Source organism: Liolophura sinensis, chromosome 7, assembly GCF_032854445.1.
Source record: "Liolophura sinensis isolate JHLJ2023 chromosome 7, CUHK_Ljap_v2, whole genome shotgun sequence".
Taxonomy (NCBI): Eukaryota; Metazoa; Mollusca; class Polyplacophora; order Chitonida; family Chitonidae; genus Liolophura; species Liolophura sinensis.
In genome coordinates this window covers 38,536,017-38,603,576 of record NC_088301.1, presented here as the reverse complement: position 1 = coordinate 38,603,576, position 67,560 = coordinate 38,536,017, and the positions used below count along the sequence as shown (strand labels likewise).

The 67,560-nt window shown below is 38.3% G+C and overlaps 1 protein-coding gene across 1 annotated transcript; it reads right to left on the bottom strand.

The window, feature by feature from the left end:
* Positions 1 to 19,303: 19,303 nt before the first annotated feature.
* LOC135471471 (allatostatin-A receptor-like) lies at positions 19,304 to 53,933 on the bottom strand. The gene is made up of 6 exons (XM_064750717.1): positions 53,152 to 53,933; positions 45,269 to 45,392; positions 24,348 to 24,568; positions 23,697 to 23,817; positions 21,766 to 21,891; positions 19,304 to 19,959 (listed from the first exon to the last, which is right to left on the bottom strand). The coding sequence occupies exons 1-6, from the start codon at positions 53,568 to 53,570 to the stop codon at positions 19,681 to 19,683; spliced, it is 1,290 nt and encodes a 429-aa protein (XP_064606787.1). The 5' UTR covers positions 53,571 to 53,933; the 3' UTR covers positions 19,304 to 19,680.
* Between the last annotated feature and the right edge of the window lie 13,627 nt (positions 53,934 to 67,560).

The window sequence follows — 67,560 nt, the reverse complement described above, 5'->3', positions numbered from 1 at the left end:
GTCGACATTTACAGGTACATATTAGAGTGAGTAAGAAAGCGCACATATAAATACCTTCATGGGCAGCAAGTGGCCATCACATGTACGGCATTACACAAGGAGGTCAGAGGATTGTTTAGATCGAATCGAGAGAGTGCGATGTTTTACTCCCCTAGAGAGACGCAAACATATGGGGTTCGTGTGATTCCCCCGAGGGTTAGGTTTGACCCATAGCGGATCCCCTGCCGATTAGAGACGCATAACGTATATAGACATTTCCCCTCCAATTCGCCCGCCTTCAAACACTGAGGAATTCCACATCGGCCCGCCAGTGGTCAGCGCTATATACCCGATCAAACAGTCGCGGAAATGTGACGAACGCGAGTCTGCTAAAACACACGTGTTTTACGACACGGTTTTCCTGGAAAGCGGGAAATCTGTATAGCCACTAACCCATCGCCCTTCGGCACATTCCTTGTGTAACGACTGGATCAAAAATTTTGACCGAATCCAGAAAAAAAAAACAAAAGATATAACAGGCAAGCACGCCAAAGCATACAGACTTTAAGGCTAGATATAGGGTATGACCACCAAGAAGGTATCTAAGTAAGACGCTGATTCATTCGGACTGTAGACGGAATATATGCATAGCTCTACACGGAATCATTTTATAATTTTGACCTTCAAATACATCACATTGATGAACGTCATCGAAAGTGATTTTTTTTACCTTTCAGCCCATTATAAATGTAATTATGAGTGTAAAATGTGTTTGATGTTTGGCTTTGTGCCCTAAATCCATGCCCTAAGCAACATTATTCAGCACTTTATTACATATGTATGCTTCTGAAGCAGGTAAACTGTGTATTAATACTAAAATGTATTAAAATGTGTCCGCCACTCTCGGTCTGAAATATCGCCACGACATGGATGAAACACATGGATTCAAAATATAACATTCGTGTAGATCTGTAAAGGTAATTATATGGTTAGTCAGTATAGCATTACCAATCCGTCAAGTATGACATTAATGTTTCCACAAATATCAATGGAAAGTTTCGTAAATAACTCTATGAAATATTAGTATTAATATCAGCATATTGTGACAGGGTGGAGCCTGATGTCTGATGACTTCACCACAGTATTCCATGGAAGCAACACTATGTATGAATAATTTACCGCCCTACAGCAAGTAGTGATATTACAAAACTAACTTAAAGAACGAAATTTAAAAGAAAAAACCTGTATCAGTATAAAACAGAGCATCGTCGACAGTGTGACAAATAGTCGAACGTACCGGTGCAATTCGACAAGTTAGAAACGACTGTGCTGTTGATTTGCTTTTGTAACATTAATTACACCATATTTCTCTTTGCATCAGGACGAACCCAACAATTCATCTTTGTAATTCAAAGAGGCCGGTCAAAATAGCTGACATTCTTGACATGAACAGTCATATGTCAAAGAACATTGTTTACGAAGATATAATAACATTTTTGTGATTTCTGTACCATTTAGCCTCGTTTGGGGCTTTACCATTTAATTTTTGTGCAATAAAGTTATCCGGCTCTCTAAGTAATAATCTATTACTGATGAAGTAAGACAGGTCACACCTAGTGACAAATTGATAGGCATATATGAGAAATCTGACAGATCTGAAGTCACGTTTCAGTTACTGCGGGTGAGACTGTTCCTAACGATAGGTATGAAGTAGGTAAATCCACAACCAGTGAAATGTCGAAACTAAGGAAAGAGTTAACCTCGCGTAGCTCTGTTGACATCAGGATGTGCCTGATAGGTAGTATTCAAGAACATTTCATTTATAGGACAAGGGTCAGTTTTATCAGAAGAGGAAACCGGGGTGCCGAAATAAGCGACCATCTTTTGGCAAGTAACTGACGAACTCACTTCTCAAAGTGAGATGTATTTTGGCATTCTAATAGATAGATGATTCCCACTGAACACCATATGTGCCTAGTGAGCGCAATTTGAAATCGATCTTAAAAATTACCTGTCCAACCAATGACAACTAACTTACAGGACATAGTTCAGCTCCTCTGACCAATCGAAACGTATAGTCTCTATTGTCCCTATCCCATTAATTAAAGTTGATCATTATCCGGTCTGTTGTCTTAAGGATGAATATTCTTATTATTTAAATCTGAAATAAATTGCGTAATCTTGAGAACCACCATTAGAATTTTTTCTGAATACTTCGATCAGTGATATCTTATTTAAAACCTGGTGGATTATATCCAGAGAAGATGAGAATGACAATTATTCTGATTCTGCTTAAGCCATGGTGTTAGGGGGTGTGTAAATTGCTACTTTTTATGAATGTACATGAACAGTTAGTATAAAACCCTGACTGAGGTAAAGTGACAAGAGGCGGTATTTCACCGGTTACGTTTGATCATTTTGCCAGCTATCACACTCTGGTTTTACTTTCTGTGCTGTACGTCCTTAGTTATATTAACCATTAAATTTAGTGACCAGTAAACAAAAAGTAACACACTTTTGTATTTGGAATTGACCTTGACCTTGAACATCCATTTTTGTTAACGGCTTGTATACGAGTATCCCTTTCTATATAAAGACGAACGGCATTGAGAGTACAAGTGCAGCAATGACAGAGTGATAGATGGAAAATGATCGACTCACATATATTTAAAAAATATAACTTGTCAGAGCAAACTGATAGGCGGATGTCCAATATTGCAGTTTATGTGCTCATGTCTATTTATTTATTTGATTGGTGTTTTACGCCGTAATCAAGACTATTACACGTATACAACGGCGCTCAGTGTTATGTGGGAGGAAACCTTGCAGGTCCCTGGGGAGACCTCACAGCGTACGACGGATGAGGAAGCTGGCTTGAGCTCACAGTGATCTGGTGACAAACGCTGGTTCATTGCGCTGCGCTATTGGTCACGAAGCAAATGTCATTTTGATAAATGTTTACTTGCTTTTCCTGAATTGCCTAAACCAATGCGTAAATAAAAAAAATTAGTTATTTTTAAACGCTCAGGTTGATTAAATTCATGTAATAAGGTAAGGTACTCATTTATTCTTGTATGAACGTAGACGCAAAATGTTGTTATTATTGCACATACATACTGTAGATATATTGGTCAGTGTGTACAAAAGTTTAGCACACCTTGGAATGAGCTACTTAGCAAAGGAGAATTTTGACTATCATTACATCGTGTGTGGGGGCCTCCGTGGCTCAGTCGGTTAAGTGGGAAGGTCTTGCAGCAACCTGCGGATGGTCGTGGGTTTCCCCCGGGGGTTTCCACCCACCATAATGCTGGCCGCCGTCGTATAAGTGAAATATTCGGCGTAAAACACCAATCAAAAAAAAAAAAAAAAAAAAAAAAAAAAAAACATCTTGTGTGACAAGAGGTACGTGATGCGTGGCATGATTAATATTACTACATATTGACTCGAACTCGATGTATCTGGGAATTCATACAATGTTTCTGTAGTTCCTAGTTGTTAAACAATTCCTTAGTTTATGGAGTGTTTTAACAATAAGGCACGTCCTAACAAACCAAGGCATGGCAAATGCAAAAGTGAGGATAGTAAGATCGAGGATATACCATGCAAGATATTATACAGAACCAGATATATAATAAAGTGGGACATGCTAGAATTTGTTATCTAGGAGATTTGGTAGAACACACTGGTCTAGAGAAAATCAATGAATGTTTCGTACCGGGAATTCAAGTGAACTACTGGTCGCATACACGGCATAAGGCGAGTATCTCACATCCACTAATTTCCAGATCAAATTCGCTGACCACAAAGCCTCGTCACGTAAAAGCGCTTAGTTCCGAGGTTTGCCCGGCACAACAGTCAGAACCGTTTCAGAACCACTTGGCAACTGTGTAATTGGAAACCTCGAAAACGCCAATACTCTACTGACACCATTGTTACATGGCCCAGATGTTCATTAAAATTTTCTCCTGAAAGTCTGCCCTACTGAAAGGACATTTCCTATATTAAACCAGTAATGTGGATTGACGATGCACTGAGAAAACACTGTTTTTTTTTGTTCTAGAAAACAGTTACCTGTAGAAACCCTTCGTCCATTCTCATGCGCAAGCAGAGGGTAGCCTGTGAAAGAAACTGGATGGTACGGTAATTTTTAACTGAAAACGCCAGCGTAAAACATAAGGTGTAGAAATACGGGGGCTCAATTACAGATGGCATAATCACGGGGGTAGTGGTTTAATATGGTTCACACAACATTGACGTATTAATCTGAGTCATGAAAACCTACATCTGTAATTTTCAGAGAAAGCACATCCATGCTATCAAACTCCCTTAATAACAATTATTATGACGCATTTAACCACAGAAATGTTTGCAGGCACGGACCAACGACTGCTCCAAGTGACAGGTATCAAACATTGTCTATGTGGATTAATGAGCGGTGATATAACATATATCTTTGGTTACTCAATCATACGCTTGTGCTTCCTACTAAATATAGGGATATAGGCATGATGTAAACGTCCACCATTTGACACCAGTAAACTGATTAACACCCTTAAGACACTAATTTGCAATTTAGAGCATAACGCAAGATTGATGTAAGTCTTAACTATAGTGTCGTGATTTTGAGTATGGTTGGGATGCCCATACAAATGGATGAATAATAAGATTATGCCACTGAACCAACCGTTACAACAGATTTTGTTGAACGGAATTTATCACCGCGTTCAGAAGGTTAAAGCGCCGGCTTGCCGTGATTATCAGGTCCTTGACTGATGAGGTTGAATGTTCGGATCCAGCTATCGCTGTCAAATCCAGAGATTGTTTAAATCTGCAAATATTGGACTGTGTGGTGTTACTACCGGGAGTCGAATTAACTTGATATAACTTGTCTTTATGTAACCGTGGATCTGATATCAAAATTGTGTATGGCAGGTATATTCAACCACAAATAAAGCATTGTTAAATGATTAAACACATAATGACATTTAGTAAGTATGTATACTAAGAGTGGGTGTAAGTGCACAATAGAGCCTTTTGCCTAACGGTAACCATAACCTAATAATTTGTCCTTTCGATGAACGGGTATTAACAGCAGTGTTCTTGTGATCCATCGTTCTACTGTGCGCATCGGTTACACAGAGCAGAGTAGCGACCACCATTATCATTGCTGACAAATGGCCACACGTAACCAGTGAAATACGGTCTCTTGTCAGTTTACCTCATTTAGGATTTAATTCAAGTAAATGCTTAATTGGTACCCAATACATGCATGGTATCGTGTATATGGCTTAAGCAGAATTAGGTAAAAAGATATATTGATGTTAACTGCAGTGATGCAGTGCTGTAAAACTGGACACGGGAATTGTACTGTCCAGTTGCGTTATATATCTCACTACATGTTTATGACTATGTTAATTCCCAAGCCAGCTATGGATTATGCAGTTAAAAGGAAGCAAGTGTGGGCACAAGGTACCAACATGGATGCCACAACGCAAATGTATGGGTTTGATTCACGTTTACCGTTTATTTCACTCTTATAATGTAGTTCCTGTCGACTGACGCTTCTAGTACTGGCCTTTCATCTAGAACAAGGAATTATCGATTCGTGGAGTATTCGGTGAACTGTCTCTAAAGTTCACTGTGTAATGGTACCATCATCGGGGAGTAAAGATGAAAAAACACGAAGACGCTTGAATAAGTACAATACATATATTTGAACAAAATAGACAAATATTACAACTGACAATAATATACAAAACAATACAAATAATTACAAGTATGTATGTATAGTCTCTTACTGATGACAGCGTTTAAATCCGGATGGAATATTCTGGCTTCCAAAGGCGAGTCGGTCCACGTAAATACAGAATCCACAGCCAAGAGATATTTCTCAATCGACGGATGACAGTTCGATAAGTGACAAGCTGTATTGGCTGACGATGGTTTATTCCCCAACTGCCTGTGAAGGTGTAACGTCTTAGGGTGGGCGGGTTGACATTAGCGTCCATGATGCAGAGGTGTCGATGTATGTTTCACTTCTCGGAAATACGCACAAAGTCACTTTCAGAGTAAAATGGGATGAAATGTACAAAGAGACAATCAGAGATACATGCTCCAAAATAACGTCTAAAAAACAGCAAGTGGCGAAACACAAGCTCACAATGTGTTCCGTATAGAAAATGGAGTACAAATGACGAATGTCGAATTGAGTGAAAGGCGATACCTCCAAACCCAGCAATATCCTTCACGGTGAATGACAGCAAATTTGACTGCTCTCAGATGGACTTGATTAAATGACTGCGAGCTTCACAACTCCGCCGCTCATATTTATATACTAACGTCAAGAAAATTCTGAATGGTTTGATGGTAAACATTTTTACAACACCGATAGATATTTCCAGATTGTACACTCTATTTACAGTGACAATAAGCTCGTAAACATCCTTATCCTTATTAGCAATATGTACAATTTCCAGAGCATAAGGCTGTAAAGCCAAACACCATCATAATAATCTCTGATTTTTTTCTTAAACTCCTCTAAGAACACCAAAGGGTTGTGATCAGTACAAGTGACATTACCAGAACAACTAGTCAAATACATTTCAAAATGTTGCACAGCCAGAACAGAGCTTATTGCCTCCTTCTCTATGGTGGAATCGTTTTTTGCATGTTTATTTAACTTTCTAGAGATGTAACTCACAGGCTGTTCTATGCCTTCCTCTCCTTCCTGGAGCGAAACAGCTCCTACTCCGATGTCACTAGCATCCATTGTCATCTTAAACTGATGGCTAAAATCTGGAGCTTTCCAAACAGGGGGGTTAGATAACCTATCAAAGCCGACCGACAACTATCCGACCATACAAACTTGACATTCTGTTTAGGCAACAGTGTCAAAGGCGCAGCAACATCGCTGAAATTGGGTAAAAGCCACACACTCCAAGCACTCTAAGAATGTCTTTCTTACAAGTAGGCCAAGGTACTACCCGTCCATCGCAAACCTTATGACCACGGTATGTCTCTTGTCCCTTTCAAATTCTTAAGATAGTCACTAATCCTAATGAAGACAATCTAGAGAACATTTTCTCCAGATGCTTACAATGGTCTTCCCACGTGTCTCATACAATAAGAATGTCAGCTATACAGGCTGCAGAGAATTTCACTCCTTTTGGCTTTTTTGGCTACAATCTTTTTGGCTAACCTTTGAAACGTCGTCGCACTATTTTTCATCCCAAACGGTGTGACACGAAACTGATAAAACCCCGGAGGAGAAGCAAAGGCAAATATCTCCTTATTCCTGTCTGTTAATGGTACATGCAAGTAACCGTTAAGAACATCAGTCTTGGTAATAAACATGGCGTTTCCTACTCTATCAATACAATCCTCAATAGGGGAATAGGATAAGAATCCGTCTTGGTTACAGCACTGACCTTTCTGTAATTCACACTAAGGCGTATAGAACCATCGGGATTGGGGATAACTACATTTGGTAAACACCAGTCACCCTGGCTAGGCTCTATAACCCCGTTGTCTAACATGTACTGTATTTCCTGGATAACAAGCTTTAACTTTTTAGGAATAATTCTGTAGGGGTGCTTTTTGATAGGTATAGCCCCTCCTACATGTACATCATGTACTGCAGAATAAGTACTGCCTGGTACATCCGAACATATCTTAGGATAAGTCTCGAGTAACTTACAAATATCCTCTCTCTGACTTTTAGAAAGATGACAACACATCATCTAAGTGGCTCAATACACCTGAGTTATCCAACGTATGATCTAACAAATCATCTTGAATGCTACCTGGCTCTTTGTACTCAGTACATGTAGTACACAACTCACCACTCTCCTCTACATGATTTATTACTGTGCTAGCCACAGCTACTTACTGACTAGCGTCACTGGAATTGTACTTCTTGAGCATATTCATGTGACATACTCTTTCAGTTTTCCTATTATCTTGTGTGCCAATAATGTAGTTAACATCGTTAACTTTCTTCATCACTGGATATTGTCCACTAAACTTGGCCTTAAGCGGTTCCTGAGATGGGGCGACAAAACTAAAACCTGATCCCCAGGAGAAAAACTTCTCGGCTTAGCCTACTAGTCATAGTGCAGTCTCATTTTCTCCTGCGAGGTCTTCAAATTAGCACGAGCTGTCTCCTAGGCTTTACATAACCTGTCCCGAAACTGGGAAACATACTCTAGTAAGTTTCCTTCTGTTTCCTGAGCCAAGATACGCTCCTTCATCATAGCTTAACGACCTCATGACCATACACCGACTCAAATGGACTAAACCCAGTGGACTAATTAGGAGTATCCCTGGTGGCAAACAATACAATTGGAATCCCTTTGTCCCAATCGTCACGATATTCCATACAATATGCTCGTAGAGCACTCTTCATTATTGGTGGTATCTTTCTAAAGACCCTTGGGATGGAGGGTGATAAGCTGTGGGTTTAAGCTGCTTAATCCCCACCTGATACATAACTTTCTGAAATAGGTGAGGAGTAGTTATCTGTTTCAGTGGAATAGCTTCTGGAAATCTAGTAGCTTTATCCATAATAGTCAAAAGATACTTGTATTCCGACTTAGTTCTAGGTAATGGACAAACACAATCAATAAGTACTGTATTAAAAGGTTCACCAAAAGCAGGAATGGAAATTAATTGTTCTTACACTATGCTGTGGTTTTCTCCTATTAGCTGACAGGTGTGATATGTCTTACAGAAATTAACCACATCCTTGTGAATCTTAGGCCAGTAAAATGGCGAGTGATTTCACTTTCTGTCTTTCTAATGCCTAAATGTCCACTTATTGGAATCTCATGAACTTCCTGTCTATAACTTGGAGGTAAGACAACTTGGTTAAAAATTGCCCAATCCTGGGTAGCTTATATATGAGGGGATCTATACTTTCTTCTCAATAGCTCTTTCTCCATGTAATAACCAACAGGTACATCACCTATCACAGATAGTTACTTAATTCAGAGTTACTTAATTCCCTTAATTCGAGATCTGATTGTTGTTGTTTAACCACATCAAATCGAGAGAACACAGGCCTGTCTAACTCCTGACCATCCTCTACACCCTCAATATCATGAAGGAAAGTTTCAGCCAAATTAATATTACCCGTTAAATCCCCAAAGGTAATAAAAGAATTGTCTTCCTTCTCTCTAGCTCTTTTCTGTCACCTGGTAACCACACAAGAAGGAAATATACTTGGAAACTCCCTCTGTAGGACAAAGGAGTCATTACTCAGCAAAACGGAAATACTTTCTACAGGCAAAGTATTAAAAACCCCTACAGTTACTAAACTAGTAACCACATCAGAAGTAAGGGTAACCTCCAGTAATGGAACAGACATAAAATTTCCATTAATACCCTGGATCAAAACATGACTGTTGGCCTTATCAGAATGTGCAGAAATCACATATGCCCACATATGTGTAATCTGAAAACTGATCTACCGACAAAGCAGAATAGACCTGTGCAACTTTACCTTCAAATGTACTCTTCAGCAACATTGTCCAATACCTTTCAGGCAACTCCAACTAACAGCCATGTTCTCAAGAACAGAAGGAACCTTTCCACATCCTTATCATCAAATTTGGGCACTAATCGAATGCCAAATCAAATCCTTGGTGACTAGGACTAACAGCTTCATTATTACTATTTTTAACCTGGAACTCCTTCAGTTTGAATTCTGTTCAAATTTCAACTTCTCTAACTCAAATTCTCTTTTTCTCTTTCTTCTCTTTCCTTTTCTTTTTCTTCTCTTCGCCCTTCTCTTTCTCCTTTTCATTTTCTTCCTTCTCTTTCTGCCTTTTTTAACCTAAACCTTTCCATCTCTAACTGAAGCTTAACCAACTTAATATCACCAATTTGACCCGTAATAGGTAAATCACTACCTAAGTCCAAGTGTTTGCTAATAGCATCCACCATTTTACTTTTTCTAAGACTGGTTTCAGTCAGATATTTTCCTTAAATCTGCCTTTTTAACTCAGACAGCTTAACAACTGACAAATCCTCACTATCGGTGAGTGAATCTACATTAAAGTCCTCAGCTATAATGGCGCCAACATGGATGCCACAACGCAAATGTATGGGTTTGATTCACGTTTACCGTTTATTTCACTCTTATAATGTAGTTCCTGTCGACTGACGCTTCTAGTACTGGCCTTTCATCTAGTGCAAGGAATTATCGATTCGTGGAGTATTCGGTGAACTGTCTCTAAAGTTCACTGTGTAATGGTACCATCATCGGGGAGTAAAGATGAAAAAACAACTGGCTTGTTTTACTCTCAGATCAGCGAAAGGCCTTACAAAAGATCAAACAAAGAAACACGAAGACGCTTGAATAAGTACAATACATATATTTGAACAAAATAGACAAATATTACAACCGACAATAATATACAAAACAATACAAATAATTACAAGCATGTATGTATAGTCTCTTACTGATGACAGCGTTTAAATCCGGATGGTATATTCTGGCTTCCAAAGGCGAGTCGGTCCACGTAAATACAGAATCCACAGCCAAGAGATATTTCTCAATCGACGGATGACAGTTCGATAAGTGACAAGCTGTAGTGTCACTTATTTATTCCCCAACTGCCTGTGAAGGGTTGGCGGGTTGACATTACGTCCATGATGCAGAGGTGTCGATGTATGTTTCACTCCTCGGAAATATACACAATTATAAGCGTCATGTCCGACATTCATATACCATTCGTAGTTCGTAAGCGGGGTTCCAAGTCGATAATCGCAAGATCCATTTACCAAATAACGTTTAACACTAGCTCCCAAAGGCAAAGGTATGTAAGAAATTATACAATTAAGAAATAAAGCCGGTAACATACAGGAGAGAAGCGGTCATCAGTTTTCAATTATGTTGGGCAGACACTGGATATTCCAGGCATGAATTCCATATCAAAGTTCAAATTCGTAGTCCATGAATGACTTCCAGGTAAAATAACAATAAAACCAGTATCTCAGTCGCGCTTTGATTGCAAATGTTCATAAAGGCATCATGCAGATGTAATGAGCATGGCTACCTTCACGGCCCCTAGCCCCAGGTTAAGCGGTATTAGATACAGTTCGAAAATGACGAGCGTTACAGACCTTAAACGATCAGATTGATTCAAAAGTAACGGACGATTACGTCTTTCCCGTTAATATGTAAAGATCTCATACTACAAGAGGCGCCATCTATGATGTTACACATGACATGCTGGTCTGTATAAAAGATGTCTACAAGATAGACGGTTACACGGGGCAACCAGCACCATCTTTCACTTTCACTTTCAGAGTAAAATGGAATGAAATGTACAAAGAGACAATCAGAGATACATTCTGCAAAATAACGTCTAAAAACAGCAAGTAATGAAACACAGGCTCACAAAGTGCGACGTACAGAAATGGAGTAAAAAAGACGAATGTCGAATTGAGTGAAAGCCGAAACCTCCAGATGCAGCAATATCCAGCAATCCACAGTGAATGACAGTAAATATGATTGCTCTCAAATGGACTTAAGTAAATAACTGCTTTCAAGTGGACTTGATTAAATGACTGCGAGCTTCACAACTCCGCCGCTCATATTTATAATCTAACGTCAAGAAAATTCTGAATGGTTTGATCGTAAACATGTTTACAACACCGATAGATATTTCCAGATTGTACACTCTATTTACAGTGACACTAAACTCACCGAAGTCACTAGAACGCTGGACTGAAATACAGTGCAGGCTATAACACAGACGGAGAGGAAATGTAGGTCAAACACTGACAATGTTTAAAGACTGAGTTTCGTAACAACTCGTATATCTTGGTTGTTTCACAACATAACGTTGTTATGAGCAAAATATCAGGTGACAGGACAAATAGAATCTGACTTGCAGAAAGATTCAGGAGCATTATGATGGCAAGAGTTTAGGTTGATGTGGACCCTGTTTAACCAAATTATAATGTCTTGACTTTCTAAGCACAGGACATTGGAAAAGCGTTAATGAATAAATTTTGTAATTTCTAAGGCATTTATTTTTTTCTCTACAGAATTTCCTCTTATCAATCACTCCCATTTTCTGTAGCTTCATAAACATGATAATTCGTACAAATAGTTCACGCTACGATTTTATTCATACAATTGTTCGAACTTTAGGAAAACCACTCATTTCTAACTACGTTGGTTTGGACTTTCATTTCTTTGATCATTGTTTTATGAACCTTTCTAAAAGTCACTCCATGGAAATCTAAGTGAAGGGAGACTGACTGTTTTAGAAGGTTGCAAATATTCTGTGGCAAAAACATTACTTCAGTATGCTCTTCAAAGATTAACCTCTGCGGTCACATGTTTGATATGTGGCATATTGTTACTTAAATGCTAGAGGGATGGGGCAATCAGTTGCATAAACCTGTTTTTTCACATACCATTTCAGAAATCACACGATTTTATTTTCTTCATTTTTTCTGCCTTGTTTTTTGTTAAAGTTTTACTCGCATGGAACAATTAGATACTTCCTGCAACAGCTTCTTTGTTTCTTATATTTTTTCTTTCAGTTATTTTGCCTTTTGTTTTCCTGATTATCTGTTACTATGCTCTTTGTGTCTGTGCTCGGACATGTTGAGGGTGTATCAGGAAGGCCAAAAGTACGGTTACTTCTGTTAAGTTGCGCCTATTGTAGCAGAGCTGTTACCAGCTGCATCTGAAAAATTTGGGAATCTGACGGAGCAAATCACTTCTCAACCCAACATTGGCTTATTTGGATCCAATTTTGGCACCGATACGAAGACAATAGGTTTTTTTTATGTTAATGGGTGTTTAAATGTTGGTTGGGAAGGTTACAGATACATGCTCGTATGTGGCGCATATGTAGCCTACATGTGGTATATACAGTGTAGGACGTCATTTGCCGGTGAGGATACGCTGAATTGAATTTTTTAAAATGCCTGCAAAGAGCACTGCCAAGAAAAGCATTCCCAGTCGAATGACACCTTCAGTTCACAACGTGGAGATGAACGTTGATACGATGTCTCAGGTCTTGGAACTTAAGTCTCCCATGAGCCAAAGGAAGGTTTAAGTTGACCAAATACCAATTTGTCCTAGCCAAATTGTGTTCTGCTCTCGAGTGCTTTCCACACCACATGATCCCACACAAGATACTGACTCTCTAACTATGAATTTGTCGCTGCCTTCTGGTCTTAAAGAACTTGCCACACCACATGTACTGCTCTTCACAAACACGACCAGATAGTGAGAAATATCTGCAGCGAATCCGTAGATTCATCAAAATTAAATCCACATATCACTCATATCCCAAACCAGTAAAAGGCTTTCGTCTTTTTGTTTGGAGCGAAAAGACATGTTTAAACAACAGTGGGTCACCCTTCAACGAAAATAGGGTGAGGATATACTGGAATTACCTTGTCTGTCCGCCTGAGTGTACATCTGTCTGCATCTCCTCCCAAACCACTGCGCCGATTTCGGCGAAATTTATCATACATCTTGCCTACATCTGCAATAATGGATTTTCATGTATCCACTTCTGGGTGCTACATTTCTCCATTCAAATCAAATGTAACACTCGTTCAATTAATGCACAGAACGAATAGCCCACGAAACAAAGTGCTTCCAAACTAAGCAACCTGACACCCTGTAATTTCTTTTAAGGTTTTCTTTCCTTTCTTTTTTTTTTGGAAACTTTGACCTAATTTTGCTTAAGCCATGGTTCTAGGGGACGAAATGAAACATTACATAAGCATGACCGCTTCCGTTCTCGCAGAACATAAACAGGACCGTTTCCATCCTAACAAGACATAAAGAGGACCGTTTCCTACTAATTTCGTACTTTATATACATTCTTAGTTCTTCTTTTGTATGATAATCTATTTATCATATACCTTTATTTTCACATACTAAGTGGGAACAACACACACAACTAGTAGACTAGACTAGAAAACATGCCCAGATAAAATGTAGTTCATCTAAAGATGGGCAAGATTTCTTCAGATCGAATACGATTTTGTTCTTTAAATTTATATTTCATTAGTTTCATTTGAAAACTGCTTGACATAAATATATAAAGTTAACGCCTCCGAGATTAAGCTATTACAATAAATGTAGATCTGTACTTTTTTCATTGAAGAAATAAATATCACTTTGAAAAGCAATTTGCCTTAGTTCTTTAACAAGCTCATGTATAATTTAAATCTGTAATGAAATAGGAAGTCCTAAAACGAAAGGTAAATTTGTTTCCTATTCATTCTGTAACGTTCGGATATGCCGTCATCGCATGATTCTAGGTAGAAGATTCACAGTAGAGTGGTCTCCCCTACATATCAACCGCTCATTTATCGATGCTAGTATTAGACATTTACATGTGAGGATAAGTCCTAAGGGCTGTTTTAAGGCATAGAATGCCAATAATAATTTGAAACAACATATTTGAATGGAAAATAGCATTCGAATGTGGAAAATATATATAACGGTTGAATATGGGAATATTCTTTCTCGCTGAGCTGTAATCTGCATCGTTTAAAACCTCTGACAGCTTCTCTCTTACATCTTAAGTGCTTTATTTACTACTTATGTTTTAGGGTCTTTTGGAAATGAATCTTTGTGATCATCGACTTGGAACGCCTCTTTATGGTTTACGAGTGTAACATTATTGCCGGACTCCACGCCTAGATTCAGGGGTACCTAAATGTCGTATTATAGGTATTTAAGTCGAACATTGACTGCAGCTGTCCATAAAACCACCATTTTGATGAAGTAAATATGTATATCCCTAGCGGAAACAGACCAACTATGACATAGATATCCAGACATTCTGAAAGCTCTCCGTCCAGATTAAAGTTAATACCGGGATTAATGGCTGAGGTGATTTTGCATAACTGGTCACAGAAGATTAGTTACAGTAAGAGCGTCACAGAAATGGTTCACAATGACAGACTAAGGAATATCAATTTGAACATTGTAATTTTGGCATGTACAGCATTTTAATCAGGTCACTGATTTGACATAATAGATTACACACTAAATTCATGTTTTTTTCCAACTCGTCTAGAATTTATTTATTTATTTATTTGATTGGTGTTTTACGCCGTACTCAAGAATATTTCACTTACACGACGGCGGCCAGCTTTATGGTGGGTGGAAACCGGGCACACCCCGGAGGAAACCCACGACCATCCGCAGGTTGCTGGCAGACCTTCCCAAGTACGGCCGGAGAGGAAGCGACCATATTGGTGAGAGACTACTGGGTCATTACGCTGTGCTAGCGCGCTAACCACATGAGCCACCGAGGCCCCAAAAACTCGTCTAGAAAGACGGGTAGGATCATCGGTACGTGCTAAATCTAAGCGTCAAAGGAGAAATGGTGTAGGTCTAGCCCTCTGGCAAAAATGACGTCGAGGTCAATAATCGCAATTCACAAAACAACGTTCAGCACAAAATTAAGAAAGTATATGAAGTTCGACACTGAGACAGAAAAAATTAAAGAGGAGTAGTCAACAAAAGACGCAAGGAATGTTCCAGGCAAATTAATGAAATTAGTATCCAAATCGTGTACCATGCTAGTTTATAAGTTGTCGAGAATCAAAATATCAGTTGCGCTTTTGAGAAAAGTCCATATTTACTTACAAGATTTATACTCATTGTAAAACTTGAGAAACTTGGAGTGAAATCGTTTTATGGAATAACCACCTTGACACACAAAGGTTTTTCATTAGTAACATCATAATCGTCATATAACAAATGCTACAAGATGGGATAAGTGCGCGCCAGGATATATTGCTATCCAATGAAGGACATTTTACTATCTCAAAATTGAATGGCAAAGAAAACACACATTCAACGTATTTGTCAAATGAAAGATCATTCAACAATGCACATAAGAATAGTTCGATTTATTATTTTAGAATTTATTCAACATAGAAAAATGTGTGTGAAAGTTTGGATTCTACGGTGGCTTTGTCTGATCATATTGGGACCAGTGTCGTCAATTCAGGTTTCTGCCACTTGGACTACAAGATTTCACCAGTGAAAATGCATAATATACATACAAATCTATGAATGCTTGCGCCGGATGAACCTTAAAACGGACTATTTCAAGCAAAAAAATATAGATCTGACGTCACTGATAGCCTCTGGGTTAAAACAAACCACTGTAGAATCTGACGTCTTAAACAATTTCACTCTGTTGGGAAAATTCTACAAAAATATATATATATATATATATATAATAAGGTATTTTCTAGCTTTCAATGGTCTTTTATCTGATACATACTTCATTTTGGTGTTTTATTTGCCTTGAACTATTCCCCGTTGTAAATTCAGCGCGAAAGGAAACCGTTTTGGTCTTTGTAGAAAAACAAGTCTAGATAAGATGTACAATCGTAAGAGTCTGTAGTTTCCTTTAGATTAATCGAAGGAGCGGTATATATACAGAAAATAGAAATATATTACCACATTATATATATAAGCTAGACTTTTGTGTACCAATCTTTCAGACAAGGGTTCAGTCCCAGTCCATCTCCGTTAATCTCGGTAGCTTTGTGTCAACAAGTGGTAGATTGCCACTTGAAGTTTGTCATTTACTTGTCAAACATGGGTGATATAGTCCTGGTAATGTATTCTTAAGTATAACATTGAAAACAGTCAATCAGTCTACCTTATTAACTTTCTTTCAAGTTAATTGTGTCTGTCTTAAGACTTCGAGATTGGAAATGGATATTATGATTAACTTCGTGAATTTAGAAACGTTGCCTGACGTTTAAACTGTGCATCTGTTTGTACTCGACATGAATATTAACACGGTTTGGGTTATATGCCTCACATCTGATTTTTCGTACCCTCATTGCTGATAAAGGCCACTTTTAAATTGTCAACTTCGAACGCCTTTCATGGTCCGCGAGTGTACGACCATCGAATGTTGGATTTGAGGCTTAGATTCACCCGTTCAAGATTTCAAGGATGCTTTATTGGTCACGTCCCTGTTCAGCATCATTTTACCACAAAATCCCTATCAATACTGCTAAGTAGACCTTAGGCCCCAACCATTTCTCCCTGTAGATGATGAGATGTCGTATCTGTTATATCTCACGTTAGACACTGCCTCAAATTCCCAGATCGGCAAAGTGGTCATTTACAGATTACCGTCACCGAACATATCGCTAGACAATGTGCTGCTTAAGGCGACCCATTTTGTGGTCTGTGTAACAAAGAATGTTTACAGCATGCGTAGTGACTGTTGGCCTCTGTCCTAGAATGGATTTCCTTAACAGGAGCTCTAAATATCCCTTTAAGGGCTGCTATCAGCGCAGAAGTTTTACAAATGGCGACTGGTAAGACCACTTGTTCTTTATTGACATGTAACACTCAAAAAAATTTCATCTTATAAGATGGCGATCATTTTAATGAGTAGAGGAAACCGGAGTGTCCGGGACAAACCACCAACTCTTGGTAAGTTACTAACAAACTTACTTACGTGTGACCTATGGCTACACAACTTCACTGGCCGTAGTTTAAGTTATTGAAGGATGACAAGCGGTATTCAACGAACGTGCAAAGTGCCCCACTTTCGTCGTCCACCCATTAAGATCACCAAGGTGAGAGCAGGGGAATTTTAAAAATTCCACGCTCAACCCACATCGTACTTACTGAGCTACATCCCTCCCCAGTAATGCCTAGTATGGAAATTCTCAGTGCTAGGAGGAAAATGTTACGGGTCTTCTAGACAGAGTAACACAGCTTTCAGAAGTTATAACTAATGCTTTTATCATGAAGTTTTCCTAACATAATTCAACAGCTTTATCTAACAATTCACTTTGTTTCTCCCTTGTGACGTTGCACCTCCCGTGGTTTGTATCAAAACGAAACAGAATTCTCCATATATCAGAATACAAGAGCAAAGATGTACGGTATGTGGTTGTTTTGACATCCTGAGGCTCACTTTGTTGACGAAGAAGCAAATTATAGAAGCATAATTAGATTTCTGATTTTGAAATCTTTCAACAACACTTGTAGAGGAAAAGGAAAGACACATTCCTTGTATAAAAGACTAGAGCATAGAGAGTAAAACCTAAATACTGTGATGTTACTTGCAATTTATTACACCTCAATGGCAGAGAATTACTCAAAGTGCTGTGTTGTCAGCACATTTAATAAACAATAACATTAAAACACTACAAAGTCGCCAAGTATCGGGGATGGCCGGACATTTGTCAAATTAATGTACTGAGTGTTTTTGTGAAGTTATCACATATCGAATCTTGCACAAAAAGAGCACAGCATTGTATGACTGGTCCCTGCTAACCCGCCAAGTAACATTGTTTCTATCCAGCAAAGACGGGAAGCCAAGGTTGTACGTTCGTCTTGTTGAGTAACAAAACAAAGTTTGGCAGATGAAGACATAAACAAAATGACACACCGGTTTTAATATAATTTTTGGATTTTAATACATAAAGGAATTCACTGTGGCAAACACATGTAAAATATAATGGTAAAATTCGACAATGGCTTGACACTTGACATCAAAAAAACAACAATTCATGTCGATAATCATTTGTATACACTATTATAGATAATGGTTGTGTCAGACATTTTGACTGGTGGTTTAACTGAGTATGTTTGACAAAGTGATTTCTTAATTGGATATAAACAATCTCTGTATTCCAAATGGGTGCGATAGTACAGACATACTTGTGAAGGAAATGGACGAATACCCAGATAAAACCCACTCAAAGGCTTATCAGATGACAAACGAAGTTATGGAGGGTGAAATAATCATTGACGCATTAGAAGCCACAGTGAGAGATCATTCCCGTCTCAGTGTGGCATGAGATAAAAGTAATTAACAGATTTAGCTGTGTTTCATTTCTAGAGTTTCTCCAGAGTAAATACCAATATATTTTTTATAATGCATTACCACAACTTTAAATGCACAAAACAGGGTCATCGCTGTCCACGATGACTGATGAGATGACAGGTTCAGATCCTTTTGTGACGTTATATCAGAAGGCGTCTAAGGTCTATGGAAACGTGCAGTGGTTCCCCAAGGCTCTGCTCCTTTTCCGCCTTCCATAAGTGAAATATTCTTGAGAACGTTGTGGACAACCAAAACAAACTACACAGATCAAAACAACGGCGTTTTTCAGCTACATGGAACTTACCAAACCTAACTAGGTCAGTTTAGTGAAAATGTCAGGAAATATGAATGGACTTCAGTAGATGACTTTCGATGAAATGTTACCTCAATAATTCTCTATACAATGTAGATTGTATTCAGAGACTATGGCCTGTATTGTTTTTTTTTTTTGCTTTTGTTTTTTTTTTCGGTTATGATCACAGGTACACGTCTCTCACGTTTCTTCCGACGAGAAAGGATTTTTCCTTATATATAAGTATTACATATATAACCAAATAAATATATGTCTTTTCCACATTTCTTTGTTCAGAAGTTGCACAGGTTGTTCACTCTGTTTAAAGTCTAGACCCGCTTAACCCTCTATATATACTGAAGTCAGGTCTTCGTGATACCACCGGTGCCTGTTAACCAATTGGCTTTTATTTTCTCTGCACGGTTTGTCAACAATTCTGAAGGTGGCGAAACCTACGGCAAAAACAAAAACGCATGTTTTTTTGTGGACGATAATATAGCATAGAGCGCATACAGCCAGCAGACCTACACTTCCACATAATAATTACAGTTGTAGCGTGCTTTCTTCGTAGTATCCGCTGCTTTTCGAAGATCGGTGTGATGTTTTGCTGGAACTGCTTGGTATGGTGCCGTTACTTCGACATTCAGAGTCCAACTCTTTGCCGGTGTACACGTCCCGCTTCCAAATCCGCGTCACTGTGTACGGGCATTTGACGTAAGTCTGACAGGCTATGCGCATGCTTTTTCGAATGTTCCGAGACATGAATCCGTATATTATAGGATTGAGACAGGACTGTATGTAGGGAAGGCAGTCAAAAACAATCTGAAAAGAGAACAAAACGATATTTTTTAGCAGACAAATTAGTTGGGTTTTTTGTTAAGTTGTTCAATTATCAAATGCCGAAATCTCTTAATAATCGCCATGAGATGTTGCAATGTGAGCACTTCTATGTGAAAATTAGGGATGACAAGTTTTACAAATTGCGAACTCATATAAATGTATATGAAGACTTAAATATTAAAAAATGGAATGAACGCAACGAGATAGTTAGCCAGTACGAATGCAACGGAATGACTATCCAGTTACCGCCTCAAGGTGTCTCTATATTAAGAATATAAATGCAAAACTGAACGTTGTGAATATCCATATGCACATCTGTAATCGTCACTCAATTTCACGAAATTCTTAATATAAAAGACAACATCTTAGAGATTAAAACCAGAGCACCGACGACAGTGCGGTAAGTGGGAAACTGTTGACATTCGACGTCTTTCAGTTTGGCGCAGGTCAGTGTTTCTCGTCCCAGACTTCCGATTTAATTGGTCGGCTCATCGCGGGATAGTCATCACAATTTTCAAAGGAGCCAAGCACATTATAGCAAAGCACCGTATGGAGAAAATGATAAGGTACCACTTGACAAAACGATCCAGGCAGAACGAGAAATCAACTCCAAACTGCCCCCCCCCCCCACCCCCCCAAAAAACCAACGATATATGGTGAACCAATATACAAGAAAAGAATCTGCCACAAGTGAATAGCTCGGTATTCTCTTATGCAAGGCATCTAAGTTATCACATTCAATGCCTCTTTCATTAGTTAATGTCACTGAGATCCTAATATAAGAAGACAAGAAGTACACACAATAATGGAGCTGAAGTCTATTAAGTGGCCGTTACGAACCTAATTCTAGTTATTTAGTATTTCGTAAAGTCATTGTATCGGTGAACAAAACAGGACACATAATGAGGTACCTACTGAAAGCCATCAGCATGAACAGACAAAAACAGCTTATCAATCAAGACAATGGACACCACATGGCCAATGAGTCTGTGTGGGTTAATTCTCCAGGAGAAGGATCACTGTAATTCCTTTTGTCGTTACCCCTATTCATTCCGAGTCCAAATAATCAGCTATATATGGATGTGTGCACTCCCTTAAGTTAACAGACCTAGAGCTTAACTATCTTCAAACTACGATTGGAGACTAATTTGTTCTTCAAATTATATGCTGCTGAAAATATGAAAATATATCGCTAAAAGTTTTGATTTTACGGGAAGCAATATTAATTCCTAAATGCTGAAAATGCTGAAATATTAATACTAAATGCTCAAAAAAAAATTTTTTCACTCTGACGAAACACTAAATGCTACACTGAATTGTCTTATTTATTCTTGGTAAATTCACATGATCTAGTAAACAACTAATCAGGTAAATTAAATGCAAAGAAATCACCAACATGAAGTTTATGTCATACATATACCATTAAACACTGTACAGGAAAATAGCTCCAATTATTACTTAGTCTGCTTTTTTTTCTTCAACCAAGTAAAATGTTTGTGAAATATTAGATATTGCGAGCAATGACATCACATCAACATCTTAACACTCAGACTGCTATACTTCTTCAATAAAATTATGTATATATGTATCAATCACTCGCAAAATACATGGATACTACAGGATTGGTCCCATCAATCCCCAAAGTGTTTCACTTGAATGACTAACAGGTCTAATAATTTAAAAACAAATCGAAATATTCGAAAACGTTCAATCTTCTTTCATCTGATATATGTACAAATATGCACTTCATTTTACTCTTTTCTTTGCCTCAACACGTCATTCTCTTACCCTTGCAACAAATACGGCGTTGAAATACAGATACTCGTGCTTTTTCTTCAGCAAAATTCGGAGAATAAGTTTTGGTCCCCAGCATAAAAGGAAAACGACGATTACGGTCATCAGCATTTTTATCACCTGAAAATAGATTGATTATAATACTTCAGCCGTCTTCACATCTACGGTATTGAAATACATATTCAAATACGCTAACCTGTTCTTCCGGATGTAGGTAAGGTACTTCATGATCAGAAAGCGGATGATAACATTCTTGGAAAGATACATGACACATATATTTTACCCACATCTTGCTATTGTACAGCACAGAAGAAAGAAAGTCGAACTCGTATAATTTTATTCTTTTATGGTCATTATTCATATTGTATATAAGGATATCATCAACTGATCATCTTGCGAATTTGCGAGTTCTGTTTATGAAACAGGTTTTTTGGTAATTTGATCTGGACTCCGTTTTTATTAAAATAAGGGCCATCCTGAATTGACTTTATGACACTTCACCTAATTTTTAACTAGTTAAACAGAGGGAATGTAATGTAAAAATTAAGGAAATAAAATAAGCAATAGTTTAGTGACGCCGACCAGATTAAATCTAAACCAAGACTCCATGGTCAAAATAAACCACAGTGCAAAACTTAAGAATCACTGACAATTTTTCAGAGTGGCCTATAAAGTAAATTAGCTAAAACTTGCTTAATACTTCGTCGAAAAATATTAGGAATCGATAATAGTCATAGTTACCTCATGTTACATTTGTAATTTATCATTATGCACCATGCTTCGAGTTGTTCTTCAGCCTTACAGAGAGAAAACTTTGCAGCTGTTTGTACTGTCACCTAACTCGTTTTACAAAGCTTAAACTATTGGTTTAACCAGTCTGCAAATATGTAAGAAGAATGTGAAGTGGTGTGCGTGTTTCGTTACATCCTTAGGTTGTTTATTTCATTGTTTTTTTACGGTAGATCATGAAAATTGAAATGCACTGCATACACTGTAAATGGTAAATAGTCAACAATCGTTCTATACGGACATAGGCTGTGCTACTACACTTATGGCGAATTGTGAGTCTCTTCTGAATATTTTTGACAGCGATCCTATAGCAACCGGCAGTTTTCAATACTGTAGCCTTATGTTTAAACCATGCAAGATCAATAGCAGCCCCTCAAGTTAAATTGGTTATACCAGCAATAAGATAATATTATGAATGTCAGTCGAAGATGACAAGATAGTCATTGGTCTTTCGTTTTATTTTCCAGTATGCTACAGTATATTTGCTTTTCAATAAATCATAAATTTCCCTATACTGAACGACCTGACTTGGTTGGGATAAGTTATAAAATTTGAGACTAACAAAATAAAAAGCAAGTATTTACTCTATTTATTCAGGATTTTAAATAATAGCTGTAATAAATCAATAATACGTGGTAAATAGAAGTGGATCGCTTAATATAGCAGCGCCTATCATAGTTTAATCATTTTAAAACAAAATTTGACACTAGCTAATGCTTTTACATGAACGAGGGGAAAACACACGACCATCCACAGGTTGTTGGCAGACCATTCTGCTGCGCTATAACACTAATCATCCGGCTACGGTCCCAGTTAGGGCAAAAATTTACGAGTTAACTTAATTCAGCAGTTAAGTATGTATATATTTTCCTGATCTTATTAAACTAATAAGTTTATTTTCCTCCAGGTAACTAACTATTATGTGGTGTCATATTTTTCAAAATGTTGAATTTATACACTAGTTTTTTTTGCTAGGTCTGAATTGTGATTCCATCCTCATGAAAACATCAGGTGAGCTATAAGAAATTCTTCGTGGAGTTTTTGCACTCTTTCTAGAGCTCGTGCAAATAATTCTAGATTTTATTCCTTGACAGACGCACAATGTAATATGGACGGACCGACAACAGTACACCTACCTGTTTTCTTGCTTCTCTAATTTCAATACTGTGCTCTTTATTCATTCTGCGGAAAACGCTACTTCTGACCTTTCTGTTGTAGGAGTAGTCGGGTTGGTTCATAGGAACCAGTCTGCCATGCCTGTAACCGAGCAATGATAAACGCCGTCACGCATGCCTTTGTATGAACCCCAGTTTGTTTGGAGTTTTTTTTTGTTGTTTTTTTTTCGAAAGGTGAATAAAACAAATCCTCTCATTAAAATTCTAAATACTTTTGGTTTCGTAACACCCATATGATGACAATCTTCAGTAAAAATATTGATCTGATTAACAAACCAGCTATTGATATTTGTAGCCTAATCCCCTTTCAAAGAAACTTTGGACTAAAACCTTTATTTGGCAAAGATAAAACAAGATTTTCATCTTCTGATCAAAAACACTTAAGGTACATTTAGAGATGTAGACTTTATAACCAATTTCACGTTTAACTTGTAGGTGTTTCATTGATTTTGTAACCAAATTTTGCTTTTAACAAAAGTAATAAAAATGCAATTCAATCCTAACAGGCGATAAAAGATTCAGAAAGCATTGTTTTATTATCGAAAAACAACAATCGCTATGGTTACTGTCAGGCAGCCATAATTCCTCGACAAGGGCATAGATGACACGTACCCGTCCGGATCCGTCATTTCCTTAAGTCGTTTAGAACTGATCCAAAGAACGTAAATAACCCTAGCATAACAAAAGGTCATGATGATAGTAGGCGCGGCAAACATGGCGATGAACTGATAGATTGCAAAAGCAAGTCTATCCTGCTCTGGGATGCCAACATCCCCACAGAATATCACGCTCACGGAAGTAAAGTTGTTGTGATAAAGGGTTTCTTCTATGTCCTGAAACAAAATAGAAACACAGCTGTTAACCACTTAGCAAATACATCCCACTGTTATGAGCGCTGACGACACGGTGCCTTAGATATTCACTCATTTACCATAGATTTACTGTGGCTGTCAAGTTCAATCACCACATAAAAATACACTCAACGTGGTACAGCTGAACTACTGCCGAATGGTTTGTCTTAACAACAATCAATCAATCAATATACCTATCATGCTAGCAATAAGATCCCACAATCTCCGTTTTTCGTCTATGACACGAACAGTTCCACCATTGGTTTGTTAATGCAGTTTGCTTTAGTAGTACACAACTCAACTCCAAAATACGCGGATGTTAAGCCACAACCATTCCTTTGTTATCTTATCAAAACATTGTCACACTCACAATATCGTTACCACCTTGTGTATTTTAGTTTAATTCAGTTGTTGGCAGTGAATGCAGAAATATGATTCTTGTCATTTGCATGTGCATGCTGTTAGTTATATAAATAGAATATGCCACCATTAACACATATACAAATGGAAGAAAACCTCAAAATATTGCAATTCCATGTCGATGAGAGCACAGTAACTCAGAAATAAACATAAGCTTGGGAAAATAACCTATCACAAGAATTACAAGAAAACTAGGTAACAAACACAGTTTGTTCACAATCTGAGCTCTCTAACCGACATGAGGACAATTTCTCAGTAAGAAATGGTTTTCAGCGGCTTTTCCTTTCATGTTTGCTTCATTTTCGTTTACTTTATTTTTTTTTTTTTGACTTTATGCAGCCTATGTCTCCCTGACCTGACAATAGGTGTGGAACAGAGCACAAAAATTAGTTTATAAATCATTCATAGCTGATACGTTTTCACATGTCCATAACATGTCAGGAAAACTGCTATCCTGCCGAAGCGTTATGCAATGTATATATTAGCATACCGATAAAACACTCAGCAGTGTCTCCCTCTGTGTCTTTCTTAGCTATTTGCTGTTTTGAAGTTCACTTCTTTTTGTCAAATAATGCAAAGCACCGACCAAAGAAAATGCCGAGTGTAACTGTGCAATGAAGAAAATTCAGTTACCCATTTGTCAATGGGAGAGGGCTTATTGGCCCTTGGTTGCGGTTGACTGTCTTTTTTTTTGCACAGGGAATATTTCCTTAATTTTAGGAAGCGTAAGCCTTGCCTAGCCTGTGTTTGTCTCCTGTATGTATGTATGTATGTATGTATGTATGTATGTATATAGATGTTATTGTCTCTCTGTAGGCAGTTATTTTGTCGTAAATCGCCTGTATACTTCAATTATTCCTACATTATTGTGTTTGTTTACGTTGTTTTTGTTATCGTCGTGTATAAACACAGCCGGTGTCTGGCCTGGTGTAAATGTGTACTTAGTGTAAGGCTAAAACGCTATTTAGGAATTTATATCTTATTAGGTTAATCTCTTTAGGTTGCTAAGTTCAAATCCTGTAAATGCACTGTACATTTCTGCACCCTTTTTTTCACTGGGGTTTCTGTCGTCTTTCCCTCTCCCTTAGTCGCCCCAGGGTATTTCCTCTCTCCTAATTGTGTGTATATAACATATGCCGATGTCCAGTGCACCTAACTGATTAGTTTGTAGGACCAGACCTCTTTAGAAGTAGGCATTGTTAGTGACATAACTATCTGTAGGTTATAATGGAAGACGTCGACAACTCAGACATGGAGGTCCACATTCCTGGAGTTTATCGCGGTAAACGAGATAGAGATCGCTCCCAGAGTACAGACCGCGAGTATCGGAAAATGGCCCGGGCTGTAAACAGCCAAGATCCTCAGGTAAAGAATTTTAATGTGATTATGGCTGCAGAAGGCGAGACCCCTATTGTAAACATTAACCCTGTAAAATTCAGCAGTGCTTTACAGAAAGCAGTGGGCAACATAAAATATGTTAGGACTCTTCAGTCCAAAGATTACCTTGTTTCATGCTCAAACTAGAGACAGGTTAAAAAAATACTGAATCTCGACAATATTGTGCCACTTTACGGCATGTAAAGTGTCGGCTACAAAGCAAATCTTCATCAAGAGTGATATTTATACTGTTGGGGGCGAAGTTACGGAGGCGGAAATTCTAGCTTGTTTGAGAAAATATAAGTGTTTCCATATTCAGAAATTGACTAAATACAGGAGCACCTCTCGTAATGATACCCTGTTGTTGTCTTTTGATTCTGACTCTCTCCCCGCAGAAATTAAGCTTGGCTATAAGATGTTTACAGTGAAACCTTAAAACCCCCTGTTTTGCGGTGTTTCTGGTGCCAGCGCCTAAACCATATTGCCTCCGAGTGTATAGATAAGGTAAGATGTCCACGCTGCGGCCAAGCTCATGATTATGAGTCCTGCCCTAATAAAGAAATGCCAAAGTGTGCCAATTGTGGAGGTGGACACAGTGCTCCTTACGCTGGCTGTCCATTGCAGAAGGAAGTGGTGAAAAGCATTGCTATACAAACCGAAGCGGAAGTAGCTGTGCAATCAGATGTCATTTCACCAGCCTCATTGTCCAGTGTAGTGACGCTATTCACTGAAATCATTTTCCATTGTATCAAAATAAATGCATCTAAAAGTACTGAGGTCATTGACTTTATAACTGAGTGTACCAATCGCCATCTTGGGGGTGACGTTGCTGACCCAGCAGAGCTCTCGGCTGTCATAAAACAAAGAAATACTCCCCGTAAATAAGGGATCATAAGCCCGTGTATCAAAATTGTCTCGTAATTCTTCTTTACCTAATGACGCTGACAATTCTGCAAGAGAATATCCAGTCTCTTTGTGCCCACGACCAAGAATTTAAATTATGTATATCCAATATGGAAACCCTGCCACATGTGGTTTGTCTGCAAGAAACATTCCTTAAACCTCATTTAGATTTTACTATTTCAGGCTGCTCAGATAGAGGATTCCCCCCGAAAGGTGGACTAGCTATATTCATCAAAGATGGCATTTCATACACAGAGGTAAAGCTTCCTGTATTCAATACTTTTGAATATCAATGCTGTCAGTTAGCTCTGTCCACGCGGAAGCCAGTTTATGTTGTTAATCTGTACAACCCTTGGAACAAGCTACGACTAACTGATTTAAATTCCCTGGTCAGCACTTTGACGGGATCCTATATCATCTGTGGGGACTTTAATTCTCATCACATGGCGTGGGGCTGCTCTCATAATGATGCCAGTGCTAAAGTAGTTTGTGAGTTTATCGAGGAAAATAATCTTGTTGTTCTGAATAATGGGTCAGGCACTCGATTGGACATCCGCACCGGAAATTTGTCAGCAATAGACCTCACTTTGTGTTCGAATGACTTGGCGGCCGCGTCGTCTTGCTCGGTAGATCAAGATTCTCCATGTGGTAGCGACCAATTTCCAGTTGTTACTAGTTTTGGAGTCTGCCCTCACACTAACCATCAAGGTTATCCCCCTCGATGGAAAATTAACAAAGCTGATTGGTTCACATATAGAAAGAAATGTAAACTGGCGCTTACAAACAATCTTTTAGTGAAGATGTTGATGTGTTTGCAAATAATGTGGTTAAGGCTATCAATTCTGCTGCTAGAAAGTCAGTTCCTCGTACGTCTGGTGATGGCATAGCAATGAGTGCGCTGACGCCATCAGAAACAGAAAGTGAGCCAAGAGCAAAGCACAACGGTCAGGATCACTGGAAGATATTATAACATACAAAAGGTGTAAGGCAGAGGCTCAAAGTGTCATTAAGCGAGCTCAGAAGCTCCACTGGCGCGAGTACTGCTCCTCCATTATTAGAAACACATCAGTGAAGTCTGTGTGGTCACAGGTTAGAGCAATTGGTGGAAGAAATAGGAATAACAATGTTCCCACCCTTATATGTGGTGATGAATATTCTGTCACAAACGGTGAAAAGTTCATCTTGAATGACAATTTCTCTTGTGTGTCTAGTTCAAACAATTATGATGCTGACTTCTTGTCACGTAAAGACGACATAGAAAAAAATCAACAATCTGACAACACTGCATTTGACGACATGCCAATTAATGAAGACTTTTCTCTTTTTGAGTTAAAACAGGCCCTTCATACAACAAAGGGCTCGCCACCAGGTGAAGATGGTAGCTAAGCCTGGTAAGAACCCAACTTCTCCGCAGTCATATCGTCCTATTGCTTTAACGTCTGATATGTGCAAGATTATCCAGAAAGCGATAAACACTCGCCTAACTTGGTTTCTAGATAAAAATGGCTTGCTTGCCAAAGTTCAGAGTTGATTCCGTAGGAATCAATGTACTACTCACCATGTGGTCACTGTAAAAAAAATACAATAAGACGTTTACTCATTAATAAAGAAAAGGTGCTTGCTGTCTTTTTAGATATAGAAAAGGCATATGACCTGCTGTGAAGAGGGGAGCTACTTATTTAAATCCAAGCCATTGGTATAGATGGTAAAATGTTGGGCTGGATACGACGTTTTTTGTCAAATCGCTCCCTGAGAGATAGAATAGGTAGAGAGTATTCTAAGGTGTATTCCGCAAGGAAGTGTTCTTTCACCTACACTGTTTAATATAGCAATAAATGATTTACGTACAGAAGTTAATCCTAAACTGGACTGCTCACTTTTTGCGGATGATAAAACTGTTTGGTACGTTTCTGAAAATCTATCTGTGGCTTCAAGGTACATCTAACAGGAACATCCTGAAGTGGAGTAAGTTGTGGGGATTCAAGTTCTCACACGTGAAAACATAGTGTGTTTACTTAGAGGCGACCTAACTACCTGCCCCTGCTATATCTTAATGGCAGGGTGATTAAAGTCTCTTCTAAATTCAAATACCTGGGTATGATCTTCGACAAGCACGTCACGTGGTCCGAACATATCATTTTCATAACTGCAAAATGTCAAAAGGTCTTGAATATCTCCGGGAAATCATGAGGAGGAGATAAGACCAGTTTGTTACTTCTGTATAGAACCCTTATCCGAACACATTTAGATTACTGTTGTGAAGCGTACGACTCAGCATGTGTTTCCCTTAAGGCTAAACTGGATGCCGTACAATGTGCTGCTCTCCGGATATACACAGGGAGTTTGATGACAACACAGCTCAATGTGCTTCAGGTACTGTGTAATGAATGGCCATTATACATTAGAAGTCAGTTCCGTACTTTAAAATATGTTACTATACTTAAATCCGTCACTGGAAATCCGGAGTGTTTTTGGAGGCATCTGTGAATGATGTCTTATATGAAGACAATCTAAAGATCCCCAACCTTTTAAGCTCCGGGGTAACAATATCTCCCAGAGATCTGATGCTGACCAACTTATGGTCCAAGGCTATATTATTCCTCCTTTCCCACCCTGGCATCTTTGTATCCCGAACATTTCGTTTGAATTGTTGTCACAGGTTAAGAAGTCTGACCCTTCACACGTCAGCAGAATGTGTTGTAATGATTACATTAAAAAAAAATTGCTCAGAGTATTTGCTGTTTTTTTCCGATGCCTCGAAATGCCCTGATACCCGTAAGTAAGCATAAGCATCCCAGAACTTAATTATGGTAACAAGTCCAGGTTATCTGACTACGTGTCCGTTAACTCTGCAGAGTTAACGGGTTTTCTAATGGCTCTCCAGTTTCTTAACGTGTTTAAACCATTGAATGTGTTATATTAAGTGACTCCCTATCTGCCTTGAAATCTTTAAAATGCCCGAATGTCACCAAATGCTTACCAGTTGTCCTTGAAGTTTTATACCTATATACTTCTCTAGCCCTCGAAGGGTTCTCTGTATTCTTTGAGTGGGTACAGAGTCATGTTGGGATCCCTGGTAACGAGCAAGCTGACGCACTCGCAAAGGCAGGCCTCCTCATGAAAGATGTTTCTGTTTCAGAAGTGATGAACCAACTAAAATATTAGCGTCATGTCCGACATTCGTATATCATTCGTAGTCCGTAAAGGGCGTTCCATGTCGATAATCGCAAGATCCATTTCCAAAACAACGTTTAATACTAGCTGCCAAAGACAAAGGTATGTAAGAAATTGTACAAATAGGAAATAAAGCCGGTGACACACAAAAGAGAAGCGCTCATCAGTTTTTAATGATGCCGGGCAGACAGTGGATATTCCAGGCATGAATTCCATATCAAAGTTCAAATTCGTAGTCCACGAATGAGTTCCAAGTCAAATAACAATTAAACAAGGTATCTCAGTCGCACTTTGATTGCAACTGTTCATAAAGGCATCATGCAGATATAATGAGCATGGCTGCCTTTACGGCCCCTAGCCCCAGGTTAAGCGGTGTTAGATACAGTTCGAAAATGACAAGCGCTACAGACCTTAACCGAACAGATTGTGATTCAAAAGTAACGGACGATTGCGTCTTCCTTGTTAATATGTAAGAATCTCATACTACAAGAGGCGCCGTCTATGATGTTACACATGGCATGCTGATCTGTATAAAAGCTGTCTACAAGATAGACGGTTATGCTCGTCAACCATCGCCATCTATGTTGTTAAATACCATGTAGGCAACAGATATGTACATAAGGATAACAGCGCCGTCTATGTGGTTGATCACAATGCAGATCGCCAGAGATTCTGAACGCGTTTGATGGAGTATCCTTCACAAACTAGTTTTTGAACTAACAACATGTGACGCAGATTAAAGTTATCACAATTTACGCAAGATCTGACAAATGCTACAAAGCAAGATATGTATATGTCATATGCAGGACCCTTTGGTATGTTGCTATCCAAATCAGGATAATTTACAATATCAAAATTGAAATTAACAAGCTTTTTCGTTGGTTTGTGGCTGTATGACTGTGATAATAAAACGAAAAGGAGATTTTTCCATCAAATGTGTCCGTTTGTAACCTCTCGGTTTGTTCAGCTTCCTACTAGACGGGCCGATGTCCTTGTTCACCGACTGGTCTCGGGTCATTTCCCAGTGAATTCCTATTTACATAGATTCAACCAGCACGACTCAGGTCTTTGTGAGACCTGTTTAGTGGGGGATTCCCTCTCACACCTGTTATTTCATTGCAAAACTTACAATAATGCAAGGAAATTTTTTTTAGCAGATCTAATTAAAGGTTTGATCACTAACCCTTCCTTGGAAACTGTGTTCATATTGCTGCATAATCAAAGCCTCCAGGCTGTTGCCTCTTTTTTTACAACAATGAAAGAAATTCTAGATGGTATGTAGTTATTAGTTCAAGGTTTAGTGAATTGATATAATATTGCCCCAGTGACCGTCTTTTCTCAGAACTGAGTTCCCTTCCCATTGTCTTTGCATCTCTGTCCATCCACTTATATATCTGTATCTATGTGAAACCCTCTCTCTTACACTTGTGTTTATAAAGGAGACAAACCCAGATAATAAACTGATAGTTCTTTTTTGGTTTCCTTTTGTTTATATATATATATATATATATATATATATATATATATATATATATATATATATATATATATATATATATATATATATATATATATAAACATGAATGAGAAACTGCAATACCTCTTTAGTCAGTATATATATATTTATAGTTAATGAAAAGATGCGTAAGACAATTGAAAACAAAGAAGACTACATCGGCTTGCAGAATTTCTAAAACACCTTCAAGAATACGAAACCAACAAAGGCGTTGCCGCTCAGAAAACACGTAGCACAACTGACACCGCTCGGCAGTAATACTAGCCTTCTACAATACGTCAGATGGAGTTGTTTTGTTTACATTGTAGCTCTCAGCTGTAGGGAAGATCACGGTGAAGGTAAACAAGCGAGAGAAGTGTTGCAAAAGAAAGAAGTGGTGTACAGGATATATATATATATATATATATATATATATATATATATATATATATAAACAAAAGGAAACCAAAAAAGAACTATATATATATTTATAATGTTTCGAGTGAAAGAGCAAGCGGTGGGTATTTGGCATCGCCTTGACAAATACTAAAATGATTGATATATATCAATATATAGACGGATGCGCCCACTCGTACTCTGGAGCCACATCTTTTAAAAGACGTGTCTCCAGAACGCTAGTGGCCGCACCCGTTTTCCATAATATCCTTCATTACATAACAACTATATCATTTTCTCTAAACCCCCACTTTTAATTTGGACTTTTTAATGACTCATATCTTTGGAAAAATAAAATTGTGAGATATTAATCCTCACGTAATGATAACAGCTAGAGTGGTATAACCGATACCCAATGATCTGACTTAGCATTAGTCAAGTAGAGCCACGTATGGACGAAATCGTCTGAGACAATAGCTATAGTCCTATGAAGTTAAAATAGTTGAAAGTCAAAGATACACTGTTACTAGTATCTTGATTTGATTTATTTGATTTGATTGGTGTTTTACGCCGGACTCAAAAATATTTCACTTATACAACGGCGGCCAGCATTATGGTGGGTGGGAACCTGGCAGAGCCCCGGGGAAACCCACGACCATTCGCAGGTTGCTGACAGAGCATCCCACGTACGGCCGGAGAGGAAGCCAGCATGAACTGGACTTGAACTCACAGCGACCGCATTGGTGAGAAACTGCTGGGTCATCACGCTTCTCTAGCGCGCTAACCAACTGAGCCACGGAGGCCCCACTAATATATTGATCAAGAAATGTTTGCTCACAGCTCCAATACGACCACTGATTCTGTGTTCATTCGTCGCCTCACCTCCCTGTTTTGCCAAATTTCAGCTTCAATAATTCTGTCACTGAATACTAGCGTCTAGTTGGGTTCTTCTGAATTGGGTTTGTTTCTAAATAGTAGTTATTGCCTCCAATGTAAAACAACCGATTTGAAAGGAAGACTTTCATCCCAAGCATGTATAATACAGGTAGATGCTCGTTTGTGTGTCAAAGGGGGTATAAGATTTGTTAAGACATGCTATCACAGCTGATTTGCTTATTTGCCTGTTCCATGTTCCATACAATCAACGTAAGCTTGTATCACTGCCGTTAAATATATTCGTAGGTTTAAAATCTATAAGACAGACACAATGTATGTAATAGCACAGGCAATGTGCTAACCCAAATTCCTCCTTATATAAACACTGATTTGTTTCTACTATTTGTGGGGAAACCCAGTCCTGTACACCACTTCTTTCTTTTGCAACACTTCTCTCGCTTGTTTACCTTCACCGTGATCTTCCCTACAGCTGAGAGCTACAATGTAAACAAAACAACTCCATCTGACGTATTGTAGAAGGCTAGTATTACTGCCGAGCGGTGTCAGTTGTGCTACGTGTTTTCTGAGCGGCAACGCCTTTGTTGGTTTCGTATTCTTGAAGGTGTTTTAGAAATTCTGCAAGCCGATGTAGTCTTCTTTGTTTTCAATTGTCTTACGCATCTTTTCATTAACTATAAATATATATATATTGATTTAAGAGGTATTGCAGTTTCTCATTCTTCCAAGGTTATTCCCTGTGTATTTGTGTTAATTCATGTTTTGTCAGATTATATATTACATATACTGGGGCAAAATATCATTTTTTCGCTGAAAACTTGTGGTCTTGAACTCGACATGTTTTAACTGAGGGCAATTGCAATCCAGACAACATAACATACGAAAAAGGATCAACGGTTATAAAACCCAAACTGGTCTTAGCAAAGGGTCTAGGTCTGATGACCTATCGCTCCGACAGTACATTTCTGTCAAGCAACACGCTCAGACATACAATACAAAGCATGATGCATAAAACAGCTGACATTTTACTCCTTCGCATTCATCGCAGAAAAAAAACTCATAAAAAGGCCACTCTACCAGAACATAGGGAAACAATAAACCAAAGCATTTGGAGCACACTTTCTTTCCTCATTCAGGGGATTGGCATTGCGCCACTAGCTTGAAAACAAATAGAAGACAGGGGATCTTGTGAAAGAGAGATTACGCGTATCTATTCCTCAGTGGTGTCCCGTGGATTTTTTACCTAGAGATTTTTACCCGTGTTAAGACCATACAAAAAGCTTTGCGGTTAGATGGATAATACATAAATATGCTTCTTAATAATCTGAAAGTCTTCAACATCCGAAGTGCGGCAAACAAATGACCACCTATTAAAATATATGTGAGTACAGTTATGAAAAACTGATGAACTATCAAAGATACTAAAATGTCTACAGATTTTTCATTCACAAATGTGTGTTTTGAATGTGGAGAAATCCAGTCAAAATATTCTTGACTTTTTAAAATATTCTCGTCCTGTGGCATTCTGAGCCCATGTTGCATATTTTTACTGTTTTGCTGTTCTTTTGATTTCAATACCCCACACAGTAATGTTTATTTCCAGCACGGACATGTTTCGATCTACAGCACATCAAATTCTCCCAGTAAGCGACTAAACCCTTACAAGTGAGGTTGTATGCTTTAACCCAGCTCTCACTAACCTGTAGTTAATCGAATTCGACTGATCGAATTAGAAGAAACGCCTATAAACTCAGCACTTATCACCCTTGTTGATGGTAACTCAACACACATTACCCTTACTTGTTGGCAACTCAGGATCTATCAACCTTACTGGTTGGTAACACATCATATGAGCGGGTTACTTGTTGGCAACTGAGCATATGTCACCCTTTTTCTTGTTGGTAACTCAGTATTTATCACCTTTATCTACCTTTGCAAACTATAAAGTGTACAAAACATAAAGAACATATGTACCACAGATACACAGTAATTATAACAAGCCTGCAGAGGCACATAAAGGTTTACCATTATCTTTTACTTTTTGACAGGATACCCTGATCACAAGGCAGTGCTCTAGCAATCTACAGAAAACTAACCACACTGACCAGTACATATATGTCAAATCATGTCACTGAACAAAAACAAAGTTGAATCCTCTCAAACGCGGCTAGGAGGGTAATCAGAATCTTTGACCTAGAAAAATACATTGCCTATTGAAACCGTAAACCGTCAACTATGCTGACAGAGGCAAGTCAGAGCTGACAGAAAGTCACTACATAACCCATTGTACGCAACAGAACGACCGAACCAGTGCCAACAAAATCATGGAAGACATTAACATAGGACACTAATAGCAAACTTCAACATACGATAACATTACTGTTGTTCTAATATTGCTTATTAAGTCTTCACTCCTCAGTGTATTACACTGTTATGTTTAGCCTATTCTCATATAAGTGTTCCTTATACTGTGTTAAATACCTCTTCCTCGTTTGTTCACCACATGCTTGAAAAAGATGTTAAGACTCACACCGAAACGTTGCTATTCTGAAATACAAGGGAATTTTGGTTTCCAGTTTGCTGTTATTCTTGAAACACCCGTCAAATAAATCCACTTGGGACAGGATGAGTCAGTGGGAAAGTCTATATATAAGAGGGACTGGTAAGTGATGTGAATAGAAAGAGGAGTGGTGCTATTATGTTCCCTTGTATAATTAAGGCATTCTGTAAAGAATCTGGCCATACAAATAGGCACACTTTCTTTCAATAAATTTACATTTGCTAATCGGAAACTATAAAGATTTACATTTGTTAATCAGGAAACCATAAATGATGAGTTTCGAAGATAATTTAGTTTTAAAAAATATCAAAATGCCACAATGTCGTCTTCGGACATTCTCATGCTAAGTTGGATTTATAATAGCCCGCCATATTTTTTTACATATTTGGAAATGGAGGTCGAAGGTATTAATTGCTAGTTGATAAAATATTTTAAATCTAATACTAATAGGACCCATATTTCCAGAAAAATTGCACTGTAAATCCTAAAGCATTTACCTTGGGTAATCGATGAGGTCATGCATTACATGTACAGTTTGATAAACTATGAAATGCAGAAATGTTGTATCCAAGTCAGCCTGATGCTTCTGGTATGTGTTCTTGTCGGCAAAACGAATGACATTGCCGGTACCATTATACTATGCTGTCAGGTACAAGAAACACAATCTACCAAAAATGTGTGTAGTTTTATCATCCATACCGTCATCCTGCAAAGAACAGTGCTACTCTCTTAGCGATAATAACGGACATATGGAGTGGATTTTCATTTAGCCTCATCTCCAATGTTCCCTAGAGACATGAGCATCTATTTGTACCCAGCTCTCATGCGTATGATTAAGTGCACAAGGAAATTAATTGCGGTGAACAAGAGAGAATACATCTGCGGTCCGATTACTGGATTGTTAACCCTTTCCACTACTTTCGAGCTATTTCCCTTTTCTACGAATCCACAGCAAGGTGCATTCCAAACCATCTAAACATTCATACACTGGTCTGTCAAGTTCATTTTATTGCATACTTGATGGATGCACTGAACCCTTGGTAGAGAGGCTACCTTGAGATCGTCTATCATTGCAGTGGAATCACCAAATTTCACAATGGATTAAACCAGGGATGCTTCCGTATTGGCTACAACACTGCAGAGTCAGGCTAACCCACTATCATATTCAGAATTTGTACATGTGCAGCTATTACTTTCCATTTGTTAGACAGTTAGAATGAACCCCTGAGGCAAATTGACAAAGGCCGGGATTCATTGGTCAGGTGTGACCATTCAGCAAATATCACACAGTTGTCGTTGCTCTTGATTTCCTTTATATACTGTGAGTCTTTAATTATATTGAAATGTATAGGTCGCAGCAGACATTCGTATACCAGTCGTCAACAAATATGGACGATCTAGGTCAACATTCCCAAGCCCAATTCCCCACACGACTTCTAACAAAAACCACCAAAGAATTAAGAAAGTAAATAAATTACGAAATTAGCGCGGAATCATGCAAAGAGAAGCAGTCAACAGTATTCGGTGATGTTCGAAAAGAGCAAAGTACGTTCTATGCGAATGAGTGAAATCAGAATTCAAATCATGTCCAGTGCTAGTATATATGTTGTCGATAATAAAATATGTACCTCTGTTGCGCTTTGATAGGAACTGTTCATATCGCCAATGTGGCAAAATAATTTAACACGATGAAAATGGGCCATTAGCCCAAGGATAAGCGGAAACAGACACAGTCAGATTCTGGACGCTCTGTCCATATTTACTTACAATATTCTGGCCACTATTGTCTATACAAAGTGCAGACCAACACTAAGCCTTTCCAAATAGTGCAGAGAATACACACAATTCCAAACTGTGAAGGCACTTTACTGGCATTGGGCATTCAGAAATACAAGTGCTCTGAGAATGGATCTAGGGATTTTCACTGGATTTGATAAGCAAAGTGGGAGGGGTTTCACAAAGTTACTTAAACACATGCCGATTTAATTTATTTGATTGATGTTTTACGACCAGCATGATGGCGGGAGGAAAAAATCAGAAATCAGAAATACATTTTAGGCCTCTCACCAAAGCGGTCACTGTGATTTCAAGTTCAACTCATGCTGGCTTCCTCTACGGCCGTAAGTGGGAAGGTTGGCCAGCAACCTATGGATGGTCGTGGGTTTCCCCCGGGCTGTCTCCGGTTTCCTCCCACCATAATGCTGGCAGCCGTCCCATAAGTGAAATATTCTTGAGAACGGCGTAAAACAACAACCAAATAAACAAATAAATAAATAAGAAATACATTTTAGAGAGATTGTCCATCTATATTAATTGAATGTGGGCAGTCTGTTTGCCTTTTGACTGCTACGTGTAATTCCCGTTAACAGATTACTGTCCAAGTAAGTACAGTTTACATCAACCAATTCATTCGTAAGATGATCACGACAAGCATGGAAAAGATGTTGGAAGCCATTTGTGAGATGATTACAAAGGCTGTTGGCAGCAACAATTCTGCCTATTATATTCGAAGAGTGAATGAAAGAGTTGTCGCAGACGCGTAATAATATATACTATTGTTGAGCCTGTACTTGGTTTCGAAACCCAGCTACAACTCAAAGCAACATTTTCTCTTTCTCCTTCTGTCTACACATAGAGCTTAGAGACGCCATACAGGTGGAAAGTGCACAATGAGAATTTTACCTGACATAAAAGACTAAATGACCAGAGTAGAAACAACTGTGTGATAGTTGGCAATCTGTCCAAGTTCTCGTCAATTTACCTTATTTAGGTTGGTATTCTGATTTTCATGCAAATGTAAATGCTTATAAAGTAGCAACGACAAGCTCCCAAACACTTTTGATAAAGCAGTATTACAATTTCTCTGGTCTGGAATTGCTTAAAATACTGTGTTGTCATCTCATGTAATAAATATTTGAGTGTACTCTTAGTCTGCCAGCAGAAAGTGATTTATGCAGATATATACAATACAGAAAATTACAGGATGGACAGTAACTTATGTCATTAGATTGTCCATTGCTACATATTTCTCATATAATCACACCAAAGGCTATCCCCATAAACTGCTTTAAATGTCATTACTTAGAGTGTGATGCCTTTAGTAGCTGCAAAAACTGTTAAACAAGTTCACAATTTGACGCTGTGGGATGATATTTTCTACATGGATCCACGTAATGATCATGGATTTGAATGAAACACACATTCTTAAATCTTGCATTGTGCACGATTTGTTTTTCCAGAAGCCAATACCCAATAAGAGTAATGTCTTCCTTTGCCACTACTTCATCGTAGCCGAAAAAGCAAAGAAACTCGCTGACAGCAAATTAATGATCTTACATGTAAGCCTTTCATGTGAAATCAAATGTAACTTTGAACTGTAAAAGTGACATGGATGCCTCCTTCGAAAAAAGATACTATAAACGAGTTCCTTTTCGGAGATTTGAAATATTTCTTATCATTTCTCGATCCTGGCTTAGCAGGAAAATCCGCCATTAAATCCCTGTAATTCCTTTGATTGCGTTCGTACTTCATCTTCGAAAGGACAGCAAGAGCCGATGCCTCATGACTGCTTAATTCTGTCACACAGGTCAAATGGCTTTGATATGCGGTGATCTAGAGAAGAAGTGAGAAGAACCATCCACGTGAATGATCCAGTAACCTGATAGATCTTCTGCCCAACAACAAAACCTGGGTCAAGGAGAGGCATGATAAGGGGGATTCCCCTCTGTCAAATCCCGCACATTAAAGGCTCCCGCGTAAAGGTCAGCTTTAGGCATCCTGACAGTGAGAACACTTTGCTTCGATCGACACGAGAAAATATATACCCTTTAGATGTTGCACATTGGCACTCTCTGCCAAATATATAAGCTTTCCTCCATGAAGTGGAATAGACCTCGGCAAGTTAAGAGCAGATTAACTCAGATCTCAGTTGGACTTGTCTCTGATAAGAAAAGACGATGCATATATTTTGAGGGTCTAATAGTGACAGAGGTAATGGCACATGCTACAATGCCATCTTCTCCGTGTGCTTTAGCTTAAGCACCCGCCATTACCAAGCGTGGTTCTGGAAACTACCAGTAAAATGTAATACCTGTGTAGCAACCAAGTCATAAATGAGGCCATCGATCTATCACTGCCGTCAGAATTGTGTATTTGAACTAAATTTCAAACATAAGACAGTAATAGCAATTAATAGCTAGCTATCAATTGCTCTGGTAAGACATATATTCGGATGAATCCACATGTAGTAAGAAAAAAATATTTTTAGCCGCATGAAGCTTGGTTCGTAATTTTGATATTTCATCTATTGCTGGAAACCTACATTTGTGCATTGAGTTACATGTATAAGTATGACGGCAAACAAATATTATCTTACATTACGGCACTAGTCTATGTCACGCTCCGTAAAGCGGCAAACTGAATCAGTGCAAGGTTTCTGCACAGTAAGCTAAAACAAAAATAAGCTAATCTATTATCTGGACACTGATATGTACTACATTCACCCTAATGTAACTGAGGATATACACGTATTACTTGTAGCATTTTAAGTAAATTTAGACCAGTGATGTGTGATGCACCTGGATTTTACGTTAGCCATGATGCTATCCGGTTTTCAAGTTGCCACTGTTTAAAGAAGAAGAAAACTTAAATTACCAACAAATACCATTGAAAAGAGTATGCATTTCCTTGCAGGTGCATGCCATAAAAAAATTCTAATATGTACCTCAAGTTGATAAATTATAAATAAAGTCAGCGCCAAAATCCGCAGTGGGTGACTCCATTTTTCCTAAGAACTATTCCTGAAGTTTTCTGTGTAAGGAGGAGATTTTCCGTCGGAAATTTCCGAAGTGCAGTTCGTACATTTCCGGTAGAACTGTTATTCCCAGAAGGTAGCGAACAGTACAGTTCGTTTTCCGCTTGACGATCGGGAAAGCGGATTGTTGGACGTAGGTTCCAAGTTTACACGAACAAGCCGGTAGTCTTAACGACTCTCACTGGCCGAGAGCCAACACACTCCCAGCATAAATTACACGATATTAAAGATGGAGGACGCGATGAACTCAGCGATTTATGTCAGCTTTGCCGTTTTCAGACTTAACGTGTATGGCGAGGATAAATCGCAAAATTGTGCAGCAGGCACCACCAGATAGAAAAAAATGTGTTCTTTTCAGCCCATAGTATCATGTTTTTAAGTTTTCTTCTCCTTTAAACATTTACATGAGAAGTTAGAATACTGCGGTTCTGTCCGGTTTCCTCCCACCATAATGTTGGCCGCCGTTGTATAAGTGAAATATTCTTGAGTAAGGCCTAAAACACCAATCAAATAAATAAATAAATAAATTTGCCAGCTGTCACACTGTCGTAGCTGCTCTGGTTTTATCCCCGATACTCCAGGTGTCTGCTATTATATGTTATCACATAGTAGTTGAGGGTAAAGCCCCTCTAACTTCGCCCCTTACCCTTATCCTATCCTACAAGATGTGATCAGTCTGCTCCTGTTTCATGTTTCTCCCAGCGACGAACAAGCTACTACTACTAATCACCAAAACTTACTCCCCAGCATCATGTGGCCTACAACAACAGCAACAACATTTTGGCAACACAACGCATTCTCAAATTCCAGGTACCTATCGACTAGTGTTTTGGTTTATAGCTAGAAAACGTTTTTCCTTGGGTACAGATGAATGAAATAATACACGAACAGATGAAATAAACCAACACGACAAAAGAGTTACTCAAGATTCAGATTTTTGCCATCGATTTTACATAAGCCATGCTGCTAGGTGGCATGTAATTTGCTACTGTTTAAGCACTTACACGAACATGAATAAAACCCTGGCTGAGGTAAATTGACAAAAGGCTGTATTTCACCGGTTTCATTTGTCAGTATTCACTCTGGTTATACTGTGTGCTGTACGTCTTTAATTATATTACTGAGTGAAAACACTGACAAGATCTTTTCATAGTGTTTATTAGTTTACAGGCTGGTTTAGCAGTATCGCAGTTTGCAACTACACAACGTAAACATCACTTCTACCAGCTAACTTTTCACAGAATATTCTTCCAAAAAGGCATATAGAGTTTCCTGCAAGTGGCCCTGATCTAAGCTTCACGTGTCAACCGTAATGAAAGTTTCAGGTCAATAATCGCAAGACCAGTTCCATAGAGCATTTCAACAGGCACCACCGAAGAACTAAAACAATATATAAGGTATGAAATTAGGATGGATTCATACAAAAAGAAGCAGACAACAGTTATCAATGATACTGGAAAGACACAAGGGATGTTCTATGCGAATGAATGAAATCATAATCCAAATCTTGCACTGTGCTAGAATATAAGATGTCGGTAATCAAAACATGTATCTTCGTCGCGCTGTGATTGTAACCGGTCACACATCCAACGCGTATACTCGTTGTAAGATTTAAGAAAACTGAGATTGAAGGCGTTTGATGGAATAACCTTGACACACCCGTCTTTGCAGTAATAACTTGTGACGTTGATTGAAATCGTCACATAACGCACAGATTATGTACACAGCATATGCAGAATCCTTAGGGATATTGCTATCCATATTATGATAATTTACCACGTAAAAATTGAAACTATAAACTCTGTGAGACAGGAAACCATTTTGGTCCAGATGCCATCTGGAGAGTCTGGGAAGTGTCCAGCGATGGTGGATATATATCTTTCACGGCCTTTGCTATATATGAATTGTTTAAAGCTAGCTGATCATTAATATACATGATCATGATTATATATAAATATAGACAATAAATCCGCAAATGGGTCATTAAACGATTATTACATAAAAAACTTCCATAAAATAATTTCACGTTTATTTGCTACTGTGATGCTAAGACATTTATAGCGTAAAGGATTGCTCCCTGAGCAGCGACGATAATGCGAGAGCTAGCAAATTTCCAGTCAGGAGCAGTGAAACCCGGTCTATTGCCACTTTACCTCAGGTAAGGTTTCATGACCGAGTAGCTCTGGTACTTCGTACGAAAAACTACCTTGAATGTGAAATCCTGCTCTGTCCCTCTGGAAACACATCTGGTGTACAGCGAACTTGAATTACCACAGCTTTTGCCGTTGTATCGATTAGACATGCTGCATGACCACAGGTGTTTTTAACCACCTTACCATGTTACATCAATGCAAACTGCCGGCTATCAACCGCTCCTCTAAAATGACTATGGATGTGTTACAAGCCGTGCGTGCAGCAAACCCAAAAGATGTCACAATAGCTGAATTACACTGATTATAAATGAAATGGCCACCTGTTACAAAACTGTTACGGAAACCACATTGATGAAGTGTTTCTCTACACACTTTTGGTACAAAAACACTCCGTCAGTATGATAGGGTTGTTCAGTGTTATCTTCCATTTGTTAAAGGCAACATCGTGTATGGATACACAGCATATTAGACAGCTGGCATTGTTTCCATAAGCTAATCCGATTTTGTTGCTGTATCCTTTGACATTTGTATCTTAGAGTTTGTATTAGAAGATGAATTCGTTTTTTCAGTGCTCTCACTTAATACATGATAATGGCCATATAAACACGAATGTTTTAGAAACAAGTTTGAACAAAGATTGATGTATGTTCGAATTTGTAGGAAGTTTGTTCGAATTTGTAAGAATCAATGAACAGCAGGATTTAGAACAGCAGCTGTAAGATAAATGTAGAATATTTTTCGGTCCAAATTTGTGGGATGCTGCAGCTGAAGAAACAGTGTAGGCGTTTGATGTAGTATCCTTAGACATGTGTTTAAATGACTATTCCTTTTTGCTTTGACAAGAACGGTATAAGATTCTATTGTTTATATGTACATAATTATGTTTCAAAGAGAATGAGTTTAGTCTTGATTTCGGTAATAAACTGAAAACGAATGCTATTTCTCACCTAGATCGTTGAAAAATTTGACTGGCGTTACTGTTTGAGACAGTACTGTACTGAATTTGACATCATCTTACAGTATATAACCATTCACACGATACTATATTATCTATAGCCTCGTGTTATGGTACATCTACGCGGTTGTGGTTACGTTCTTGAAAGTCGTTTGCGGTAAGCCTTTGGATTAATGGAAGTAAGGTGCTTTACGAATAAACAGTTTTCTCCCAGTTCAGTTGTGGCACATGTACTGAATGGCACTTCCATTCAAAGTCCAGACCAATAACCGTGCTACGATAAAATGTAAAGTCACCTGTGGAGTGGAAAGTCAACAAATTCTAGATCAGAGCGTTAATAGAAGGCACTATTTCCCATGTCAAGATTGCATACGTGTGTACCGTCATTGTGGATGCATTCCATAACATTACGCAGATGATATCACTTCTTTATTTGACCCTGTAAAACTGACATAATTAACAACTGTCAAGTTAGTTTACCTGGACATTTCCAAATCTATACCCACTTTTTTCTACACCGGCATACTTTCTATACGTAAAGCAGTTCATAATATATATAGTACTTGGGATAAGTATTATCCCAAGTACTGTCCTGTGTCCTTTACGAAATGTGTGAGTACTTTAAGCAACAAATTTACGCATGAAGCTCGATGTGATGCTTTGGTGTTATATTAAAACGGAACTGCGACACATGGTTGTACTCGTGTAATTTAGAAATACTCCGAACATTCTCAATAAATAATTTTCAGAATCTAGCAAAGTTAATTTAATAATAAACAATCTCACAGAATTGTTACCGAAATTAAATTCTATACCAAATGATAAATGCGTTTAGGCCCTACGTTTTCTTTCAAAAATATGCGATGTCGGTGAATTTGAAATATTTTTGTGTTGTTGTCGTTGTTGTACCTGTCCGCAATTAAAGGATTGTAACGCGGCCGTCATTAAGGTGGGAGGAATAGGGTACAGCCAAGGGGAAAACCACGACACACCAGCAGGTTGGTGTCAGACAGGAAAGTAAGCCGCTTGATCTGGACGTGAACTCACAGTGATCACACTTGGTGGTGTGTTGCTCTAGTACGCAAACCACTAGGCCACGGAGCCCCCATGACTGTAGAAAGACGGAGGCTTATGTGTAGTAGTAAAAGGTCTATATCGTCGTACAGTTTGCCTTGGCTAGTGTCTCTCATGCACTAACACTGCATCTTTGCTGAAGCCGGTGTTCAAAAGCAAATCCTGGGAGTGCCTTTGCCTTCAGATGTTTGCGGGCGGGCAATGCAGTAAAATCATTAAGGGAGGGTGGAGGGGTGCATGAAGAGTGTGGAACAGATCAGACCGCTTCGTCCAGATTGCAGCATTACTCTGAGAAAAACACTGTTAAGCTCAATGGTTTCGCAGGGTATTCTACAAAGCAGCGCGCCTTAAAGAATTTCAGTCATTTGGTAATAACATTACATAACATATGTGATGCTCGATCTTTCGTTCGTTGTTTAAAAAGCCATTTTCATATACACAATATGTTTAACATAATCTTATACTTACCATGACAAAGGCGGCTGGAAAGGAGGCTACAATAGCCAGTAGCCAGACGAAAGCCAGGACTTTGATGGTATTGCCCCGAGTGCAAAGAAATCGTGATTGTATCGGATGAACTATCACAATATACCTGAAAATAAACCAGAGGAAAGCAAAAATAGGTAAGTTGCAAATGTGGTATTCTGTCGGACAGATGCTGGTGGGATGGTTCATTAAAGAATGTTAAAACTTTAACAAGGTTGAGTGCCTTATAGGATAGATAACCGGTTATGGGCGGTCGGCTGGAAGATTTCTTGATTGGCTGATTTAGTGACTGGATAGTCATTTTGTAGCAGCGGGAGGAGAAAATAAATTGAGGTGTGTTAAAGCTTGTAACAAGTGAAGTGGTTCTAGCTTGGTTCAAACATGGCCCTTTTAATCCTTATCGGCGGCTAATGACTATAAGTTCATGTAGGAAGATACCCTGGGCGACCAGCATGATTCGAAGCCTGCTGGATGTTTAGCGAATTGGAAATGATGTGCTTTCGGCGCTGATGAATTTACTCCGCCTTAAGGACACACTAAAACCCTTACGGACAAATGTTCGAACAGTTGCCATAGTTATCCATGTCACACCTGTTAATGCTCCCGCTACGAAAATAAAAGCCCTAGAGCAACACTGATTACAGCCTTCAAATCCTGATCGGATAGTGTTATCTTTTGCACCTTCCCACATCCATGTTGAACATCCGGCTCGAGAATAAATCCAGGTTTTAAAAATTTCCGGTTTGCAGGTGTAGACAGTTAATCAAACGACACATCCGTGATAGATCCGTCTTTCCAAACGCGGTGTATGTGTGGCAAGACATTTTTTATTATAGTAAACCTTAAAAAGAGATGAGGCGGTAAGGTGGAGATTTGGCCCATAGCTGTTGCATCAAATCCGTCCAAAAATAAAATTTTCTACCTATTTTCTATATTTTTTGTCTATAGTTTTAAAACATATTAGATATGAGTTCATATGTGTTTTTACAATGAGGTATCAAGTTTAGTATCATTATAGAGGTTATATGCATCTAAAAATGCCTAAAGTGTTCAATCTGGGTCAATATTGGACTTCTGGGCCTTTCCAAGTCCTGATATGAGATACAAGAATATGTGCCCCAGTTTGCAAAAAACTTAAATTTTAATACTTTTAAGCATTTCCACATGATCATTTTGGGATTTCACTTATACGACAGCGACAGGCTTTGATGGGAGGAAATTGGGCAGAACTTTGGGGAACCCCACAATCATCTAGAGGTTGATGATAGACCTTCCCAAGAACGAGCATGAGCAGGGCTTGATCTCACAGCGTCCCTGTGAGAGGTTCCTGGATCATTCTCCTGGATCAACTGGAGAGGCTCAAATAAAACAACGATGTCCAAGTTTAGGGTCTGTGGTTTACCGATTATCGACAGACATTGTCACAGACATGTCGAATGGGTTCAGTCTATCCGGAACGCTGTTTCATCGAAGTCCATCTTGCTACCTGTCGTTTAAAGGTAGTCATTAATCTCACTCCTTGCAACTAGCCTTAAATTAACCCAGAGTATTGTACGGAAATATGGATAATTTTACTTCAGTTAAGGTAATTCATGTATGATGTCCTCTCTTTGCATGTTGACTGAGGCACCAACTCTGAGAAAAATTGGGTCACTAGATCAGAGTAAAAGACGTTTTCAGCTTGCACTATTCAAATCTTTATAGGAATGGTAATGTTTTATACTGATATTAATTCCATGTGTAGACGGAATAATATTCCATAAACACGATTTCAATTAATTTACTCATTAAGGTTTTTAATATGCATCAAATCAGCTAAATTTACAATTTTCCCCTCCTTAAGTCTTATGACAAGTGGTCGGATTTCACCGGTTATGTGTGACCATTTGCCAACTTTCATAAAGTCGTCGCTGCTCTTATTTTACTTTCTGTGCTGTAGTATTTTTATTATGTGTTGAAACAATATTTGTGCAAGTAGACTGGAGTAAAAGTGGACTTTAGCATAAACGTTAACCAGGTGACAAATTCTTTGTTAAGGTAAGATGACCCGGACACACGCACAAAGAAACAGACCGGAAAGATGATACTTTCCCTCAACCAACACACGCCGGCGAAGGGATAATAACAGCTTATAGTACTCCCAGGATCAACCGCACAGGACTAAGTAAAGAAAACTGAAAGTAGACCCTTTAGTTCAGATATGATTCACTTGAGAGTTCATGCGTAACGAAATTATGGACAGCCTTTCCTCATGAAAGCATATATTAATTCCAAGGCATGTGTTTCCAAGGGATGTGTTTTCACTGAAACAAAAGAACCATTCTAGAACTTGGAACGGATCGTCTTAGTTAGGAAAGGTGCCTCACTCAAATATTCTTCCAGTCATTTCTAAGGCCTTTATTAAGCTTTGGCTTTTACCAACTCCTTAGTTAACAGCCTGATTGTCGTACTTTCCAATATCCTTAAGTCATTCGCACAGGACTGAAATGAATACAGCTTCTCTTTTCATTACACTGACCGAATTTGTTGTTTAATTAATTTCTTAATTCTTTGGGGATTTGTGTTGAATGTAATTTTTATTTCGTTTGCCGATTGCTGACCTGGTACGTCTGGCAGTTGATATATGAAGGTTTAGGAGGCCTTCCATTATCCCTTGATATTAAAATTTGAAGTTGCCATCAACATGCAGTTCGATTAAATCAACTTTAAGTTAATCGATTTCCTATTAACGTCAGTCATGTCTTTTATAATTGGTTCGCTGGGGACTAAATAAGAGTGAGGTCACATAAGGGTTTACGAAGAACGGAAAAAAGTAATTAGCTGTAAAAAGGAACACGTTTGTAAATCTCACAACTGTGATAGATTTTTTTCATTGATGACTAACATTTTTACACACATGACATGACATGACGAGAAGAACTATTTGTCTATTCGTTCAGGTTTTTATGGTTTGGAAAAGACTGGGTTGTTGCATACTCAACTCTTTTTTGCTGTAATGACTAAGACACTGCTAAATACGACCTGACTTACATGACAATCGTCCAGATCATGTTATTGAGGACTGTTCCTCTTTGTTACTAGTCAGTCGGCTAAAAATTGTTCTTCTGCGATGAAGAGAAGATGCCATTTTCTTAGCATTTTTTAGTGAGTTGGATATAGCTTTATTATATAAACACCAACGCAGCCAATCAGCTACTGACCAATATGGACACAGGCAAGAATCCATCTCAAGCTGCCTTGGCCGATGGCTTTAGTCAAGAGGCGTGCGAGGTGCCTCTGGAACGTCCGTGTGTATTTTTATTTATGTTTCCTCAACCCATAATCCTTACTACTATCTTATAAGAGAAAAATGATTGAGTACGGCTTTAAATCTAATCAAATGAATAAATGAACAACTATAATGATCACTGTAATAAGGATTTCGCTCTGCTCAGTATTATATTGCATGAAAAGCCCCACGTTTGATTATGTCAATCACATCTGGGCAGCTTGACTCATCACAGATATTTTTAATTAATGACTACACGCTCATACTACATCAGTCGTTGTAGTCTGATGAGGATTTTTTGCCAAAAATAAAACACTTCACATAACCAGCTCATCTTTTCTTTGTCATTAATATTAAAAGAATGTCGGAGAGAGAAAAATCTCGCAGCTCCCATGAGATTATGTTTTGAAGTCCTGAAATTTTATTCGATAAACACAATAACAATAACTTAAAGATATTAAATAGATTTTAAATTGTTTGGAGAAGGATATTTCCTTCCGATCTCACTTGCCTTCACTTGTATTCTTCGGTAATTTCATTGCCTTGGATAGTATTCTTTAGTACTCCACAATTTGCAACCACATCGAATTATCTGCTTTAGATTCAGCTGTGCAAGACTTAAAGCAACCAGCCCTAACAACATTCAGTAAGTGATACGCACTTTGAAAAACTTTATTGTTGTTTAATTCCAGTCATGCTTTGTCCAAGTATACCCTGTTCAAGAGTTCCACACTTGTTGGACCTGCTTCGAATTGGATCCTTGAATACTCTTTATACTGAAGACTCTCCCCACTAAAAGTAACTCCGAGAGAATCTAAAACTCCGGGGATTTAAGTCATCTCGTGTGCCATCGGTTTGAAATTTCGCGCCAAATCACTGAATCATGTCTCGCTCCCATAAAAATTTTACTGTTACAAACATGGTAATACGGGCGGCAAAAATTACTATTCAAGAAGATATTCAGCTATAATTTTTTGAAACCTTTTACTAGATTGATTGAATGAATTGTATAGCTTAACACCACATCGACAATTTTTCAGCCGTATCTTGGCGAATTTGCTCCATTGAAAAGTGTGTCTATTTATACTTCACCTTATCTATACGCTTGTTGTGATATAGTGATTTTCATCTGTCCAAGTATGATCGGGTTTTGAAGGCTCGTGAAGTAAATGGATCAGGCCTTAGTGGTACACAAATGATTTCATTCCCATCTTTCATTCGTTGAACAAAAGGATTCTTGTTGGTAAACGACTGTTAAGAAGAAAAACTTAATATATGGATTGTACACCTTCCTTTGATCAGTAGAAGAGAAACAAAGAAAGATATGCCTTTATAAAGGTATCTTGACTTTATCCTCTTTGTGAAGAAACTGCTTTTGAGTTGCAGTCTTGATCCTACATGCATCTTATTTCCCAAATCTTAGGATTTAGTTAAAGATTTCTCATACATGCTGATACACAATGATAGTTTAACTCTTGTGGGATCCGCGAACAACATGTAATGCTTAAACATCTGCTAACAAATCTTGTACAAAATCGAGATATATCGACATCATTTACCTTTTTTCATTACCAAGGGGGGTTACATGAGCACGTCCATGATCATTTTTTAAAGGTTTACGCAGATTGAAAGTCACCTTTTGTAACCATTGTAAAACAAAACCCATAATTAAAATCCAGAGCTTATTTACTCCAAGTTTCTACTTTTTGTGAGATAATCTTACATCAATTAAAGAGAAATGAACAGCTGCACCATAAAAACGATGATTTACTGGGACGTCGTATAAGAAAACATGTGGCTGCCCGAAGAGAGAGATCAAGAGAGGGGGCTATGGCACTACATGGTTTTCGCATACCATTGAAGAGCTGCTGTCATGTACTAGTGAGGCGGTAAGAGTTTCCTTCTCCTCCCTCCCACACACGACTAATTTATTGTTCTTGAGTTATTGGGAATCACGCTGAAACCGGATCGAGCAGTAGCAGTCGGGCCTCTAAGGCTGCACAAACACGTGTATATACAACGTCCCAGCAGCCTGTTTCTGCTGGACGTCCATCAAAGCAATAGGCTTGCCGACGATCGCTGACCACTCATCGCGCAGAACAGAATGCGGGATGAGCAATAAGGGCTTCCACTCACACCTAAACAGTGCTATTGTTGACAATTAATAACCAGTTGTCGGTGCTTTCTCTCTGTCAGGCGTGATTGATCATTAATTTATCTTTCAGCTGTACCTAGATATCTTACCTATCGACTCGGTTTCTAAACCAGGCTGATACCGTACTGCACGGCGGACAGATGGTTTTGATACATGTGCTAGGCTCGCTACACGTTGATCACATTTGCAGCCATTTTCTGGCGGCTCATTACACTGGGTACGTGTTAGGTGTTTATAACAGTCAACTTGCGTTCATCATCGCCTACAGATTGTCCCTATCTTCAAAATCTCAGCAAAGTTACAGGGATACACACGTTCTGAAAATTAATATTGCAAGTCAATCTGCTTTTTGATAATCTAATTGTTCAAGTCTGATGTGCAACAGCTAGGCCTGAGGTTAACATTGCCAATCCGGTGGGTTTTATATCGTTACTTAGTTAAAGCGGTTTATTGAGTTTCGGCACATAACCATGTGCAGAATTAACAATGCTGAAAAGTACACAATTGGCAAAGCCAAAAACTGAAACAGTATGGGGTAAGTCTAAAAAGAATTGATTGAATTGAATTTTTCGTCATTCCATGTTCGAAATGTTAAGTTTACAGAAATGCATACACAAGTAGCATGTATGTAGAACATGGATATAAAGCTCAAAGTCTTGGGTTATATTTGATGGTAAAAAGAAATTTGAAGTTTGCTTTTGTGTGTATCAGGTTCTAAGTAATGTTATGAACGTATTGTAACAAGTCATTTATAATATTTATTTCTCCAAGCAGGATTTATAGAGCAGTTTTATTTAATGGGATTTTCATTTTATCTCACACAGACCAGTATCAAACATGTTCATGAAATGAAAATTGATTATTTCTAAACAAATTTCATTTAGATATGCTTTTAATCTTTTTATTAATTTTATTTCAATTTTGAATGCAAAATAAAGAAAGGCAGCCTTGTTGATAATGAAGATCTAAATCATTTGGGATATAAAAAGGCATTCTTGCTGTGCATAAAGAGGACAAAATTGGAAATTTATTTTCTTAGATTATAGCACCCATCTGTCAACGCAGAATACAATTATCGGTTGGCTCACAGATTATGCGTAAATACTTTGAATGTGACTTGTTTTTTGCTACAAACTATAAACAGTCTACGAGCAAAGATCTCATGAATCGTTAGCACTGTAAATGACGGAAAAGAAGTGCAAAATGCCACAGTATGGTCACTCATGACACCATACGCGTTGTCGCTCCAATGCAAACACGCGCATGCCAAAGTAAAACCAATAGTTGAATGATCCATTTTCAAAACCAATAACACCAATTCCTTCATACTGAAAGACAAAGAGTTACATGCCAGAGAGAACCATTTATCAGTTTGCAATTCTTGTAAGAGGTGCAGGCGATATTGGTTTCACAGTCAGTACAACCTTCGCTTTGAACTAAGCTTTGTCATAGAGGGGCGTTAAATATGAGAAATGCACCGTTGGAGCAGGGAAAATAACTTGTAGTGAATGTCGATTTATCTAGGTCCAGTATAAACACAGGTATGTTCGGAAACAGATATTGTATCGCGATTTCCACGTTGGACAAAACATATTAACGTTCTGTAATTTCGTCTTTGAGCTTTGTGGCACAATGTTTGTTGCAACTCTCAATCAAATATTAATCAACAGAACTAACTAGTTTTTGACTGATGTTGCTTAACATACTGAGGTTCAGTAATTCTTGACTCAACCCAGAAATTACAACAAAAAGAACAGGGAATTCCTTGTTTTTTCTTAGCGTAAAATATGTATTGTATTTTAAATTATGGAATCCAAAGTTAGTTTATTAAAGCAGCAGCAATAGCTCAAAGTATGTATGTCTCATTTGTTTGAGAGATGGAACATTTTTGTGAAATTCTATGCATTTAGCACCATGGGATTCAGAACTGCAACAGGAAAGGTGTATGATCAGATACATTTGCTTATTTCTAAACCAAATCACCCGCCATGTAAAACTTTTTCTTTTATGTTACTAAGACAGTCATAGTAATTAGTATGGGAGTCAACTATTCTAATAACAGTATTGACATTTCCTTAAATTAATGTATAGGAAGATTACATTCACAGGATTTTCTGTCACTCTTCAATAAATTGTATGTGCCTTTGAATAGAAAAAAAGACTTTGATACCCTCCATTCCACCCCAAACCAAAATTGGGCCTTTAATTAGTAAAACCACTACCCGTATATACCCACTTTGCTGTTTGTTGACTTCCACCGGAGAGATCGAGTGTACAAATTATGCTATAATCAAGGGTGAGCGTTGGGGCATAATTCTGCCTGATTACTGTCTCGGTGGATTTAAACTACAAACATAGCCACATGGCCTCTAATTGAGCGTTAATACGACACGATCTGGCTTACGCATGAGAGCTACTGAGACTTGAAATGTATACACTTACCGCTCAACGCTGACCGAGGTTAAATTGATGATAGAAGAAACGGCCGAGAGCATTTCTACGAAGCCCGCAACTTTGCAAAAAGCTCTTCCCACACTCCAGTGACTGATGAAATAGCGGCTTGTCACGTACGGGACACACACCAACAGGAACAAGAGATCAGCAATGGCTAAGCTCACCAGAAACGTTGTCGTAACATTTCGACTTTTTCTGTCCGCCAGCACAGCAAAAACTACCAAAAGATTTCCAACTATCCCGACTAAAAACGCCAACCCGTATACAACAATAGTAGGGATAAAATGAGGCTCTTTTATCCAAGGTTTGCGTAAATTTTCAATATCACTATAGTAAAAAGAATTTTCCAGAGAACTTCCGTTTTCAGCTGAATCATCGAAATCTCCGTACTCCATCGTTGTGGCCATGTGAAGTTTCCGTTAAAAGTATCTTTCCAGGAATTTACCGTTTCGTGACGTTCTCCATCGGTTGTGAGAGACTTGTTCCAGGTGAAACTAACCAAAAGACAGGAACATTTGACAGAGACACGCCTTTCAGAGCAATCAACTGTAAGCTTGCTCTGCCGTCGACCGGCAGACTGCCCAACTGTTCCGTTCGACTTTTGTGGCACAAATATAGTCAAGCGAAAGGCGAACTTATTGCCCACATAAAACTGGAGCCAAGGCAAGTCGATAGATAGACCCGCGGTGTCAGGTACAGGGATACAGCGGTAGCTTTGAGCGTAACCTTTTATCCAGGGAATACAGAAAAACAGATCGACCTGTCTGTAAGGCTGTATCAACCTGCAGCTCGCATCGCCTCTCTCAGTTTGCATTTTATTCAGCCCAAGAACAGGCTCAGCGTCGGCTGGCCGGCCATTGGCTAAATCCTCAAACAGCATCATAATGAAACCTGGAACCATTCTCAGTATAGAATGGGCAAACCAACTTTGTTCTACCATGAACAGTTGACCTATGAAGAGAAACTGTCAGGGCATTGACAAACTGCAAGAATACTTGCTCACAAATGCAGAATCGACTAAACTTTCAAAAGTCTGAGCTAAGCATCTTATTGGTTTCCCGCAGTCTTCAAGGTGTTGTCTAGTTATTATGACATTGAAACGTAAATGCCCCCATTTTTGCGAATGGCTTGTCAATGAATCTTTCATATATGTGCTTCACATCCTCGTGTAGATAAAAATCATTAATTAATGTGTTGAAGCTTTTCTTTATATAGTACATCACATCTCCATAATGGGGTGTTTCCTGTATGTGTAAAAGTTCCATTTCAACATCAGTATTCATCATAATTTACTTTTTCAACTGGTCTATGTTTTAGGGTTATTACAAAAGCGTTTCGTGTTTTACATAGTAATCAGTGGATACTGAGTGACAAATAAATTTACCAGCGATTAGCTGTTTACGCTTAACAGTTTCTTCCCGTTCGCTTTCAAACACATAGAGAAAAGAAGACACGCTTGTCATACGTGTCGGACGATGCTGAGTGCAAGTCATTCAGCGTCCGCCTTTCTTATTCCGAGTTTCATGTATGCTTCGCGCCTTGTATAAATTGATACATGGATTGAAAATAAAGAAATTTAACATATGAAGTTTTGTGAAAGAGGGCCCCAGATCCCAGCATGCAAACTCTAATAGTGTAATATTTAAATTAATAACCGTTGTAAGTTAAAACGTATCCACCGGAAGCGGTATGGCGCAAGAGATTATGCCTCATGAGGCAAAAAATTGATCCGTTTATATAAAATATGGGATAAATTAGACTAAATGCATTCTGAGTGAGGTAGAAGTGAGCACACAGAAACTAACTCAATGTGAAGAGTACTGGTTTAAATTAGCCGGTGAACAAATCGAGTAACTACGATATTGTCGATTAAGGATTTCGACACTCGTTTGCCCACAGCGCCATTTAGTGAATAGTGTTGGTGCAAAAACTTTATCTACATGGAATTAAAAGTGAAAGGAAAACAGTTTTCAATAATGCACTCATGTATTTCATGAGCAGTAGTGAAACAATACATTCTGACAACTGGTATGTTCAAATACAATTCCATTAAAACAGAAAACACTCTCAAATGCTCTCAACAGCCTTGAGGAAAGCTTGAGGGTCTAATGATGATCATCACGTGACGTTAGCATAAAGCTTCAACATCTTATGCAGTTGAATTCATTCTATTGGGACACCACAAAACCAATGAAACAGCACACACAGGTGCTCTGAAAAAAGACATCAAAAGTCATGAAACTACCCATTACACATAAACAGGTCACAAGTATAAGCAGATGTTAGGGGACTTTTAGAGTCGACATGTCCAGTTAAGGACGGCTAAATGCATTCCTGATCTGTTACAGATCCATTCGCTTATAAATAGTTTGGGAGTCAGTAGATGATCTACAGAAATTGCTGATCACAAATCTCACTCCAGGTAGTTCAGTATTGATTTTTAGGGAATAAATTTGGGTATAAAAAACATAAAGGTACGATTTGCCTTCCCTCTTCTCTTCTTCCTCTGTGTAATTACGTGTTATGCGTGAATAAATTACGCATCAATTCACGACCAACTTGCTCCATCACAATCTTTCGCAGACAGGTACCATTCGAGTGGGCATTTTCTTCAAATCTGCTGCATGTCCACGTTTCATTGTATTGAGGGATCTCGACTATAAACCGTTCCATACAATACCCTCATGTTGGCTTTCGGTGAAAACATCAGCAGAAATTCGGGCTGAAAAATATCAGATGAGCAGCTGTTGAAATACAAATGTCAGCGGTATACCAACATGTGGGTTGTGTTCGGGGATTCCCCTTCATACACTCTCCGAGTGAGCACAAGGACCTATAGCCATTACTGGCCTGCGGTTCAAGTGACTCACGGGTTGAACAGCTTGGTAACGGCGTGTAACGAGGTCCCGGATTCACCCGGCAAAACCTCCTTAACCAGGTGTTGACGTCTGACCACCTTTTAAACACATTCGTGTACTGAGGCAATCTGTATCACTACATGACGAGAGTTTTCCATTGCCTGTACGCTTCTTCATGTTAGGCTCCACTATAAGTTATCTATGAACAGTTAGGATAAGACCCTGATAATACGACATGAAGAATCGAATTTCATACTTTTCTCGTGTTACTTGTACAGTAATTACTCCAATAATTCTCTATCCTACACGTTATGAAATGATTTCATATACTACATTTTTTCTACGCAATCAGGAGATTCGTCACCTTTACGCCATTGATGTGAATTGATTTGACGATTTGAATTCATATCATTCCATATTCACTGCAAAGGGGTTTGTGGCCGTAATAAACATTTTGTTTAGAACGTAATGAAATGTTTTCTTATCTGTTAAGATATGAAACTTTCCCTAAAAATACTCCTGTTTTTCTAACTTGTTTTTCGAACTATGGTGTTATTTAGAAAGAAAAGATTCATAACAGCGTGCTGATCATAGAAAAGAGTTGAACTCTTCTGCAACACACCCACTTTAAAAGAAAAAAGACAACGGTTCTAGTTTTAATACCCGGATAGCATCACGACGTTGATGGAGTCGTATTTTGCGGGTCATCCTGATCCATGCTTGGCAGTGTAAATGGCAGCAGTGGGATTTTAATCTGAGCTGTGTGATAGAACTAGTTGAGTAGGGGTGTGGTAGAACTGTCGGATATGTCGCTTGGCTTCTGGCGATCATAATTCATGTGCTGGTTCATGTTAGAGAACAAAAACATGTTCAGCTGACACTTGAAACATGTTGCATGAGCTCATTATTTCTCGTGCTATACTTTGACCTCAAGAGCGTCCGTTTGATTGACCTTCTCTGCGAAATGTAGAATGATGGAGTAATGGTTGGACCGACTGATTTGTCATCAGATACGACATTTCTCCAATGATATATTTTCTGCTTGTCAAATATACCACCTGAGCAAAGTTCTGACGGTCGAACACTGCCTCCCCAGGTGGACATCCGTCTTCACCTTGGTAGCATTAGTCGCATTAGGCATGCAAGAAACGTCCGCTAATTTCGGATTGACCTTACAACGCTCATCTCGTATGCCGTAAGATATCACTAATGTAGCCTTCGCAACATCGCCATTAGTGCCCCACCTTCCACCTCAGAGCATTTCCAGACTGAAACACACGAAGTCAGAACGGATAAAAGAATGTATCCGATGTGTACTCTGCATCAAGGAATTTAATTGTGTGATTTCACGGAGAAAATGCCCTTGCTTAACGAGATAGTAAAGGCTGTCCATAAATATAAATCAAATACGGTATACTGAGCAAAAACAGATTTATATGCGAGTCTAAATTTCATTTTTGATGTTTCTGTCATCACTGAGCAAACACGGGTTCTGATCACCTTTAAAAGTTTTGGCAATTCGAATTAACAGACTATCCAATTTTTTTCTATTAATTAAAGGATTTATAGCAAGCCGTAGTAATCAGATTCAGCACGGATTCTTGTCTGTGGAATAAGGGTAAAAATCTGTTTGATGGATTTGTAAAAATAGCGGTTTACCTTCCCTGGTAAAAGGAGTAGGCGCTCAGTTCAAAGAAATATTAGCACCAGCATCTACCCATGCGATTAATAAATAATCAGAATATGCCCATAAGGCATGTCGTCACGAAGCTACGGCGTATAACAGATTGATGAAAGAAAATCTGACTAGTATTGGCTTAATTGCTGATAAAAAGGTTATAAAAACAGAAGAAGGTTAAATTTGGATATTCTCGATAAAAAAGTACAAACTGAACAAATACAAACAAAGCGTGTTAGTAAATAGTCTTAAAACATTTTATCAATGATTCATTTGCAGACGTAAACGAAGTGGAAAATCTGAGCGCTAGCATTTTCTTTAACACACCGCAAATCCAGTGAAAAAGAAGGCAAAATCGCCTTATCAAAAGCAATCTGTTAGAATTTATTTCCGCTGTTGTCGAACACTTCCGGGCCCCGCTGAGCTAGTACAGATATCCCGAAACGGATTCTATGGATAAAAATCCTGTGTTTTTTTCTTTGTTGGTTTAGTTTTAAGGTTCACACTGATATGCTGGAATTTTTGGGCTGAAGCGATGCATATACTGTGCTATAACATGATATAGTCTCGTATCTTGTGCCCTGTTTTTCACCACCAGGAAGCTTGAAGCTATGTTCGGTAGTGATCCTCGAGGCGAAAATAGGAACGTTTTTCCAGCAACGTCATTTTCATGTCAGCTGGATGTGAAATTATCTGTTGAAGATGTGGCCAACGTCCTGGCGGATACACGGTTGGCTATAGACTCATCACCCAAACCCTTATTTGACGGACATTAGTATGCAGCAACTGTCTCTACCAGACATGGTCTTCAACGTCGAGCAGGTCATTTTCTACCTTGTTTTGATATTAAAAACATATCTCTCCATTTAGATCACGTTTACACCATTATTTATATACATACGTAGATGCATATATATATATATATATATATATATATATATATATATATATATATATATATATATATATATATATATATATATATATATATATATATATATATATATATATATATATATATATATATATATATGCCCTCGACAAGACGTTGAAGTATCAGAAAACAAAGGAAATTCTGAACGTGATATTAGATATTTGTAATGATAATGTGAATATTGGCGATTTCTGGGCAACTCAGTTTCTATTTCCACTAGCAAGTATACAATGTACGTGTACAAAGGAATATCCAAGTTGAGAAAATTAACAGATGCTACTGGAGTGTGAATGAAACATCTGTATGTCTTTAGATTAATGTATGTTATGGTATTCATGATCTAGGAATTGAAGTCTAAAATCAAGCTGTTCATGTGTTGTATCACTTAAGAATTACCAGTCGTTGGCGACTAAATATAACAAAAATATGTTTACCGGCCCAAGAGCAATTCGAAACCCTCGGATTAAGACGCATATTACGTTAGCAGACTACAACGGTAATCTTCGGTCAGATTTGACGGAGGTGTAATAAGTATTTGGTCGGGAACGCGCCGTTTTAAATATTTACACGACATTTAGGTCCTCATTGATCTGGTTTAATGTGACTGGCCTCAGATGCTGAGTTGCCCAGTCAGTCTATATCCCCCTGCTCTGCGAATGATTTTTTTCAGGATCTTGAGTTGCTTTCGACTTAACATCCAGTCCAACGAACAAGAGTCGACGAATTGAGTTTCGGGTTCTAGATTTCTGCACTTGTTTTATACTTCATAACATTGCATAGAGCTGAATAGGGACTGGTGTTGCAGTTAATGACCTAACATGCCCATCTGCCGATTTACACACCAGTGAATAGACACCTAGATTGAATGTTTTAAACATACAAGGAACAGTACCATCCTAATGTGCCTCGTTCAGCCTGATCAACAAAAGCCAAACCATCGTACCGTTTTAATGACAAGCTACAATCGCAGCGTTATATTCCACTGTAGATAACTCATTCAGAAAAGACATCACGGATTAGGCCAGATCGGACGAAAAAAATGGCTGGGCTGTTAAGCTGGAAGGAGTCCACGGCGCCGATAAGTCAAGATTTCGTGTATTTAGTATTCGTTTACATTATCTAGCACAGAGCAATTATTCAAGAGAAAGCCGAAATAGGCTAGTAACCAGCAACAACAAATATTAGCAACAAATAAACGTTAAAATGTGTCCGCGACATTTTTATGCACGCTTTGAATATAACGTGAAGATTTATTGCTTTCAGCCTTTGTGATTATCTCACAAATGACTTCAAATTCCAACATGTTTTTCGTGTTTATCGCGATCTCCTCACATATGACCCTCTATTCCAACGTGTGTTCCATATTTGTCGTTATCATCTCACAAATGACTCTCCATTCCAACACGCGTACCATGTTTGTCGCCATCATCTCACAAATGATTCTCCATCCCAATACGTGTACCATGTTTGTCGCCATCATCTCACAAATGACTCTCCATTCCAACATGTATACCATGTTTGTCGCCATCATCTCACAAATGGCTCTCCATTCCAAAACGTGTACCATGTTTGTCGCCATCATCTCACAAATGACTCTCAGCCCCAACACATGTACCATGTTTGCCGCCATCATCTCACAAATGACTCTACATTCCAACATGTATACCATGTTTTCCGTCATCATCTCACAAATGACTCTCCATTCCAATATGTATACCATGTTTGTCGTCATCATCTCACAAATGACCCTCCATCCCAAAACGTGTACCATGTTTGTCGCCATCATCTCACAAATGACTCTCCATCCCAATACGTGTACCATATTTGTCGCCATCATCTCACAAATGACTCTCCATTCCAACATGTATACAATGTTTGTCGCCATCATCTCACAAATGGCTCTCCATTCCAACACGTGTACCATGTTTGTCGCCATCATCTCACAAAGGATTCTCAGTCCCAACACGTGTACCATGTTTGTCGCCATCATCTCACAAATCACTCTCTCCATTTCAACATGTGTACCATGTTTGCCGTTAAAAACTCACAAATGACTCTCCATTTCAGCATGTGTTCTATGTTTGTTGTCATCATCTCACAAACAAATTTTCACAGTAGCTATTGCGTAGCATTTTAGTGTATCTATGGTCATGGACAATTCCTGCCATATTGTCTTTTCCTTTAGAATCTGCACTAAATACATAATTTATTAAGTAGTACATCAAAATTCAATGTTAAACATATGATATGGAAAGAGAAGTTTTTGACTTTTTATATAGCCTTAAACCGATCCTGATTTTAATATACTTTTGACGTTTGGTTTTCGTTAATTAAATGTTAATTGTGATTGATGGTTTGAATGAGACTAAAATCGAAAATAACCAAATCGTATCATGACCTGATTAAACCGAACAAGCTAAGAATATAAACGCTTACAAAAACTATTTAATAAGCGCTGTAAAAAAGTTTACCATGTAGAAAAGTTCATGCTAGAAGGCAAACATTAGAGTCGTTTCATTTTAAGATGCCTTACAAGGATTGTTAATTTGGGATATTAATGCCTCATAATCTACCCGAGGCAAAAAAATACAACGAAATAACTGCCAAGTTTAACGATCCAAAAGGAAACCCTCGGCTATCTCCGAGTGTAATAATTCACTGTTAAGTAGATGTTCTTGGCAAGGCAATCAACATCATGACCATAGAAGAGCAGCATGGTGTTCTAGATTCGCTTGACATGCCAGCAGCTAAATGACACCTAATGGTCTGACACAATCAACATAAAATTTGATCCAAGCCAAAACAGTTTGACCGAAACCGCTTTCTAGACGTTTATCTCAGTGACACTTTCACGATATTCCGTCAAGGCCGGTTATTAATGTCCCTTCTGGCAAATACAAATCTTTTGACTTCGTAAATAAACAGTATCATCATTCAATCGACCTACTGGTCACAATGTTCCCTCATCGAGTAACATTATATTTGGTCAACTTGTGTGAGGATGGTATTAATCATTTAAATTTAGCCATGCCTAAGTAAAGCGTAAAAAATGCGGTGACCAATTACATTAAAACATACTGACTGAGTTGCCTTGACGGAATTATGTATGATTCCAAATATTACGCAAAGCCTTGTACACAAGTTACGATTCCCACAACCATTTGCCTGTAACTACTATTCTTCCTACCATAAACCTTACCAAGGTCTCAAAATGGATATAAGTATGCAATCTATAGAAAGCATTCTGAGATCACGAATTTCCAATAGTTATATGTACAAATCCACCTTCTGCAGCGCGACAGACCGACGATACTCTGGAGGGCAATTTAACAAGGTAAAGGAAAGATGAACAATTCAGGTCTATAAACCAGGATCCTAATCTGTTTATCACCATCAACATGTATTGGATCAATCCATTTTGGTACTTGACTCAAGGCCAAACTGTGCACCAAATCGGTGTCTATTTCATCCTGTGACGTTGCTGAGAGAAAAACACACCAACCTCCTTTACACAGATATTAAATATGACTATGTTGCATTTTAATGCCATTTCTCATAATGGCAGTTTTGGTAGTCTCTGAAAATGTAAATAGCACACCACCGATATTTTTGGGGAGCCAGTTAAATTTGTTACCCTGCCAAAGCTGTTTTCCTGGAATTAAATTGAAATACACTCGGCCTCTGTTTTCAAGTCATTTTGCGATTTATCTGGATGTATAGATAAGGGAGTACTGCGTATAGCCTCAAAACATACATATGATACGTTAATGCGTAGTGACAAGGTATTACGGTGAAAGTGAAAGATGATTGGAGGTAGTTTTAACCCGTGATCAAATCCTTTACATATTGCGCTGTTCTGAAAATGAGTAAAGCCTGGATTAAGTTGGAATGACCACTCTACGATTCATAAATTACATAAACAGTTTCTGACATGCCGTCTAGATTCGTAATAACTACGTTTTCTTTGTAGCAGCACGAAATGGTCATCACTTAACGACGAAACTGGAATTGTTTTTGCTAGCTATCTGTATCACGAGTCTGATTAGACATAATTTGATGAAGAATGCGACAAAAGACATATGGCTACTCAATGATTTGTACACCAGCTGAATAACAGTTTTGGTTGTTTGGAGGCAAAACACATAAAATAAATCACTTTGTGTCTCCCAAAATTAGTACAATCGATATAAGGTGTCGGACAGTTAATCCGTTCTTTCACCCAACAAAGAAGTTTCTGGTACTTTATCAAGATTTAAGCGGACGAGTTGTTCTAGCAATGTAACATTTTCTGACGCCCCAAATTCCTAAGCGTTATCGGAGTCATAAATTATAGAAGTGCGATAGCTATATTCGATTGCGCTCTCAATTTAGGAGAAAAGTTGTGGGAAACTGCTTAACACTCGAGACATATATTCCATACATCAGACAATCGATTTGAAAGCGAATCCAGAAAGTGCAACAAAGAGATATATAAATACACCCAACACTATCTATGGATTAAAACCAACTTTTGGTACTCTTCTGTCCATGTCTTAGTGAGCTTTAGATATCCACAAATAAAGAACTTCATGTAAACAGCAACATTAAGATTGATTCTTTTTCTGACACTTGGTTTTGATTACATAATCACCAGGAACAAACCTATAACCAAACCTAAACCTTTCCTATCAGATGAAAGATGAGGTCTTATTAGACTGTTCTTATTCCGCCACTCGCAGTATCCTCTTTTTGAGGGATATCAAACAACGGGGAAAACACCATTTTTCGTTCTGACAATAATATTTCACAGTAAACCGACCGTAGCTTATTAGGCTGACGTGTGTTTCATTGTGGTTTAACTTCTCTTCTAACATCCAAAATGACAAGCTTTCAAATGCATATTTACGTATGCTTTCTTTCCAGACATGACCCTGTCATGACCTAGCGGAGCCCCCAGATATTTTTTGCTCCCACATAATCTTGCAATATGTAGAGTGCTAACACTCATGATAGTATGTCCTGTAAAATAGTGCTACAGGACATAAAATATCTGTGTTCTTAGTTAGCTTTAAAAGGCTTGTTCCATTTTAAGACGAAGTGTAATTACACATAATAGCTTGAGATCAGCTCTTTTGACGGACTGGTCTAGACATCCTCATGAGAATATGGGTTGATGGCTCTTTGGGTTGTACTTTTCTGTAATTAACGCTAGTCTTTCGGAAAATTGGTTACATTTGAACGTACACTTTAGATTTTATGTAGGCCTGACTACGTACAAAATTTTGTGTGCTTATTACTTTGGCTATATCTTAACAGAAAAATATTTTCTTTTATATTTGGTTATATTTGGTCTGAAGATAATTTGACTTACGCGTAGGTAGCCAGTATGGAAAAATTGTGAGTGGTGTTAGTGACGCTATTATCTGTAGCCTCAAACAACTAAGAAAACTGAGCCGTTGTCATTAAAAGAGAGTCTTGTCAAGACTTGCATTTAGGATTAAAGTCACAAATAGAATGAACTCTGCATGCAACGATGTTACATTCAAAGGGATAAGACTAGCTCATTTATTAACTCTACAAGTAACGATTGTTTTCGATCATGGGATTTAGCAGCTTATGTATTTTACTTTTTGAAATCAGAAAATATTGGAAGAAACAATGTGAAAGGCAACGTGTAACTGGTCTTATCAAGTGTTTAACACTTGAATTAGTCGACTTAAATTCATGCCAAATATTTGACATGTGGAAGATTGATAAGTCAAAAGGGTGTATCAAAGAAGTGTTAGGCTTAGGCAGGAAGCGCTGCGGCCATTAATTGTTCACTGTAGCCTTAACAACACAATATCGTCACCTGAACTCGGGAGCTTGACGCCTAATGGAGAGCGGAGAAATACAACTATACAATACTGGTGCAAGAAAGATCATTTCAGCGTGCAGGGTGGTTTACTGTTTTTTTTGACGGAAAAGCCGTTGTCGACATGAATGCTACAGATAAAAGTTCTCAAAGAGACTTTCAGTGCGGGTTCCATACCACCGAATTCAGTTTGTTTATATGTGTTCGGATTCCTACAGGCATAAAGCTCCCTTACAGCAATTATAAGAAAAAAGAATAGTAGATATACACAGGTAATAACCGCACGTACAAAGGAGAGACTGCAAAAGCAGATAAATAGCATTTAGTTCATATCTACAAATAATGGTCGTTCACGAAATATATCACTGACAGTTGTTGTATATAAAGTATACCAATACATTAACGCTTGAATAAGTGCATAATTATATACACACACGCGCGCACCCACGCATTTATGTTCTTGGGTATGGCGTTAAAATATCAAATAAATCTTTACATGGATCTGTACATGGATATAAATGCAGCAATTATTTTAAAATATCGATATAACTTACGTCTTAAACATCTGCTCTCTGAAGGGATGGGCGATCGACTTATAGCTGGTGACTTAAGTCTTTACAGGAAATTCAACGAATACCACAAAAACAAAGAACACCTGTAAGGTTCATCTACAAATCCATATCAACTTTAGTTGGTACATACATACATACATACATACATACATACATACATACATACATACATACATACATACATACATACATACATACATACATACATACAAACTTGGAATTATACCCTATGCAATGACTTAAGTTTTGTAATGAATTTTGCAAAGGAAGTTTACTGGAGAAATTTGCCTTTCTTCCTACTTATACGTATAATTTATTAAAAGAAAGGCATCAAGTGATCATGATTTGTGTGCTCATTGCCAGGTCAAAGATTATTTGCGTGCCTGTAGTGTGCATTTTCAATCACATTTGCAGAGCAAAGTTTTCGTTCCGTATATATAATGGGCATCTTTTCTATACTGAAAATACATTTCATACCGCTGATTTCGTGTTTTGTGAAATGTTTTCATCTTTTGTATTCTCAAACAAGGTTTTTTTCAATGCATTAATCCTCCTAAATCATACTCCGTTTGACTCCTTATTGTATACAAATAATTATTTGCTGAGGCATGGTTGGAATACACCCTCGAACACGTCTTTTAGCCTTTAGTGCAGGGCCAATATACTGGTATGTACACTTGCACTGCTAGGAAAATCTGTGTCTTTTGTAGAGAAGTTCGCCAGTTACTTGTCACTTCTCGGGTTTTTTCCACATGGAACATGTGCGCCATCATATAACAGTAACGCTGCTGTACACGGCGTCAACAAAAAATCCCCCTATCAATCTGAAATGACACAACATCCGTGGATAACAAACTCCTTCATTAATTGCTAGTGACGTCTGGTTGTCAATTCTAACGGCGTTTCCGAACCAGTGACCGATGACTGGTTAGAAAACACGATAGAGTAAACAAAGAAACGTCACCAAGTACAAATGAAAGAGTTTGTTATCAAAAAGTGATATGTCATTTTCGTATTTGGCACCTGCTCCAAAATGCCTCTACTGAATGTAAATATAGATACTATAGTGGTATCTGTAATCCTTACATAGCAAAACCAATAATTTCAATAGTTTCAGAGTGGGTGGAATTGTTTAATACAGAATATTACAATAGTAGCCATCCCAACCTTAACTGTAATAAAACCGATTTGTTGCAGTATACGTTTATCCCTTTCCATGGTTATCATGGTAACAAGAGTGGCAGTTTCTCTATAACTACCGTATAAATAAAAGTAAGCCTATGGCTTTGTGTCTGTTCCATTTGTTTTCCTTTTGAAGTTTTAATTTTTGGTGCATACAAATATACAGCAGTTACTATAGCAGCGTCATAGACAGATCTCCTACATCCGCTGTATGACTTCACGCCCTGCCTACAGCTTCATTTGTTTTGCATGTTGTTTTTCGGCGTATGCACGGATACAGAGGTAAATGCGGTCGCGTCTCACACTCCATGGTGGCCATGGAATTCAGATTCACCATTATCCTACATCCACTACATAGATAGGTATGATTTTCTCACGATTGCTTCAATTCCAATTATTTTGCATGTTTTTTTTTTATTTTGGACACATTGATGGTTAGGTAACGATGCGTGATGCGGTACATTTATCCATATCTGTGGGTGCCATGTTATCAAGATTGCCCCCTTTCCCCACTATCCTCTCACCCCATATTAGGACCAAAACTGTACATGTTAATTCACATGTATTTGCATAAGAATTCCTTCTCATCTCATTTTATGATAGGGTTTCATTTTAATATTTAATACATGAAAGCGTCCATTCAAACCCATGAAATGCTTTTCCTCAAAGTTACTAATTAAATACTGCTAGTAATCTTCTACCAACCGCTGAACCGCCGTTATAAATAGGGTCAAGGTCGCCTGAAACAAACCCACATTTATTACATTTCGTTTTTTTTTTTTATTGCATTTCGTTTTGCGTCACCTCATATTTGCTGCCACAAAATGTATTACAAACGCCTCTGTTAGCAGGTCTGTGGGATTGTCGGTTTTGAATTAGAGTTTTTAGGATTGTAATTTTGCAGACGTAAGTAGTCCTGCGTAAGTCTTAATCCATCAAACGGTAAACCTTGAACAAATGTCCGGTATAGGTCGCCATGTTGCATAGAGTTATCAGTGATGAATCTGTCCTATTATGCCGTCTGAGGCTTTGAACATCTATTCACTGGACCCAGACAATTCTCAGCTCCTGATACCTATTAAACATGAATCTTAATGCATTTCTTGGATAGGAATTCTTTGTGTTTTGGGTGACAAATAGGGCATATTGATCACATTGTTGGTTAGCGTACACTAAGCACGAAACCGACAGTTAATTAAGTAATGAGGCTCAGCTTACAACGGCCCTTGTGGTGTAATCTAGTTCAAGGCGTCTGTGGTTTAGTACTTGTTATACTCCAGAAACACCATGTGCTATGGCCGGATATTGGCGACAAACGCCCATTTATACCGCGAATGATG

Coding starts and splice junctions, on each gene's coding strand:
- LOC135471471 (XM_064750717.1), bottom strand. CDS start 53,570: ATGGCCACAACGATGGAGTACGGAGATTTCGATGATTCAGCTGAAAAC. Junction 45,393..53,151: donor ACCTCGGTCAGCGTTGAGCG/GTAAGTGTATAC, acceptor GTTTATTTTCAG/GTATATTGTGATAGTTCATC. Junction 21,892..23,696: donor TTAGAGAAGCAAGAAAACAG/GTAGGTGTACTG, acceptor ATCTATTTTCAG/GTGATAAAAATGCTGATGAC.